At 49.4% G+C, this 56,497-nt stretch overlaps 2 protein-coding genes across 11 annotated transcripts; one reads left to right on the top strand and one right to left on the bottom strand.

Moving 5' to 3' along the window:
• Positions 1–3,716: 3,716 nt before the first annotated feature.
• ARMC6 (armadillo repeat containing 6) lies at positions 3,717–15,657 on the bottom strand. Its single transcript, XM_043587136.1, has 7 exons — positions 15,531–15,657; positions 14,364–14,446; positions 9,204–9,777; positions 7,442–7,587; positions 5,997–6,128; positions 5,559–5,696; positions 3,717–4,487 (listed from the first exon to the last, which is right to left on the bottom strand). The coding sequence occupies exons 1-7, from the start codon at positions 15,655–15,657 to the stop codon at positions 4,275–4,277; spliced, it is 1,413 nt and encodes a 470-aa protein (XP_043443071.1). The 3' UTR covers positions 3,717–4,274.
• Positions 15,600–55,697, top strand: SUGP2 (SURP and G-patch domain containing 2). 10 transcript variants are annotated; one of them, XM_043587128.1, is made up of 12 exons: positions 15,600–15,695; positions 23,048–23,252; positions 24,875–25,006; positions 28,657–30,261; positions 33,515–33,635; positions 38,973–39,460; positions 40,499–40,610; positions 46,777–47,306; positions 49,186–49,247; positions 51,971–52,107; positions 52,800–52,920; positions 55,423–55,697. In XM_043587128.1, exons 3-11 carry the CDS (start codon positions 24,886–24,888, stop codon positions 52,918–52,920), a joined length of 3,297 nt encoding a protein of 1,098 aa, XP_043443063.1. In that variant the 5' UTR covers positions 15,600–15,695; positions 23,048–23,252; positions 24,875–24,885; the 3' UTR covers positions 55,423–55,697. The 10 variants fall into 10 exon arrangements, 9 of the variants coding, with proteins under 9 accessions (XP_043443063.1, XP_043443061.1, XP_043443069.1 ...); XR_006298313.1 differs by lacking the exons at positions 15,600–15,695; positions 23,048–23,252 and adding exons at positions 23,418–23,512; positions 53,475–53,567; XM_043587134.1 differs by lacking the exons at positions 15,600–15,695; positions 23,048–23,252 and adding an exon at positions 23,418–23,512 and having other exon boundaries at positions 38,973–39,198; positions 39,271–39,460.
• Positions 55,698–56,497: the final 800 nt, after the last annotated feature.

The following is a 56,497-nucleotide window of genomic DNA, read 5'->3' as shown; positions in this document are numbered from 1 at the left end:
GCTCTTATTTCCTCGAGGTGCAGGGTATATAGTTGGTGGAGATCAAGTTCATAGCCAAAGAATCCTGGGAGGGAGCAAACCTGAGGATGGCCTTAATAAGGGTTCACATTTCAGGGCTGTGCAAGCCCCCTGCTAGGTGCTTAATCCACAACAGCACAAAGGCCTCCTAGTATGGAGGAGGGGGGAAACATCAAGGCTCACACTGTGGATGTCACTAGCCTGAGGCCACCATCTGATTCATGATATTCCCACCCGGGCCTCTCTCCATACCTCCCAGCTGTGGTTTGCTTTCCAGCAACTTCTAGACCCTGGTCTCCATTCTGCTCTCTGGATAAGAGGAGGGCTCTGAGGTCTGCTGAACACCTAATGGGTATCAGGTCCTTACTGGGCTGGGTGCTTCCCTAACACCATCTCGTGACCTGATTTCCAGATGGTTGGGGGCGGGGGGCAAGGAGGGAGACCGCACCCACTTTGCAGATGAGAAAACTGATCCTCACATTACAGGTATTCCTTGCTGGAAGGGCCTGAGGCTGGGTTTGAGTCCCTGCTCTTTTTTACTTGCTGGCTACCAGACCTTCAGCAAGTGACTCAAACTCTCTGCCTCAGTTTCTCCAACTACCTCCCAGGGTTAATGGCAGCACTAACAAAATGAATGGAAGTGAAACACTGACAACTTTATTGGTCCACAGCCAGGACTTGCTGAGTGTCGGTGATGGATAAACTGTTCTTGGGGCCTGTTCCCTTTCTGTAAATAGCGCTTCATGGAATGTGGACATAGACCAACTATGGGTGGGGTTTACCACCCAAAGAGGGAGATATTTATGCTACAAGAGTCCCTGCTCACAGCACCTACCTGTCAGGCCCTGGGAGGAAGGCAGCGAGCTCCTGGAAGGTCCCACGGTACCCCTAGGTACAGTGCCAACTGAGACAAGGGTCAGGCAGCAGCCCAGCACTAGGCTGCCTCTCCAGAGGGTGCCAAAGGCAATGCCTGGGTTCTGGCTTCTGTCTGCTTGTCAGCATGCTGGCGCCGGTCAACCTCCCTTCTGCCTTCCAACAATGGCCAGTAATGCCCCTTGGCATTAGCAACTGACACCCCCACTATGGGCACTTCAGCTGTGCCTGGCCAGGGTGCCTGGGATCCTAACTCTTCTGTGTCAGCCTGGCTGCCTCTGGGCAGGACACTGTCTCTCTGCCCCCCAGTCTCCTCTGCCTCGCGGGGATCCCAGGAATCATCTGACACGATGGCTGTGAGCCAGGCCTGGGCATAGTGACAGGGCTTAATCAACCGAGGCCAGAGAGCCATTTGCCCAAGGTCAGGTTAGCAACGCTGGCAAGAGGAGGAGCGTGGAGGCAGGCCAAGCTGGGTTCTCAGCCCACTGTGGCCCCTCAAATGCCAAGGAGTCTATTTCTCATCTGGAAAATGGGGTTCATAGGCCTTGCCTCTCAAAGATGTGTTTATAACCCAGGACCCTGGGTCCTCCTCTGGCTGGAGGGACACCTGCTGAATGTAGCAGCGTTGACAGCCAAACCCAACTGGTTTCAAGGCAGTTTCACTCAGCCTTCCGGAGGCTCAGAGAGGTTGGGCCACAGCTCAGCTATACTGAGCACACAGCAGTAGGGTCATTGCCTGAGTACACTGGCCCCTCCTTTGCAGTAGTTTCCTCCTCAGCTCTGGTTTCAATGTCAGTCCACAAGGATGGCAAGCACTCCTTAGAGAGGGGCTGTGTGCCTTGCTGGGAGCTGTGGCCCTGTGTAGCAACACACTTAACCCGTTTTCAGGAGAGGACGTTGAGGTTCACCTCAGGTGGCAGAGCAGAGCCTGGAACCCAACCTCAGTGATATGCCTACCCACCCTGGGTCCAAACAGACCCTGAGCCACACCCACTGACAAAGCCCATTTTTCTCAGACTAAGGTGTGAAGGGCTGATAAGCTAGAGCCATGCCTCCCCAAAGAAGCCTGCAGCTGGAGGAAGGCTGGCCAGGAGCCCAGGGGAGAACACTGGAGCTGTGGGGGCAGAGGCCTTCCCTCCAAATCACCCCCTTATTACTTAGGTGTATATTCAAAAACATTTACAGGAAGTTGGAGAAAAGAAGGAAAATAGGAGCTTGCCTACATGGAACTCATGGACAGAAGGGAGCAGACAAACAGGAAAGCACATAAGCAAGGTGACCTCAGACAAGCTTACAGCTCAGAGACAGAGCACACAAGGTGATGGGACGAGGGTGCCAGGGAAGGGGAACTAGCAATATCCCCATGGAGGCAACATGTGAGCTGGAACCTAGTGCCAGAAAGGAGCTGGCCATGAGGAGGGCTGGGGGAAAGGTGCTCCATGCAAGGCACAGCATGTGCAAAGGTCCAGAGGTAGGGAGGCTGATGTGGCTAGGAAGACAACTAAAAAGGAGTACGGGGAAGATGAGGTTGGGAGGTGGGCAGAGCCTGGAGAACAGTTGGTTTTATGGGGATGGCAATGGGGAGCCTTGGGCAGATTGAGAGCAGGGCTGGGGCAGGAACTATAGGAATGGTGCCTCAGGCTTCCCCAGAAATAGGCTGGCACCACCCACCTCCCATTAGACAGATGAGGAGGCATGAGGCTCACAGGGCCTGAAGACTGCCCCAAGGTCACATGGGTGGCCTACCCAGAAGTCAAGTCAGGACAGCAGTTCCTGGAGCAGATGCAAGATCCTTGTACGTGTTTGGTGAGTCCCCAGTGGGGGAGTCAGAATGAGGTGATTGGGTCTGAGGTTCACGTCAGCCTCCCTGAGCTGGCATGGTCCTCCCAGTCGATGGTTGGGGAGAACTGGCCACATAGGGAGTTAGGACCAGGGTGATGCCACCCCTGCCCCAGCTATTTGCATCAGCCATGGAAACCAGGAGGCTTCTAGGAAAGGGCGTGAGTTAATATCAAGGACCAAATTCAGGCCCTTCTCAAGCTAGGGGAGATGAATGACAAGCGACAGGCTGAGCGTTCCAAGAGAGGCGAGGGGTTCCCAATGTGTGGTCTAGAGAGGTCAGGCACAGCGCCCGGAGCCCACCAGGGGTCTTGAAGCTACCTGACCCTGCCTGGGCTGCACAAGCTGCCAGATGACCACAACATGACCCCCAAGTAGAAAGGCAGAGGAGAGCTGGGGTTTGCTGGGCACAGCTGCCTGGGGACCCCCAGGACACCTGGGGGTTGCGGTGGGCATTTGGGGGCAGCTACGGTGATGTCCATACTACAGATGGGGAAAGTGAGGCTCAAAAAAGGCAGGCAGGCTGCCCAAGCCACCCAAAGAGCAATGACCTCAAGTCCCCAGGCAGGGGAATACAGGTCAGTCCTTCTAGGGTAACTGAGGTAGTGAAGCTAAGACAGTTGGGTACCTCCCATGTGCCTAACTGCTCGAACCCCCGGAGAGGAGCCTTTATTTTCGCCCTCCCCATCTTACAGAGGATCATTCAAGGCTGAGAGAGATTACGTCACTAGCTCAAGGCCACAGAACTGAATGATACAAACTCAGAAATAGTGGCCTTGGGGCCCAGAGACCCTAAGTGTGAACCATGGCCCCAGCAGACTGTCTGAGAGTGACAGCAGATCATATATCCCAGGCTGTTCTAAAAACTCCTTTGCTTTTCTTAGTGACCCCACAGCCTCCCCAGATGTCTGCCCATCTCCCATTCTCTTAGGCAGCTGGATGCAGCCTCCATACTCCACGGCACTATGGAAGAGATCCCTCCATTGTTCAGCTAACAATCTTTTATTACTGGGCAGTACTGACTGGTCTGGGACCCCTGGAGGCAGAAGAGCTTGGTCCTCGCCCTCTGTCCAGCAGAGCAAGGCACCTGCAACCCATATTACAAGTGAGAGACCAGCAGGGGAGAAAACAGACTTGTAGGCGCTGAAGCAGGGCCCCACCCTGCTGTGAGATTGGCCGGCAGGCTTCTAAATTTCAATCTTTCAATCAGCACATCACCCCTGGGCAATGCTAAGGAGGCCATTCTGGTAGGAAGGGGCATGGGGTGGGGGTGAGAGGGCAGGATGAGTAACACCAATGCTGTTGGCTGGTGAGGGGAATGAGGTGAACAGAGACCAGGTCCCAGGAGCTGCTTTCTGCTGTGTAGATGCTTCACCAATGCTCCCTCCACACCCTAGCCCGGTGCCTGGTACCTGATCCCATCAGAAAACACCTCTTGCCGAGTGGGGGAGGAATCCGGGGAGTAGAGTGGCAGGACACAGACCTCCTCCCTATTCCTGAGTCATATGACTCATCCAGAGCCACGGCCCAGACTGAGCCTGGGGTCATGGCGCCAGGTTGCCCTTTTGGCCAGTCCACAGCTCCCGGAGCTCAACGCGGCAGCCAAGGTCCCGCAAGGCAGCTTTGGCCACGTCCTCACAGTCACGGTGGGCAGCACGGGCCTGCAAGATGAGTGCTTCAGCCCCCAGGTCCAGGATGGGCTGTGAAAAGGCCTGGCTTCGAGCCACCAGGTTACGGATCAGCATGCAGGCCTGTTTCTGGGAGGGAGAACTGAAGGTGAGTGGCTGTAAGCTGGTGCGTGGGGTCTACTCTGACCTTGGGGCCCTCACCATAACACAATGGGGCAAAGATGACCACAACCAACATACAGCAGGTACCTACGCTGTGGTTCATCAGGCTAGGTTCATGTCTCCACTTCATCCTCTCAGCTGCCCCGGGAGGCAGGGCTGATTTCCCCATCTCCCAAGCGAGGAAACTGAAGCTCGGGGCAGCCAAGTACTTGGCAGGTGGGGCAGATCCCTCAGGTGTAGGACCCTCTGTCTCAGAGCAAGATCCCCTGAGGCTGGCAAGAGCCAGCAGAGAGTCAGTGGGAAGAGGGGGGTTGTGCACGGGGTCCACCTGTCAATTACATCATCACCCATTCAGCCAACATCTGTGCCCTGCTCCTCTGCCATGTGTGGGTGCCACAAAGCACCGCACCATTGGGAGGCTAGATGAGGAAGGGAGGTGCGAGGGGCTGTCTGGCCAGGGTGATCAAGCGTGGGCAAGGTGATGAGCGAGCCAAGGGCACAGTGTCCCAGAGGAGACACTATCGGCAGAAAGGCCCTGAGTGGGACAGAGCCTGGTGTGTCTAAGGACCAACAAGGAGGCCCCTGTGCTGGGAGGGTGCAAGAGGTGGGAGTGGGGGAGGTGGGGACAGTCCTGGCAGATACAGGGAGGTGTGTGGGTCTCCGGCAGGGGCACGCACAGCCTTGTCTACTGCTCGGCTTCCCTGACTCCCCAGTAAGGTATGGACAGTGGGTCCTGCATGCAGAACATGAAGGAGTGGCCATGGTCAGCAAGGAGCTTTCCAAAAGTTCCAGCAGATCCCCACCTGCTCTCCTCCCATCTCCCGCTCCTCGAACTATCCCTCTATAGGGACTGTTAGGAAAGGAAAAGATCACTGCGGGAACAGCAAAGGAACAGGAAGACAGCCGTGGGCAGAACTGGGAAACAGATATAGGACTCCGGGGGGCTGAGAAGTGGAGACCTTGAGAGAACTGGGCTTTGATAGGGACAGGGACAGGGAGGGCCTGAGTCCTGCTCCCTCCTCCTATCCCCAGGCTCACCTGCACTCCGGCCTCTTGCGGGTGTGCCTTCATGGCCTGCAATGCAGCCAGGGCCCCGCCACCCTCCATGATGACCCGGCTGTTCTCTGGCTTTCGCAGGGCCAGGACGCACAGGGCTGCACAGCTCTGCTCGCACACCTGTGGGCGTCATGGGAATGGCTGAGACAGATGCCCTGGCGGGCCCCCACAGTTAATCCCCCAGGTGAGTGCCCTGCAATTTCACCTGGATAGATGGCTGCCAGCCCATGTATATACCAGATCAGTAATAACCAGAGTGATACCAAGGGATAAAAACATCAACCACGCTCTGAAGGTCTCAACCCAGGCCTCTCGTGTGCCCCACTCCAGCCCTAGCCCTGCTTGAGGAAATGGGAAAGAGCACCATGCAGATACAGCCACCGTGCCCCACCTCGTGTGCGTCCCGCCTGCGGTAGGTACCTGGGGGCTGGCCAGGTGCTGGGTCATGGCAGCCACGATGGACTCTGTCCCACCAGCTCGAACAATGGCATCCTTCACATCATCATTGCCTGCGATGGCCCTCAGGGCACTCAACACTTGCTTCACAAGGTCCTAAAAGGGAGGGCAATGTGGGGGTCACCTCTGGCCAGCTCATCCTCCTGTGCTATGCCAGACGCTGACGGCTTGGTTGCTGGTTGGTGGGAAGGGGGACTTGAGGGAGGGTCTAGGATTGTTTTGCTATTTGAACAATTGGTGGGGCCAGCCTGGGGCACGCAAGCAACGTGTAATGGCAGGGTTATTACTTGCTGCATAAAAAAGGCAGGGAGCAGGGCACCTGGGTGGCTCAGTCAGGTAAGTGTCGACTTCAGGTCATGATCTCATGTTCATGGGTTCAAGCCCCGTGTCTGGCTCTGTGCTGACAGCTCAGAGCCTGGAGTCTGCTTCAGATTCTGTGTCTCCTTTTCTCTCTGCCCTTCCCCTGCTCATGTTCTATCTCTCAAAAGTAAATAAATGTTAAAAAAAAAAAAGTTAAAAAAAAAGGCAGGGGAGGCTTAGCGGGGTAGACCCTGTGAATTACACTTAAGTCCAGGCCAGGCATTTGGACAACTTTGAAACCCCTCACACACAGAGGGGACATATGGCTCAGACCAGGAATTAGAGCACAGGGCCCCCTGGCCACAGCTGAGTCCTCAGGTGAGTGCCAACCAACCTGAGCTGAGGACAGCTGACCAGATGCTGCTGGGACTGCTGACCTCCCCAGTGAGGGGCAGAGCCATGAAAGAGAAAACAGTAGGAGGGAAACCAAGCCTCCACCCACCCCTGGCAGTGCAGAAGTACAAACAAAATCCATCCCCTCATTTGCTTAAGCTGGGTCAAATTCAGCATTCTGTCACCTGCACAGAAGGAGCCTGGGTGACATCATGAGCGGGAGTTGGGGACAACAGGACCGTTGCTGCCACAGGCCAGGCATGTACACAGAGGGTTGATATGTGACAGCTAAATGAAAGAATAATGAATAGGGGTCCCTGCCCCATTTTACAGATGGGGAAACCGAGGCACCAAGGATTTGCCTCACTCAAGCTTCACACACCTGAGCCAGGGTAAGGGCCAGCCCCTGCCAACACCCACTTGCATTCCTCCCCCTGCTGGCAGAAAATACAAAGGTGCTAGAGAACAGTAAGGGAGGGTGGGTGGATTTGTTTTCCCAAAAAACTTTACTTCCTACCCTCGGGTCAATGAGAAGTGAAAACTGCACTTTGCTTCAGGGGTCAACCATGTTCTGGTTCAAGCTTGTCTGGGTGGCAGGGACCCAGAGGGGCAGAGTTCACTGAGAAGTCTGGAATCCTCCCTTGGCATCAAGAGAAATGACAAATCGAAACCCAAATGAGGGGGCGTCACACCCTAAGACGGCTCTGGAGGCCCACCTGGTGGTCGCTGCAGTTGGCCAGGAGGGCCACCAGGACACCGAGGCCCCCAAGGTCGACGACCTCCTGGCAGAATTCGTTGCGGACAGCCAGGCGGGATAGGGTGCTGCAGAGCTCACTCAGGACACTGGGGTTGTCAGAGAATGCTGTGGAGGGCGAAGAAGAGGAATCACTGGGGGGTGAGCATATGGGAGAGGACCAGTCCCAGCTTGGAGCCAGGAGCCAGCGGTCCTGATACAAATCCTGCTCAACCTGGGAAGCTGGGCCCTTCTGCCAGGCAGGGTGGCCACCAGTAACAGGAGAGCCCCGGTGGACACCAGGGCTGCCCAAACCTGCAGTGCCCCCTGCTGGCCACAGGAGAAGACACGGGAACCCGCCCTCCCCCACACCGTGTCCCAGATAAATTCCAGACCAACTGATGATCTCAACTAAAAAAAGAAAACCATAATAGTGCTATAATAAAACATCCAAGGCTATTTTTATGTTCTTGGGGTGGGAATGACCTTTCTAAGTGCAACGGGAAACCCAGAAACTGTAGAGGGACATATGGATAGAGTTGACCCAGGCAAAATTGAACACAGATGCCGAAGACTAAGTTCAGAGGCACGAGGGAGGAGACGCCTGCCTGCACTGAGGCCCACATGGGGGGTGGCGGATAGCCATAATTTATACAGAGCTCTGTGACAGTCAGTTGGTATGCCCCCCCCCCCCTCCACCCCGGGATAGGGTGCAGCACCCAGCAATGGCATGAACACTAATCTGAGTAGAGGTATCTCTAGATGTGGTGACATCTATGAACGGCCAACTTCAAGATGACCCCGATGGTCTGGGTGGGCCTTGTCCAGTCAGCCGAAGGCCTTAGAGGGAAACTAAGGTCTTCCTGAAGAGGAAGAAGCTCGTTGGAGGACTGTGGTGTTGGCTCCTCTCAAGCCTGCTCCATGGATTTCAGACTCAGCAGCCCCACAGCCACATGGGCCAATTCCTTGAAATAAATATACATATACATACACAAACAGATCCCACTAGTTCTGCTTCTCTGGTAGAACCCTGACTGGTATGAATTCCTGTTGATAAACAAGAAAGATGTAAACTACCCCTCAGAAAAGCAGCCCGACTTTGCAGATAGTCAGAACCTGTTTCCACCCTCTCCGGAGGTGTGGAGAAGAAACTGAGGCAAGCCTGTCTTTCCAGAAGACAGGGCCAGAGTCAAACACACAAGCCTAGCCATAGAGCCAGAGCCACAGGCAGGCTGGGAAGAATTCATTCTTCTAGCATCTTCTATGCATCAAACCAGTCAGGCCTTTTCTGGTGGGTACAGTGGACAGAGGCAGGGAATTTAGGGTCTGAACATTAGCACTGTGACCTCCTGTGGCTGGCTCGCCAGGATCACCCTAGTCAAGAACATGTACATGCCTAAGAATTTGTGGCTAAGTATGAACCAAAGTGTAAACCTCTACTGGGGACCATCTTTGGGAAACACCCTTATTTGTCCCCTTGGGAAGCCCTCCCTTCTCCACTCTGTGTGAGTGGACAGAGCCAAACCCCTTCCCCAAATGGCTCCAGAAATGGGCACAAAATTTGGTCCTGGCCAACGAGCACTGGCCTGGAACTCCCCAAGAGCAGCAACCAAGAGTAGGTACACTGTTCCACTAAGGCTGCCGTGTGGGTGAGGGTAAGCCAAAAGAAGTAAGCAGAAGTAATCTTCTGGGGCCAGCCTGAAGTAATCTTAAAACCCAACTCTCTCTTTCACACCTGCTCTTACCTTTGGCGGCCTCAATGAGCACCTTCAAGCCTCCATTCTCCTGCACAATCATCTTGGCATGGTCGTGGGCACGGCCAAAGGGCACACGGATGTCATCATCGAAGGTCATGACTCGGAGGGCCCAGCAGGCCTCCTTGACCACATCGGCGCAGTGACCATGCCGGGTGATGGCACCGGTCAGCAGGGGCAGCACACCGGCCTTCACCAGGCTCTGCCGATTCTGCTCGTGCTTCAGGCAGGCATGGCACACACAGCGGATGCCAGAACAGGTCAGATCGGCTGCATCGGCATTCTGGGCCAGTGTGGTCACCAGCAACTGCAAGCCCTGGGTGTCCAGGAGATCGGGCTGGCCTTCGGTCAGGGCCGACACGGCATTGAGGGCCTGGAGCAGGAGGCCCTGGTCACTCACTACAGCAAGCTTCCAGGCAGCGAGAAGGATGGGGTAGGCCCCTTTCTGGGCTGCCAGGAAGCGGCAAGGTTTGTGCTGCTTGCACTGCTCAAAAAAGCGGGCAAGATGCGCTGACACTTCCTGGGGGCGAGAGTGGGCCACGGACTCCTGCAGGTCATCCAGGGCCTAGAGGACACGGGAGAAGCCTCAGTGTCAGCTCAACCTGAAGAGGTTCCACGGTGAGTGTCGCACCCCCGCGCGCTTCCCTCTTCTGGGATCTAGGGCTGTGGTGGAAATTCAGTCCAGCTGTGGCAGCTTCCACCTTGTGCTTTTAGGAGCTTTGAGCGTTAGAGGCCACATAGAGAAGGACAGACCCAGCTATCTCGGTGTCCCTCCAAGGAGCCACACACATGAATGCTGACAAATTAAACTTTCTAGCCCCAGCTGCCATTGCAAGAGGGTCCAAGAGAGACCGGCAGAAGAACCATCTGGTTGAGCTCAGTCAACCCAGCTGAATCATAAGGAACATAAAACGGCTGCTGTTTGGGGCTGCCTATCATGCAACTGTAACTAACACACCCTCCAGTGGCCAGCTCTCCGAGGAAGGTGAAAGCTACCTTTGCCAGACCTGCCGATACCAGATGTCTCCTGTTTGTCTCTCCCATTCACTCCACAGATATATATCTGCCAAATGAAACCACACCAGACATACTGTTGATTTACCCCAATTCAACACAAAGCCCTTGGGGGAAAAAGTAATAACAGGAGAAAACAATTTGAAAAGAGTATACAGGGGCACCTGGGTGGCTCAGTCAGTTAAGCGTCTTACTTTGGCTCAGGTCATGATCTCATGATTTGTGAGTTTGAGCCCTCTATTGGGCTCTGTGCTGACAGCTCCAAGTCTGGAACCTGCTTCAGATTCTGTGTCTCCCTCTCTCTCTGCCCCTCCCCCACTTGCACTCCGTCTCTCTCTCTCTCACATATAAACTAAACAAAAAAGAGCATACAAGTCTAGCCACCATTTAACTCCATCACCTCCACACCTGTCTCAGCAATGAGTCTAAGATGAGCCCAAGCCTCCTGGAGCTCAGGAAATCACTGGCCCTTGGCCCCAGGGAAGGCAGTTCTACAGATAACCATCAACCCAACCCAAAGGGCTTTGATTTAGCCACAACTGCCCTGAAAGGCTAGGATGCCCATTGGACAACCCTCACTGAGCTAGATTTGTAGAGTTACCTGAGCATATGTTTCAATGACATGGAATATTAATGGACTAGAAGCAGAGAATGTGACTTGAATAGACATTTACCAAAGAGGATACACTGGTGGCCAATCGCCACGTGAAAAGATGTTCCACATAACCAGTCATTAGGGAAATGCAAATCAAAACCACAATGAGATACCCTCATATCCATTACAAGATGGCTACAATAAACACACACACACACACACACACACACACACACACACACACAGCCAGAAAATAACAAGCGCTAGTGAGGATGTGGAGGAATGGAGCCCTTGTGTGTTGCTGGTGGGAATGTGAATTGCTGCACCCATTGTGGAAAATGGCCTAGAAGTTCCTCAAAACATTAAATAGAGAATTACCATATGATCCAGCAATCCCGGTTCCGAGTACATACTCACAAGGACTGAAAGCAGTCTTGAAGAGATATTTGTATATCCACGTTTACAGCAGCATTACTTACAGTAGACAAAAGGTGGACACAACCCAAATTTCCATCCATGGATGAATGGATAAACAGAAGGTAGTCCAGTCACACAATGGGATATTATTAGCCATAAAAAGGAACAAAATTCTGACCCAGGTGACAACATGGATGAACCCTGAGGACCTTATGCTCAGGAAAATGAGCAGGACCCAAAAGGATAAATACTGTGTGATTCTACTTACAGAAGGTCCCTAGAAGAGTCACAGTCATAGAGACAGAAAGTAGAATGGCCAGGGGCTGAAGGAGAGAGTGGGGAGTTCGTGTTTAGTGGGGACAGTTTCAGTCTGAGAATCCAAGAAAGTCCTGGAAATGGATGGTGGGGATGGCTGCACATCAATGTGACTATACTTAATGTTGCTGAACCATATGCTTAGAAATGGCTAAGATGGTGAATTTGTGTTATATATATTTTACCATAGACCCAAGACAGGGAATGTAGCATTTTAGCAGGAACCCTGCAAGAAACTTGAAAAGCCGGGCTACAAGTGCCATTGAGGATGCATAGTGCTGGAGTTCTCATACTCTGGGTTTAGTAAGGTAAGACAGAAAAAGAAAATGACCAAAATTGGCATCCTAGTAACCATTCAATTTATGGGGAATCTCTTCCTGTCCTGGGTCACATCAGGAAGGCGAGTCTCTGAGCTGGCTGGTGGTCTTCACGGTCCCTAGGTGCTGTGACCCTGCTGATGGCTGAGGAAAGGACAGTTGCTAACGTGAAAGTGGCAGAGCCAACTGTGCTCCACCTGTGACAACTCGGCATTGTGATAGGGGTTTTGTCCTCCACCCTGGGGTCCTTCTCTCTATGACTGATGGCCTTTATTCTGAAACTCCTCACATATAAAACCAGTCCAGGGCGCCTGGGTGGCTCAGTCAGTTAAGCGTCTGACTTTGGCTCAGGTCATGATCTCATGATTTGTGAGTTCGAGCCCTCTATTGGGCTCTGTGCTGACAGCTCAGAGCCTGGAGTCTGCTTTGGATTCTGTGTCTCCCTCTCTCTCTCTGCCCCTCCCCCCACCTGAAAAATAAATAAACATAAAAAAAAATTTTTTTTAATTAAAAAAATAGTAAAATAATAAAACCAAACTGGTCTGGTTCATTTGTACTCAGAGAGTTCCAGGACTTCTTGGTTTTGTTTCTACAAGTCTGTGGGCAACAAGTTTCATGACTCTGGTAGATTCCTTTCAAAAGGCATCATGGAGTTGAATTTTTCTCCTTCTACAGATAAGCCTTTTTCACACATCGGAGCCACAACAACTGAGGTCAACGGTGCTGTGGCACGAGAAGGGGCTCATTCAACTTCAAGGTGAGAATAAGGCTGGGAGGATATGAAACCCAATGTGTGTGGAGCCTCCCACATGGAAAGGGAGAGAAGGGGTTGATGGGAGAGATATGACAGGGACTTTCAGATTTTGCTATAAATGCTTGACTACTACTTAAATCTTTTATGCCAGATACGTTCACATTCTTCTTCAATAATGAAAAATAAAAATTTTAAAGTCAAAATTAAGAGGAGTAAAAGAGCAAAGGTTGTAAATAAATGGAGTTTCCTATACTGCTGGTAAAAACATCAGAGCTGTTCCCAGCTTGACTGTCCTGGAAGAGGGACCTGGGTCTGAGTCCCAGCTCTGTCCCTCACTGGCTGTGACCACAGTTGAGTCAGTTATCTTTGGGAAGCCTCAGATTCCTGATCAGCAAAATGGACTAACAACAGATTGAAATAATATGTTTTAAGACTTTACCACAGGGGCATCTGGGTGACTCAGTTGGTTAAGCGTCTGACTTTGGCTCAGGTCATGATCTCAGGGTTCGTGAGTTCGAGCCCTGCGTTGGGCTCTGTGCTAACAGCTCAGGGCCTGGAGCCTGCTTCTGATTCTGTGTCTCCCACCCCTCAGCTCCTCCCCTGCTCACACTCAGTCTCTCTCTCAAAATAAATAAAGATTTAAAATAAAATTAAAAAAAAAAAAGAATTTAGCACAATGCTGAGCACTTAAGAAATACTCAGTGATTACTAAAGACTATTGTGACTGAGATGGTTCATATGTAAAGGGCATCTACAAATCAATAAGAACACGATGAACAGCCCAATAAAAAAATGGCCAAGACAGCAAGCTTATTTTAAAATATATTCATCCTTACTAGCAAATAAGTCAAAACAACAATGAGAATTTTCTCAAAACCTCTGTGAGGCAGGAGATGGTGAGGAACCTGGGGCAGGAAGAAGTAAATACCTTGCCTTGGGCAGAGCTGGGTTCACACCCAGGGCTGTGTCTTCTAACTTCCTCTTTTATCACTACACTCTCTTGTCAGGTAAATCATTTTTTTCCTCTTTGCAGTACCCATCTGTGGGTATAAATGAGGATAATAATCTCAACCTTGGGTCTTTGGGAGAATAACCTGATATAGCACAAAGAAAGCACCTTGCACAGAACTGATTCCATAGTCAGTTTTCAATAAACACTAGAGCCTTTTGCTGTTTCATCAAGAGCTGTTTTATCAGTGTTTGATGGATGATCTTAAGGAAAGCATTTAACTTCTGTGAACTTTACCTTCCTTGCTTGGGTGCTGGAGAGTGAGGACAGGCTCTGGGTCTCTGTTTCCCCATCAGTAAGTCAGGGACCACCTACCTCGCAGGCCAGTTTTAGTGCTAAGAGGGCAGGCTGTAATGTGCTGGTGAACAGTCAGTGCTTAATAGGTGACAGTCTTATTAGGGTCCCATTCTCTTCCTGCAATTCCTGTCCGTCTCTGAGCAAACACAGTGTTGGGAGGCTCCTCCCAAGAGACTCCTCCATGGCTCCCTATACCCCAAAGCTCCCAACACCAGGGACTACCATGAACACCATCCAGCCCCAAAAGGCCCTCAAATGTTAACTCAGGGAGCCCTGGCTACAGCTCAGGCTTGTGTGTACATGCTGGGTGCCTGCCCTTCAGAGCCTGCATCTGCCATCTGGTAACCAATGAAAAGGTATCCCTAACAGACCGTTAAAAGGTGGAACCACATGTGTAAGGCCAGCCTTGTCCACATGGGCCACCCCTTCCTACCTGGAGGATGTCATGTGTAGGCTCCTGGGGTCCATCTGCAGAGACTTTGGGTGCCAGCTTTACAATGTTGCTCAGATCCACCCCTGTGGGGGTGGGGGAATCAGGAAACAAGTGACAGCCATCATCCTGATAGGCCTGCTGGAACATACCTCATGTCCCTTCTTCAGGGACCACCCCACTCTGGAGACCTTTGGAGGTCTACCCAGCTCCCCACCCCAAACCCTCTGCACCAGGACCCAGTAGCCACATCCATACAGGGGTATAACGATGTGGCAAGGGGGTGGTCTTTGCCCTTTGACCCTCTCCAACCAATGGGAGCAGAGCAGTAGTGAGGCTGCAGGCCACACTGCAGTGAGGGACACATTCTACCTGGTGAATTGAGATGGGAGAAGACCTCACAGACTTATCCCTTGGGGCTCCCATTGCTCCTTACCCTGCATCCTCCCATTGTGTCCTCACCCACCCTGGCACCACCAAGGAAGGCCCCATTGCACAGAACACTTCTGGGTACTCCTCTAGTCGCTGTCCAGTGTCTATACCCCACTCTGTGCCCAGGACACAGAAGCTGGACCCTGGGTTCCCTTGCCCTCTGGTATCTGACTGGGCTTGGCCAACAGGGACCGGGACTGGAGATCAGGAGCGGTACGGTGGGGTACTCATTCCCAGCTCCCTGCCTCTGCCACCATCAGATGACTCTCCATCCCCAGCCATGGACCGCTGTGGGGCAGGGGAGGTCCCTGCTGTGGCCAGGGGACAACAGGTCCCCTGTGTGTCAACAGGTATGACAATACCCCTTTCTGTCCCCATGAACTCAAGCCAGAATGCAGGTGGGCAGGGAGGCAGGTGGCCCTGTTTCCTGAGAGGTGGTCAGGAGAAGCCTGAAATCGATGGGTTCGATTTCAATTAAAATGAAACCCACTTTGAAGGATTCAGCCCTGTAGATGTCTGGGTGGGGTCAAGGCAAGTAGAGGGAGGGCGAGAGTCAAGTGGGAGAAGACCGCCAGCCTATCCGGGGCAGAGTGCAGAGAAGGGACAGGTCCAGGGCTGCCACACAGGCAAGACAGAGCCACGGTAGGACATCACTCCTGTATGTTAAGAGCTGTGGACTGGAGGTGGCTATCGGGCAGAGAGCCAGACTAGCGCTGGGACAGAGCCATGCTGCCCTACCTTGCGATTCAAATTGTTCCACAGCTTCTTTTACCGCCTCCTCTGGTCCCATGTCGAACTCTTCAATGTTTTCACGAACGGCTGCATCGAAGGTCTCCTGGGTGATGCGCTTGGAGGCCATCTTCATCTCCTGTGCCTGGAGTGGCAGGTGCCCGCCTGATAGAAGTCAAGAGAGGAAGAAAGTTTCATTGAGGGTGAGAGGACAACTGAGAGCCTGGCTATCATTTAGGGAACCAGGGGCCAGAGTCCAGGACCCACCAGGAAAAATTCTTACAACCTGGATCACAGAAAAGGCTGATACCCCACCATGTGCAGAGCTTCTAAAAGTACAGAAGAGGGATGCCTGGGTGGCTCAGTCAGTCAAGCATTGGATTCTTGATTTTGGCTCAGGTCAACATCTCACGGTTCATGAGATTGAGCCCCACATAAGGCTCTGCACTGACAATGCAGAGCCTGCTTGGGATTTTCTCTCTTCCTCTCTCTTTCTGCCCCTCCCTTGCTTGTTTGTGTGTGCTTCTGCTCTCTCTCTCTCTTGAAAAAAAAAAAAGGTGCAGGGGCGCCTGGGTGGCTCAGTCAGTTAAGCGGCCGACTTGGGCTCAGGTCATGATCTCGCAGTTCATGGGTTCGACCCCCATGTCGGGTTCTGTGCTGACAGCTCAGAGCCTGAAGCCTGCTTTGGATTCTGTGTCTTCCTCTCTCTCTGTTCTTCCCCACTTGCACTGTCTCTCTCTCTCTCAAAAATAAACATTAAAGAAAAGTGCAGAAGAGGGCAGGTAGTTTACATTTTATCTAAGAAAGGGGAGACATTAATATGTGTCCTTACAGTAAACAACAAAGAAAGGATAAAATAACCTTAACAACATTATGTGTTATTACACCATCATAAAGAAATAATATATGATTATAATAATATGTTATACGTAACCTGTGTTATCTGTGATGTGTAATATGCATTGTAATACGTAATGTTATAACTATATGATACTTCATTATATAACTAGGTATTCCATAATGTAACTATATAATAAAACAACTTACTTATAATGGTACGCTATTATACCAATAAAAGCTTCAAAATAAAAATTAATAGTAATAAGTAAAATGGAACACTAAATCAAAAACTAATAGAAATAGTTTCCCAAAAGGGGAGGTAGGGAAGAGGGTGATGTGGGCAAGACTAGAAGCTGGATTATTTTCTCCGAATGTACCTTGTTTCATTGGTTTAAATTTAGAACTGATGTAAATGCTTTACATGCTTAGGAAAATAAATAAGTCAATATGAACCAAAAAAAAAAAAAAATTGAAAGCAATTCCTAAAAATCAAGAATACAATGAAAACCGTGAATCTAACAGTTTATCTACATGGAGTTTAAAATGCAGTGATGGGGGCGCCTGGGTGGCGCAGTCGGTTAAGCGTCCGACTTCAGCCAGGTCACGATCTCGCGGTCCGGGAGTTCGAGCCCCGCGTCAGGCTCTGGGCTGATGGCTTGGAGCCTGGAGCCTGTTTCCGATTCTGTGTCTCCCTCTCTCTCTGCCCCTCCCCCGTTCATGCTCTGTCTCTCTCTCTCTGTCCCAAAAATAAATAAACGTTGAAAAAAAAAATTTTTTTTTTAAATAAAAAAAAAAATGCAGTGATGGGGGCATGTGGGTGGCTCAGTCAGTTAAGTGCCCCACTTTTTTATTTTGGTTCAGAGCATGATCTCACAGTTTGTGAGTTTGAGCCCCACATTGAGCTCTATGCTGACAGTGCAGAGCCTACTTGGAATTCTCTGTCTCCCTCTCTCTCTGCCCCTTCCTCCTTCCCTCTCTCTCTCAAAAATAAATAAATAAATAAACTTAAAAAATGCAATGATTGGGGCACCTGGGTAGCTCAGTTAAGTGTCTGACTTTGGCTCAGGTCATAATTTCGTGACTTCAAGCCCTGCATCGGCCTCTACGCTCAGAGCCTGGAGCCTGCTTTGGATTCTGTGTCTCCCTCTCTCTCTGCCCCTCCCCACTTGCACTCTATCTCTCTCTCTCTCAAAAATAAATTAACATTAGAAACTTTTAAATATTTTATATATTTTTAATATTTTTATTAATTTTATTATTTTAATTTGTTTTATTATTTTATTTTATTAATATTTTATATAATATTTAAAATTTTTTTTACATATTACGATGCATATTGCACATCTACACTAATGCAGTGATAGAACCATATGTTCTTACTGGGATGTACAATAAGTATAGAAAAGAAAAATTTACAAAAGAAAATCTTCAACAGTTTTCAGAAATCACGTTATCGAAAATGACATTAGTAATGTTATTCAGAAGCTAATGTGGATATGTCAAGTAAGTCATAATATTTATGTCATTAGGAACTAGCCTAAAAGAAAAAAGATTCTAACATTAAAAAATCCAAAAAATAGGGGTGCCTGGGTGGCTCAGTCAATTAAGTGTCCAACTCTTGATCTCAGTTCAGGTCTTGATGTCAGGGTCGTGAGTTCAAGTCCCACACTGGGCTATACGCTGGGCATGGAGCCTACTTAAAACAAAACAAAACAGAACAAACAAAAAGGTAAAAAAAGACACTTAGAACTAAATTCGGACTGGAATTCTTAATACGAACTCATCATGTATTTTCTCTTAGGCAATAGGAACCAATTTTCTAGTGATATCAACTGAAAATACCTTGAGGAAATAACACCCTGAGGAAGTGAACACCCTGAACACCAACTGTGGTCCCTTAGTCCCATTTCCCACCAAAGAAGACAGGGCTGCTGGAGGAATGGCTGATTCTAGGACTGAGAAGAAAACAGGCCAGAGGAGACGAGCCAGGAACATCTTGTCAGACCAAAAAGCAAGGGAGCTTCTAAAAACAGACAGGGTCACGTCAAAGGACTTGGGAGCAAACCCTAAGAGTCGTCAATGGGCCAAAGATGTGACAGGTGAGCAGTAAAAGAAAACAAAATAAAAAACAGTATTTTGATATCAAAATCAAAATCTGTGCGTTCATAATAGTACTAAAACACACCCTGCTCGTTCTGTTGAAAACCAGCAAATAAAGAATCCAACATTTATCCTATGTTCCTCATATAATTACCAGGTTAGAAAGAGAGGATGAGGAAAAGTTCTGCTTTGTAGATGAACTCCAACTAATTATCCACAAGACAGATTTAGACAACCATCCACACAGGCTGCAAAACTGTGAGCAGCGAAACTGATAAGGAACCTGACAACGAGTGGGTAGTACCTGGGTCCACTGTGTGATTTCACATCACCAGAAGAGAAACCCATCACCACTGCCCCTGGACAAGAATGAAAAGCACCTATGAAGGTATCTTGCCAAAAACTCAAACCCAATATGACCATGCATCCAATGGAACTTTCTGTGATGATGGAATATTCTATATCTGTGCCATCCATGTGAGTTCCAGCAGCTGAAACGTAGCTAGTGTGACTGAGGCACTGTGTATGTTCTAACTTCAACTGTAATTCATTTTAATGTAAACATCCATCTGTGACTCGTGGCTATCATACTGGACAGGCAAGGATCTAGAGCTAATGAACAGTTTGTAGGAAATCAAGGTCAGAGGGACACGTCAACCAATACTATGGTGATGTGGGTCTGCAAAAATCACCATTCAGGAGGGGGGTAACTTAACTACAGGACAAACACCTGGTGTTGTCAACAAATAAATCAAGACAACCATGAAAAGGACGGGGCGTCCATCAGCAAGTGAATGGACAAACAGAATGTAGTATGTCTGAACAATGGAATATTACTCGGCCATAAAAAGGAAGGAAGCACTGACACATACTACAACGTGGAAGAACCTTGAAAACACCATGCTAAGTGAAAGAGGCCAGACACAGGTCCACACACATAGTGTGTGATTCCATTTATATGAAATGTCCAGAACAGGCAAATCCATAGGAACAGAAAACAGACCAGCGGTTGTAGGGGCGGGGGAAGGGGGATGGACAGTGACTGCTAATGAGTACAGGGTCTCCTTTGGGGGTAATGAAATGTTCTACAATTAGACAGTGGTGACGGTTACACAACTTTATGAATATACTTGAAATCACTAAATCGTACACTTTACTATTTATTTATTTATTTATTTATTTAATTTTAAAGATTTATTTATTTAAGTAATCTCTACACCCAACGTGGGGCTCAAACTCACAACCCTGAGATCAAGAGTTGCATGGTCCTCCAACTGAACCAGCCAGGTGCCCCTAAATTGTACACTTAAAATGGGTGGATATCATGGTATATAAGTAACAGATCAATTTAAAAAGTACTATTTGGGAGCGCCTGGTTGGCTCAGTTGGTCAAGCATCTGACTCCTGATTTCGGCTCCTTATTTCTGTGAGATCGAGCTCCACCTTGGGCTCTGCGCTGATAGTACAGAGCCTGCTTGGGACTCTCTTCTCTCTCTGCCCTTCCCCCAGCTTGCGCTCTTTCTCTCTCACAAAATAATAAACATTAAAAAAAAAAAAAAAAAAGTACTGTTTAAAAACAAAAGCAAATGAAACCTGGCACAGGCAAAGGCTGAAAGCCAGAGGATTGTATCAGCAGCTGGATGACCCAGCAACCCTGGGCAATATCTTTTCCTCTGCGAGACTAGTGGTAAATCACGGAGTCAAGTAAGACTGAACCCTAAGTAAAAACAGATTATGATCTCAACAAGGAGGTCTTTGGGGTACAAGTGGTTTAACACCTAATATTAACCACCCTCTCGTTTTAACAAAGGAGGAAACAGGCCTCAGACCCAGAGCCCACCTGGGGTTAACAACTCCTTTCATTTTGCTTGTTTTACTCTATCTACCTCGTTTATTGACGTACTACTTTCTGTTAAAATACATCATTTTAGGGCCGCCTGGGTGGCTCAGTCGGTTGAGCGTCCGACTTCGGCTCAGGTCGCGATCTCACGGTTCGTGAGTTCGAGCCCCACGTCGGGCTCTGGGCTGATGGCTCGGAGCCTGGAGCCTGCTTCCGATTCTGTGTCTCCCTCTCTCTCTCTCTGCCCCTCTCCCGTTCATGCTCTGTCTCTCTCTGTCCCAAAAATAAATAAACGTTAAAAAAAAAAATTAAAAAAAAAATACATCATTTTAAAAATTTATAGTAAAGTTGCAAGAATAGTACAAAGAACACCTGTTCCATTCTAACTTTACCAGTTGTTAACATTTGGCCAAGTTAATCTCTTTTGGAGACACTGTATGTTCCTGCATACACACATACCATGCGAGAATATGCTCCAGGCATCAGACTCTTCCCTCCTAAAGACATCAGCATGAATCTCCAAAGAAAAGGACGCTCTTACATGTTCAATGCACAACGAAAATTTAACACAGGAAGTTTAACAGTGATACAATACTATTTGCTAATATACGCTCCACGATCAACTTTCTCAATTGCCCTAATATTGTCTTTCAAAACAATTTTTTTTGTTTCTGGTCCCAGGTCTGTTATAGAATTTGAACATCACAGAAAACGTTAGGGGAACAAAGGCACAGGGAGTTCTAAGACAGCAGTAGGGGAATGTGACAAAAATTCGAGTGCAAATTTGGGCCATGTGGGAAACAGGCCATTCAAGCCCATGCTTCTCTTTGTGGAGGTGGCGCAGGATGTGAATATTCCATCTGTGTTTGTGCAGATGTTTTGGGGAGGAGGAGGACGGGCTCTGGGGCCAGCCGGGGTGACTTGAATCCCGGGCCTTCCACTTAACTTCACTGTTGGTCAAGTCAACTCTCTCCTGTGTAATATAGGGATAAACAAAGAGAATCTACTTCATAGGGCTGCAATGCAAACTCAGTCAGTTAATTCCATAAAGTGCTTAGAATAGGGTTTGGCACAGAGTAAGAGCTCAGTAAACATTAGCTATTGTTCCTTTCCTTTGTTGCTTAGAGGTAATTAGACCAGTTTACTTAGAGGGGGGCGAGGCATAAGGGCATCAAACACTTCACCTTGCTCCCTTGCAGATAGCCGCCCCCCGCCCCCCACCCCTTTCTGGCCCAGAAGAACAAGGAGCCTGTTTAGGGACTGCTAAGGATTTTCCAGGTCAAAGGTGAAGGAAAAAAGTGAAGATTTTCTGTTTCAATCGTTTCTCAGTGAGACACCTGGGCTGGTATGTGCGCGAGGAGTGTTCCTGACCAGCTCCAAGGGGCAAGAACTTCCCAGCTGTGGCTGTTGGAGGCCAACAGTGAGTGGCCACTCTGTCACAGGGGCACAATCCTAAAGGCAAATGCCATTACGCCTACTTTACAGATGAGGAATCTGAAGCTTAGAGAGGGGAAGAACCTGCCAGAGATCACACAAGCAGGAAAAGGTCTGGCCATCATGCCACCTTGCCTCATGAACACCTTCCTTCCACCTGAGTTCTCTGAGGAGTTTCTGCTAGCTCTTCCAGGCTGCCTCATCCTGGGAGCCTCCCCTGACCACTTAGGACCTATATGTATTCTCTGACCTTGTCTCCCCTGCCCCATGAACTTCCCCCTGCCCAGTCCTGAGCTCCCTGAGCTGGGGAGATCAATGTCTAGCTCTGGGACCACCTCTAGGGTGAGTCCTGCAGGGGTCCCCCAGGTCAGGCACAGGGCTAGGGGGCAGAATGAAAGTGCAGATCTGGAGCTCATGAGAAAGACAGTGCCTAGGAATGGTCATCTGGGAGCCACCTGGGAACAGGTCACACTAAGAAAGGGGGGAAACAGCATTACCAGCTCCCTTCATGGGTCCAAGAAAGGGAGTTAGCAAGGCCCAACTGACACCCAGTTTTCCTTTCTAAGTCAGGGTTCTGCTCATCAAGAAAACACTGCCCTGACACAGCAGGGACTCTAATGACTCCTCACCTTCCTCCACCTGGACACACCCACCCTGGTTCAGGCACAGTCTGCAGCTTCCTCCCTGCCACACTGCACTTCTATTCTCCACTTAGTGCCAGACAGAAACTTGAAATCATAAAGAGACCTCATTGCTCAAAATCCTGCGGTGGCATCCCAACCTTCTCAGAACAAAATCCAGTCTCCTTACCAGCAGCCCTTTGTCTACGTGGATTTTATAGGTCTCTTACCTACACCTTCCCACCCGCACTTTCCCACCTTTTTCTCATTCTTTCCCAGCTACCAAAGGGACCCTCTTCATAACCACTCTGGTTAAAGCAGCCCCCTTTCTCCTACTGCATCATCCTTTTATTTTAATACTACATCTACCTGGAGCTACATGGTTCATTTATCTCATTTGCATTTACTGTCGAGGCATTTCCTCAAATTTAACCTCCAGGAGAACTGGGGTCAAGTCAACTTTGTTCACCACCACGCAGCAGGCACTCAGTACATAGGTTATGAATGAATGAATAAATGAATGAAAAGAAAGCAGAGGCCAGGGAAATGGAGAATTTTGTCCCCCGGCAGCTGTAAGAGTCATTGTAAGGGTCATTCCCCAAAACCAGGTCCGCGAGGGCGGCGCCACAGTCACCAGCCCGACCCGGGGGCGCCCACTCCCCTCCCCGCGCAAAGGGACTCCGCAGCCTCAGCTTCTCACCCGGTCTTCGCAGCCACGTGGGGAAAGGGTGGGGCTCGCGACTGTCACCCGGCAGAGCCACCTCTGGTCCCTTCCGGCCACCGTACGCGCGCAGGCGCGCTGGCGCCAATTCGCCTCGGCCTCCCTCAGCTCCACGGACCGCTCGCGGAGTGATCAAGGGTGACTTCGAGTACGGGTAAAGCTGAGAGAGCCAACAGGTGTGCAGAGGCGGCGCCTGTGCCGTCTTTTGACGGCCGCTCCCCGTCGCCGCCGCCCCCAACAAATTAATCTTTTGCCTCGGGAGCGTCTGCCTTGTAGAAGCGAGCAGCGCGCCTGCGCAAGAGGACTTGGCGGCGGCCGCTTGCGCCTGCGCACCAGAGCTCGGCGGTAGCTTGCGCGTGCGCGGCGCGGCGCTGCGGAGACCGTTGGCTCATTTGCATGTCCCCGCCTCGCGCGGCGGCGGCGGCAGCGGCGGCGGGTGAGGAGCCTGAGGCAGCGGCGGGGGCGGCTCCGCGCGCGGTGGGTCCGGGATGAGGCCTGGGCCCGGGCGTCGTCGGTGGGCGGGCCCCGGGGTGGGAGGCTCGGGCTCGGCCCCGGGGGCCGCGGGGCGTGATGCCGCGAGCACGGCCCTCGCGCTGCGCATCGGCGGCGTCCCGGCCGGGTCGGCCTGGGGGGCGGTCTTCGGCCTCCCAGGCCCGACGCCCCCTTTTCTTCGTCTTCGGAGGCTAGGCCGGTAGGAGGCGGGCCACGCCCGAAGGGTTCTTTCGTCCATTCATTCCACCCAGCCCGTACGGGGATTACGGCGGCCAGCCGCTGTATCGAGCCCTTTACCATTTTTTACCTGGTTCACTCCCCACAGCAGCCCCCACCACGAGCTGCCCATTCCATGGATGGGGAAATGGAGGCGTAAAAAGGTTAGGTCACTCGATTTGATCCGGAGCCCCCTGGCTGGGAGACCCTGCCCTTCGATGGCACCGAACAAGGGGCGCCCCAGGAAAAGGGCTTAAGGATGAGCAAAGGGGGGGTGATGGGTGTAAGAAATGACTATGAGGTAGGGCAGGTTTGAGTCTTGAGGTTGGATGTTTCAAGATGGAAGGGATATTTTGGTTAAGGAGGTAGCCGCTGGATTCCTCATTGTTGCTTCTCCCGTCTTTTTCCCGTCAGCGTTCAGGGCTTTGTCCCCACTACCCGTGCCCTGTTTGCCAGGTTTCAGTCTGGGCTGTCTGACCTTGGGTGGGTCACTTAGCCCGAGTCTATCTTTTCTTCTGTATAGTGTCGTTTCTAACAGCGCCCGCTTTTCACTGGGTTGTTGGAAGGAGTAAACGAGATTGTGAGAGTCCCTTTCCGACCAGAGGACCTGGTACAGAGCAAGCTCTGTCACCAGTCAGGGACTCCTCCAGTCACTTGTTGGTTGAGAGGCTCCTCTCAGAGGGCAAGTCAGTCCTCAGATCCTCTTTGCGTGTCTGTGAGATAGGAAAATAGAAATGGGAAAGATCGCAGCTCTCCTAAAGATCCCACGTGCGAGGGGTATGGTCCCACCGCCTACGCTCTTACGTGCAGTAACCCCAGCAGGTAGGGATTCTGAGGAAATGGGCTCAGAGAAGCAAAATGAATTGTCTAAGATCACGATGCTGGGTTTGGTTTGCTCCTCAGCCAACGCCCCTGTGAACTCTGCGAGGGTTCTCAGAAGCCCCCCCTAGAATAATCTGGCCTCCCTCTGCAGCACCGTGTTGAGTTATCGATTACTTGTCCTGTTACTTTGAGGGTTAGGTGAAACAGAGCGGGCCATGTGAGCATTAGTTGTCATTCTTAGTGTCTTTTTTTCCCCCTCTCACTACAGGTCAGAGAAACATGGCAGCTAGGCGAATTGCACAGGAGACTTTTGATGCTGTTTTGCAAGAAAAAGCTAACCGATATCACATGGACCCCAGTGGTGAGGCCGTAGGTGAAGCTCTTCAGTTTAAAGCTCAAGGTGAATTAAAGTGCTTGGTTTCTTTGGTGGGAGGGTAGTTACGGGGCATGCTTTTAGGGTCAGGGCAGGAGGATATCGGTACCTTGGGCACACTCTGGAGTTCTTCTGATCCTGCCTTCCTTGTTTGTCGAGGGGAGATAAACTTTTCTCTTGGTCCCCCTGTCAGCCCGTCACGCGGAAGTGGGGATTGTCATTCTCGGAAGCTTCTCCGCCCCAGGCATCCTCCCCCACCTAAAGGAGGGTTCTTGGATCAGTCTCCCGGCTCCATCCCCACCATTGCTGCCCAGATCTGAGCTCTTACTAGTTCTCACCTGGATTATTGCAATAATCTCCTCAACAGTCTCTCGGCTTCTGGCTTCATTCCCCTCAAGTCTGCCCTCCCCGCTGATCTATTAATGCCGGCCTTGCTGGGCCAAGGCCCTACTTGGACTCTTGGGGCCCCCCGTTTTGGGGTCACATCCTCAGAGGAGTACGGGAACGGCCAGGTAACAGTGGTGTGTGCGAGACAAGGGCATGGGAGGCTGCCAGGTGTAGGCCCTGCCTGAGAGCCTTCCCTTTGGAAAGTTTTGAAATGTCATGCCAGCAGAATAAAAAATGGTGTGCACGGAGTTTGTAGGATGACAGGGAGGTTCCTCACCGCGGCGCTCGAGGGTCGCAGCCCTCATCCCCTGCCTCGAGGCTCGTGTTTCAGGGACACTGTGCTGCCTGTCCTTGCCTTTGAATCCCTCCCCAGCCCAGCCTGGTTAATTCCCTCAGGCACTAAGACCCAGCTTGCTGGTGCCTTCCCCCTGGAAGCTCCTGCAGGTTTTGAGGTTGGTTTGGTTGTTCTTCCGAGTCCTGGGGCAGTGTGCTGAGCCCTTACTTTTCTGAGGTGGGCCAGCCTCCCCCAGGCCTCCTTCAGGTCTGTGCTGCTCACCGCGCCCACCCCTGAGCCAGTCTCCACCGAGGAAACTTCCTCAGTGTTGGTTGAGTGAATTAAGTGCTTGGGGTAGGGATAACTTGTGTGCTTTGGATGTGGAGAAGCTGGAGGTTAGAAGCTGTCTTCAGCTTCTGAGTTTTTAAAAATTGCTTGAGTGGTACACAAATACATTCCCGTTACGAAGGATTGGAAGAATTATAAAGTAGTTAGGAGTAAAAATTTAAAAGTTCGTAGCTGCTTCCTTAGCCCTCTGAAGTAACCGTATCTGTGTCACCACAGATTTGTGCATCCTTCGGTTCTTCTAGTGATATGTTCGTGTAATCCTGAATACTTACATGTTGACATGTGTCCTCACATGTGTATATGTGTATACTTATACATATACATACACACGTACACGTATATGTGGAGATTTTGTCTTTACCTAGAGACTCAAACATCAATACGTATCTTAGTTTTGTCAAGAAAAATGGGGGGCGGGATCTGTACTCGGAAACCAACAGGATGCTGGATGGTTCTGGAACCACCACTTTGTCACAGAGCTAGCCGTGTGGTCCATTGGTCAGCCTTTCACCGTATCTGCTCTAGTCTGCATTGGTTTACAAGGCATTGGAAAATCCTGTTGTGCAGACTCCAGCCTCTACTCTTCCTTCAATGCTGTGCCCCATTCATGCCATCAATAGCTGTCGATACCAGGATTATCCCGGTGGATTTTGCTGGAACATCCATATCCACTCTTGTCTTTTGTGGTCAGTTCCCTGAGCAGCAGCCAACGAAGTCATCCCTTTACTCCAAACCCCTTCATGGCTTTCCATCTTGTTCAGAGTAAACTGTAGAGTCCATCGAGGGCCTCACTTGATCTGGTACTCCTGTCCACATTTTGTGTCATAGTGGTTCTGTAACTTTGCTGCTTGTTGGAATTATCTGGGGACCCTTTAAAAACCCTACTGCTCAGGCCACACCCTCTCCTAATCAATTAAATCAGGATGCCTGGGGGTCCCTAAGGGCTCTAGTGTACGACAGAATCTAGGAGCTGCCTTCTTACTGCTTTGCGCCTTGTTCCTCTGTTCCATGCCGGCTACACTCGTTCCCTGCTAGTCCTGCTGCAGGGCTTTGTGCTCATGCTCCCTTTGCGTGGAAGGCTTCCTCCATAACCGCGCAGTCTGGCCTCTCACACCAGGCCTCTGCTGCTCAGGTACATTGTTAGAGCTACCCACCTTGATCAGCCTGTCTGAAAATGGCTTCCCCTGTTTGTGTTCCTTCCTGCTGGATATTTCCTATTGGAACTTTCTTACATGTGATGGATTTTTGTTTATTGTTTGGCTCCCTCAACTGACAAATCCAGGAGGGTAGAGACTTTACTGTCTCCTCTCCTTGCTATAATCATGTTGCCTGGAGCAGTGCCCATACATATTAGTTGCTTAGTAAGTACTTGTTGAATGCATAAACTTGGGTTTATGTAAAGCTTTAGCTTCCTGTGGCCTCTTGGCCCGTTACTACTTCCTGCTATCTTTCTCTCTCTTTTGACTTCTTGACTAGGTAATAGGTTCTGATTCACAAGCTAGAACGTTAGGAAGCTACTCTGCAAAGTCTCCCTGAGGTCTGCTATTCCCATATGCCCATAGTTCACTTCTTTTAATTATTTAAATTTTTTAAATTTTATTTTAGAGAGAAAATGAGCGGGGGAGAGAGAGAGGAGAGATTTCAGCAGCCTCCACACTCAGTGTGGAGCCCATCCTAGGATCATGACCTGAGCCAAAATCAAGAGTTAGTTACTTGAATAAGCAAATGCAAATCTAGATTCCTGTTTTTCTCATTTCTACACACACTGTTCAGTTTTCATTATGGCCTCTCTTGCTGTGGCTTGTTTAGCTTCTGTGTCCCCTCTTAGTTCCTTTGTTATTTCAGAAGATTGGTTGGCCCAGTGGACCTTTCCACGGGGAGCCTATCTGCCACCTTTGGGTCAAGTGCTCCGCTGTGGTCGGCTATGGGGTGTGAAGTATCAGCCGTGGCTTCTGCCTCAGTGGCACTGTGGTCCAACACTCCTTAGACGCAGGGAGGGCAAATAGCCTCCTGCAAACCTGTCTTCTGTGTGGTAGAAGTAGAAACATACAAGTGCTCCAGTTTTAGTAAAGAAGCCCAGATTATTTGGGGACCAGACACCCTTCCGTTAGTTTATTTTTTTTTTTAATTTTTATTTTTTAATTTATTTATTTTTTTTAATGTTTATTTCTGAGACAGAGAGAGACAGAGCATGAGGTGGGGAGGGGCAGAGAGAGAGGGAGACAGAATCGGAAGCAGGCTCCAGGCTCTGAGCTGTCAGCACAGAGCCCGACGCGGGGCTCGAACTCACAGACTGTGAGATGGTGACCTGAGCCGAAGTCGGACGCTCAACCGACTGAGCCACCCAGGCGCCCCTCCCTTCCGTTAGTTTAAAAGAAGATCCCTACAGAGCCCGGACAGGAAGCCCAAATAAGTGAGGGGCACTTTTGCCCAGCCTCTGTGGACTGTCATCAGGGCATGTGTGTGCCCAGTGGTTGTAGGTCTTCTTCTGTTTTTATAAGTAGTAAACCCAGATTTCTAAATAAAGCCACACTTATTTTAAATGTTGGAAATAAATACTGCGCTCTGGCAGATAAAGTCCCCTTGCTGGCTGATGGTCTGTGGACTGTCCGTTTGCAGCCTCTGGTCTAAATTACCTTTGTGTTCTTCTTTGGATCGTTTATTTCAGATCTTCTAAGGACAGTCCCACGAGCCAGAGCAGATATGTATGATGACATTCCTAGTGACAGCAGATACACTCTGGCTGGATCTGTAACCCACCCTCGAGACACTGGGAGAGAAAGCCTGAGAGGTGATGTATTTCCAGGACCTTCTTTCAGATCAAGCAACCCTTCTGTAAGTGAAGACAGCTTCTTTCGCAAAGAATGTGGCCGGGATCTGGAATTTTCCCACTCTGATTCCCGAGACCAAGTTTTTGGCCACCGGAAATTGGGACATTTCCGTTCTCAGGACTGGAAATTTGCACTCCGTGGCTCTTGGGAACAAGACTTTGGCCACCCTGTTTCTCAAGAATCCCCCTGGTCGCAGGAGTATAGTTTTGGTCCTTCTGCACTACTGGGGGAATTCGGTTCCTCCAGGCTGATTGAGAAAGAGTGTCTGGAGAAAGAAAGTCGGGATTACGACGTGGACCGTCCAGGGGAGACAGACTCTGTGCTGAGGGGCAGTGGCCAAGTCCAGGGCAGAGGCCGGGGTCTAAACATCGTTGACCAGGAGGGGGCCCTTTTAGGAAAGGGGGAGACTCAGGGCCTCCTCCCATCTAAAGGGGGAGTTGGAAAGCTTGTCACACTAAGAAGTGTGAGTACGAAAAAAGTACCCACTGTAAACCGTATTACTCCCAAAACTCAGGGCACCAACCAAATCCAGAAAACCACCTCAAGTCCTGATGTGACCCTGGGGACGAACCCAGGGACAGAAGATATCCAGTTTCCTACTCAGATCCCTTTGGGGCTCAGTCTGAAGGATATTCGGCTCCCCAGAAGAAAGATGAGCTTTGACCTCATAGATAAGTCTGATGTTTTTTCGAGATTTGGGATAGAAATAATCAAATGGGCAGGATTCCACACCATAAAAGATGATGTTAAATTTTCCCAGCTTTTCCAGACTCTCTTTGAACTCGAAACCGAAACCTGTGCTAAAATGCTCGCTTCGTTCAAATGCTCCTTAAAACCAGAGCACAGAGATTTTTGCTTTTTTACTATCAAATTTTTAAAGCACTCTGCTTTGAAAACACCCAGAGTTGATAACGAGTTTTTAAATATGCTTTTAGACAAAGGTGCTGTGAAGACCAAAAATTGCTTTTTTGAAATCATAAAGCCCTTTGACAAGTATATAATGAGGCTTCAAGACCGGCTTCTGAAGAGTGTCACACCCCTCCTCATGGCCTGCAATGCCTATGAGCTGAGTGTCAAAATGAAGACCCTCAGCAATCCCCTGGACTTGGCTGTTGCCCTGGAGACCACCAATTCTCTCTGCCGGAAATCTCTAGCCCTCTTGGGACAGACTTTCTCCTTGGCCTCTTCTTTCCGGCAAGAGAAAATCTTAGAAGCTGTCGGCCTCCAAGATCTAGCTCCCTCTCCTGCCGCGTTTCCAAATTTTGAGGACTCTACTCTGTTTGGAAGAGAGTACATCGATCACCTGAAGGCCTGGCTGGTCAGCAGTGGGTGTCCCCTCCAGGTCAAGAAAGCCGAACCCGAGCCAACCCAAGATGAGGAGAAAACGGTTCCTCCTACCAAACCCGAAGTCCAGGCCACGTCTCCAAGTGGGCTGAGTGATGGTAAGGAAAGCAGCGAAAGTTCCTATTTCTTGTGATTAGTTTGTTTGTCATGTTTTCTTGTAATGTCTCTTATTTTCTTTGAGATTTTTACACAGAATTTTTTAGCCAACTGGAAACATCAGAATTTTAGTAGAAAACTCCGATTGGCCAGTGTACATGTCTGCCTCATTCTGTAAGCATATATTAGGAATCTTCTGTCTACCACAGAAGTCCTTAGATGTTTCTGGGTCACAGACTCCTGATCAAAAGCTGTGGCCCTGGTCAGGAAAAATGCACATGTATTTGTACACAATTTTGCCTCTGCCTTCTGGCGGGGCGGGGGGGGGGGGGGAGGGTTTGTGCCATTCCGCAACCAAGGTTAAGAAGCCCTTGTTGTTACAGCATCCCCATCTTTCCCACCCTAAGGTATTACTAGAGGGGAAAGTAAACACTGGGCTCTGTCTCTGGGGAGTCCCCAGGCTCTTAAGGGACAGAAATGATAAAACCCAGCTTCTCCTGTGCCAGGATTAAGGGGGATGGAAGAGATCCCAGCCAAGGGGAGTTGGGGAGGCCGTGTTTGAGCTGTGTCAAGGGACTGGCAGAGATTAGCCAGGTCTGCCCAGGTAGTAGAAGCACCTGTCTACCCTGAGAGACTCAGTTTTCTAGAATGGCTAAAGATCGATAGATCACTTAGGTACATCTGGTAACCTGCAGTTAACAAATCAGCTTTGAGGAGGTTCCAGAAAGGCCAACAAAGAGGTAATATAAACACTGGCTATTTGGTATCCCTTCTCTCTCCTGCTTAGCGCCCAGGATGAATGCTGTCATAGTCCAGACCTGACCCAGAAATCATGAGCATTATGTGGTGGCTTTGTGACCGGCGAGGAAGCACTTTCCCCCCTTTACCTCCGGAGGAGGAAGTCCTTTTCCCCCCAAGACAGTTTTCACCTTCCACTGCCCCAGCCATGTGGGAAAGCCTTATTTGTCCCTGAATCTCTTTACTCCCCTATACACTTATGGAACCCTGACTACATCAGGCACAGAGTAGGTCCCACTATGGATGGGCAGCCACACCTACCTCTTGGAGAGGGAGCCTTCCAGAAGTGGGCTCAGGGCCGAAGCAGGACGCCTCCTTCCCACACCCCCCAAAGTGGGGGAGTGGAAAGTCAGTGTAATGTCAGTACTGAAGAACTTTGTATGAAAAAGTCTCCCGTAACTTAAAGTTGCCCACCACCCTTCCCTGGTTTTGCTGCTTCACAGGTTTGCCCGCAGCTGCTGTCTTGGTGTACTGAAAACACTACAGTCTGTTCTTTTACAGGACTATCAAAGGTCTTTTTCTGTGTTTCTACAGCAATTGCTGCATCATGATACTGACCTAACGTAAATTACCTCACCCTTCCCTTGATGTGGGACTCATGCTGCCTTTTACTAGAGGCCTCTGAGGCTAAGCAGAGGCGGGTTCCCTAGTAATTGACATCTGCAAGCCTGGGCTGTCTGGACAGCAGGTAGATGGCACCAGAGCCCATGTCTTGTGGGGCACTGCTCTGCTGCTGCTTCCATTACTGTTAGAAATGCTGAGATGACCTCTTCGGTTGAATGCTTTGATGACTCTTCCTGTTATTTTTTAAGTTCTCTGTAGAATTTGGTCTCAAGAGGAGGATTATGGGGCCAAAGCTGGGGCCCTTCCTTGTGGTTACCTTCTCAAGAGGTGGTTGTAGTGATCCAAAAGTTGTGTTGTTTTTGAAAGCTTCTGACTTTGAACTCTTACTCCTCTGTAAAGTCATGTAAAACTAAAAGTTCTATAAAATGAGAGCCAATAATCAAAGGGGAAATACTTGCAACAGCACGACGATTGAAGAATCAATTTATCCGGTATAAAAAGCTTACACTGATATTTAAAATAAGCTCAAAGCTGTATCTTGGACATAGGCAAGGAGAGGACAATGCAGTTAGTTACTCGACACAACAAACAGGCAAACCTCTCCAGTTCAGGAGTGGTTTTTGCAGATTCTTTTTTTGGTTTTAAATATTTACCTTAGTGCAGAAGCAGGGGAGGGGCAGAGAGAAAGGGTGACAGGATTGAAGCAGGTTCTGGGCTGACAGCACAGTGACTGATGTGGGGCTCAAACTCGCAAACCGCAAGATCGTGACCTGAGCCAAAGTCGGATGCTTAACTGACTGAGCCACCCAGGTACCTCCTGGAGTGGTTTTTATCAAATGACCGAACAGACCATTCTGTGATATTAAAATTAGCAAATATCAGAAAACTAAATAAACAGTCTTATTAATTGAGGGCACAGATGCTCTTCTGTGTTGCTGGTGGCCTTGTAAATTAAAATTCATATTGAAGGAAGTTTATACTTTAGGAAATGCTTTTCTTTTCATATATTCAGATATTTTCTATGAACATCTACCTTAGGGCCACTCACTTTTTTGATTAGGGAATTTTGTTTTGCAAATTTATATATATGTTTTCTGATTATAAAGCATGCATATTTAAATTTTTTTTTTTTAATGTTTATTCATTTTTGAGAGACAGAGCATGAGCTGGGGAGGGGCAGAGAGAGAGAGACATGGAATCTGAAACAGGCTCCAGGCTCTGAGCTGTCAGCACAGAGCCCAATGAGGGGCTCAAACTCACGGATCAGGAGATCATGACCTGAGCTGAAGTTGGACCGACTGAGCCACCCAGGCACCCCTACATATTTATTTTTTATAGCTAAAGCACAAAGAAAATGAAGTCCCTGGTAAATCTACCATTCATAGATAACATCTATTAACATTCTGGAATATTTCCTTCTAATCTTTTTTACTACATGTCTGTATTTATATATCTTTTCTTACCTCTTTTATATTGGGAATCATAACCTAAATATTTTTTTATGTGTTTTATACCTAGACATGTTTTATATCTTTTATATTTTTTCCTGAATGTGAACATTCTAGTTAAGCGATACATGAAAAACAGAATTGAGTTGCTGCAAATCATTTCCTTCTATAGAATATATGCATACATTGCTCTGTATAGTCATCGTGAGCTTGTGACTCTCTTTCCTAGTGTTTATGCTATTCTGTCTTTTGGGAAGATATTTTACATATTGGTTTTTAAAATACTGTGCTGCTTTCCTCTTTTCAACGCTGGTTTCTCGGGAATGAGGATTTTGGTCACTGGTGCCTGCTTAAGTTCCATCCTAAGCCTCTGGCTCTGTCCTGGTTGTCTCAGGCCCCACGCGGTCCAATGCATTTCTCAGAAAAGCCCTTTTGTGTGTTCCAGCGGTTCCTCAGCGAGCAGATCACAAGGTGGTGGACACTATCGACCAGCTGGTCACACGTATTGTCGGAGGCAGCCTGTCTCCCAAAGAGAGAACTCTTCTCAAGGAGGACCCTGCTTACTGGTAGGTCTTTAAATTTTGGCCCTCCACATCCCTCCCATAGAACACATGGCAAACTTGGTGTCGTGATGGTATCCAATGCAGAGGGTGAGTGAGATATCTGTTTTGAGCATTGGTATTTGCCAGTGGGAAGAGCATGAGGGAGGGTCAGGTTCACCTGCATTCAAGCCCTGGCCCTCCTGCAGGCATGCCATGTGGCCTTCTCTCATCCGGGCATGGAACCTCTCAACCCTCTGCGCTGACTTAAGGATGAGGTGAGAGGTACACGCACAGAGCACATGAAGTTAAGGAGTGTGTCACAGCAGTTGTTTGTGACTTGTTGCTGCTACTCTTGGTTAAACTCTTTCCTTTTGCCTTATTCACTCTTCACATGAATAGAACAACTTTTTAAAGTTAAAGTTTTGACCATAAATATAGTACTTTTTAGTGGAAATCAGGAACAACAGATAGTAGGGGGAAGCCACCTATGTGCCCACCAACATCTACTGACATTTTTGCATGTTTGCCTCCAGTCTTCCTGCTCACTGTGGGCTGTTTGGGTTTCTGTTTAATGTAGCTGTGGTTTTACTATGATCTGTCCTGTTCTTATTTTTATTTGTATGTATGTATTTATATGTATTTTTCCTGCTCATTTTAGAGAACACAGGAAAATGCTCATATTCTTTATTCTTCATAAGCATTTTCAGAGAGCTGCATTTACACTCCATAGAGAAGGTGGCCAGAGTTTAGCCATTCCTCTCTTACTGGATTTTCAGAATGATTTTGATTATATACTGTCTGAAACTGCTTCAGTGAATCACTTAACGTCTCATATTTTCTTATGTGTTTAGGATTATCTCTAGATTTGATTGCTGCAAGTGAAAATATTTTAAAAGTGGCATATGCCCTTTGTAAAAATAGAGACAAATAAAAAGGTAAAGATACCATCACTCACCTCCACCGTTTCTCCCTCTCAGTATGTCCTGCGTTCCAAATGTAACATCACTGTCCCTGTTAATCGGGGGTTGCACTCCTTCCGTCGTATGCAGGTGCCATAGCATACTTGACCAATGCCCATCGGTGGGTTCTTGGATACTTTCTAGTTTTTCCCCACTGTAAATACTTTTATGATGAACAACATTTTGCTTGTATTTCTGTCTACATTTCTGGCAGTTTATTAGGGGAATATCTGGGCATGAAATTGCTGGGCTAAAGACAAAGTTAACTTTAAATTTTTTTTTTTTTTTTTTTTTTTTTTACATTTATTTACTTTTGAGACAGAGAGAGACAGAGCATGAACGGGGGAGGGTCAGAGAGAGGGAGACACAGAATCCGAAACAGGCTCCAGGCTCCGAGCTGTCAGCACAGAGCCCGACGCGGGGCTCGAACTCACGGACCGCGAGATCATGACCTGAGCCGAAGTCGGCCGCTTAACCGACTGAGCCACCCAGGCGCCCCAAAGTTAACTTTAGAGGCTTTGATCTCTGTCACTGTTTGATCTCTGTCACTGTTTCTCAGCTGCAGCATGATTGACTTCTGACTCTGGATAAGCCTCTGTGGTGGGGACTGTCCTGTGCTTTGCAGATTATTTAGTGGCATCCTTGGCCTCCCCCAGATGCTGGATGCCAGTAGAATCCTCCCTCCTAAATGCTACCCACCTGGGGCAGGAGTTGTCCCTGGTGGAGACCGTCGATCTTTATCATCAGGTTATTTTTTGTGGGTTATCTGTCCCAGTTGACACTCGCTATCCTCTGTAAGCATGCTGTGCCCTCAACTGTGTTTTGACTTCGAGATAATTTCATAGTGTGATGTTTTACCTCATATTCCTTTGTTAATTAACAAAGATTACACATTTCCTCATAGTACATCTAGTTGTAGTTTCTTTTTTTCAGTGTCTATTCAGGCCTTGTCTGATCAGCATTGTATCTATACTGGACTTAGTATTTTTTTTTAATTTTTTTTTTTTGATAACGTTTATTTATTTTTGAGAGACAGAGAAAGTGTGAGGGGGGGAGGGGCAGAAAGAGAGGGAGACACAGAATCCAAAGCAGGCTCTAGGCTCTGAGCTGTCACCGGGGAGCCCGATGCAGGGCTTGTATCCATGAACTATGAGATCATGACCTGAGCCAAAGTCAGACGCTCAACCGACTGAGCCACCCAAGCGCCCTGCCTTTTTTTTTTTTTTTTTTTAAGTTTATTTATTTTGAGTGAGAGAGAGACCAACCATTAGGGAGGGGCGGGGGGGCGCTGCAGAGGATCAGAAGTGTGCTCTATGCTGACAGCAGAGAGCCCGATGTAGGGCTCAAACTCATGAACCATGAGATCATGACCTGAACCGAAGTCAGATGCCCAACCTACTGAGCCACCCAGGCACCCAGGACTTAGTATTCTTGCTATTGTAATTACTAAAGATGCTTGAAAGGCATAAATTTCCATGTAACAGTACCAGAGGTTTGGTCTTAAGCAGCATGAAGGGGACGGTTGGATCTTACTTGGTTTTATTTTTACAGAATTCTTGCACTCATTTGGATTATTTTCATGTTTAGAACGAGGTGAGCATATAACTTAAAAGTTAAAAAAACAAACCAGCAACCTAACTGTTCTATCGTTATTTATTGAAAACTTCATTTTCAAACACTTTTGCTTTCTCTGTACTTGGTACTCTTCTCAGCGCTTTGTAGATTTAAGCACTAACTGGTTGAATCCTCGTAAACCTCGTGAGGCGGGTCTGATGCCATCCTTCTTCTACAGACCAGAAACTTGAGGCCTAGGGAGTCCTTTTACCTCAAGAGTACAAAGCTAGTAAGACAGAGTTGAGATTCTCATCCAGGCTCTTGTTCTCAATCAGTGTGCATGCTGAAGGAAGGAAGCTAGAGAGGCTCGGATTGGTAGGGGAAAGCAGAGGCCAAACCCTCTGGGTAAGGTATTATCCAGACTTGGAAGTCCCAGGCACAGTTTCCAGGTGCTGCTTCGCTGCAACAGTTGGGAATCTCGATGCCCGAACTACGCAGCTTAGAGTTGTGTGAATAAATAACATTTGGAAATACAAGAGGAATTGATCGCTCTGTATCGTGTCAGGAGACTTGAATATAATTCTCTGAAATGGGTAGATGTCATCTAAATAAAGGAATAGTTACAACACAGTGAGCGGGTATAAGCAGGTAAAGATGATGTGCTAATGTTTGTTGAGCAGTAATGAATGCCAAGCAGTGTTTAAAGGGTTTTCCTTACAAGTAAAAGTGTATAACTCAAGCCTCACAACAACGTGATGATGTAGTTTATTATTGCCATCTGTCCATCCCATCTTACAGATAGAGGAACTGAGGCACAGAAAAATTCAGTAAATCTCGTGGCTAATAAGTGGCTGTGCTGGGATTTGAACCCAGCAGGCTGGCTTGGGAATGTTGTGTGTGTGTGTGTGTGTGTGTGTGTGTGTGTGTGTGTGTGTGTTTATTTATTTATTTATTTAATGTTTATTTTTGAGAGAGAGACAGAGACAGAGAACGAGCAGGGGAGGGGCAGAGAGAGAGGGGGAGACAGAGTCCAAAGCAGGCTCCAGGCTCTGAGCTGTCAGCACAGAGCCCAATGTAGGGCTCGAACCTGTGAACCATGAGAGCATGACCTGATCCAAAGTCGGATGCTTAACCAACTGAGCCACCCAGGCAACTCTTGTTCTATGCTTTTAACATTATGGTCCACTGGAATTTGGGGAGGTTAATTTGTGACTGACATCCTCAGACTGAACTTGGCATCAGAGCTGTCCAGGGGAAAGGGACCTGCATCCTGGGGTTCTGGATGACCTGGGTGCTGACTCTGCTTTTTGCCCCGGGTGAAGGGTACCCTTGCTGGGGCTGCATTTGATAAGAGAACCAGACCATCTGTGTTGGTCAGTGTTCTTTTATGTAGGAATCCTTGTTTCTTAGGGTGCCATCTGGCAGGATGCTGCTGTTGGCCCAGCAGAGTGTCTCAGGCAGCATGCAGCCTGTTTCCTCACATCCAGCCAGACTTTAACTGTGCAGATAGCAGCAGCAGGAGTGTTCCATGGAGCTGCCCGCCAGGGACACTCCATGTCCCGTGGTGCTGCTGGCACCCTGCTTCGTGCAGGCAGCTGGCATCCATTCGATTTCTGTCCTTGGTGATCAGGAACCTCACCTAGTAAGTGGCCTCTTAATGTCTAACAGTCTGAAGGCCACCTGAAATATTGCCATACCCACCAAATAATATTCATTCTTCTTTAACACAGACTGAAATTGAACATTCACAAAAACCTGTTATATATAAGGTCACAGAGAAAATCTCAGCACATCCCAAGAAAGGAAAATCACGTGGGTCACATTACCCAACGCATAAAAGTCAAAACTAGCAACAACCAAAATAAAACCTGCTTCTAAATAACTTTTGAGTGAAGGGGAATCAGAACTGATATTGGAAACTCTTTAGAGGGAAGCAGCCATGGGAGGTCTATACACCGAATGCAGCTGCAACCACATGTAGAGAAAAATGCAAACTGGGACGCATCTGTCAGAAATAAGAGTAAACGTAAGCATTCACCACATGAAGCTAGAAGGAAATGGCAAAAACAAAACAAAAAAAAAAAAAAAAACCCGACCCTAGAAGGGAAGGGTTAATAGAGATGAAAGAAGGGGCCAGGGAAATGGGAAACAAAGTGAAGAATGTGTAAGTTTCCCTCCATGCCTCTTTTCTATCCATTCCCCAGAGCTAATTAAGTTTGCTTTAAATTCTTTGAACCTGTGTGAGAAAAGTAAATACACGTGGATGTATGTACACAGAGCAAGTTCATGGGGTCCTTACCAATGTTGGTGTTCCTCTGTAGCTTGCTGTCTTCTTTGGCCCTATGGTGGATGTCTTTCTGTGTCAGTACTCGTGACTCAGCCTCCTCCCCTTTCCTGTACTGCTCTTGTTACAGCTCTGGCACACGATTTCACAACCATGGCACTCTGGCCTCAGTGATGCTGTTGAAGGGTTACTGAGCACCCAGCCGCCCTGGGCCCTTTGAAGGGTGTCACCTCCCAAAAAATGGGTTCTACAATTGACAGAATGGCAGTGTCTCTGTGGCTCCAGAGTGACTGGTTTGTGTTACAAGGCCACCAGGGGTTGTGAGTTCCTTCATGGCAGGCGATGGTGGGACCCAAAGAGGAATCGAGTGCTGGATCAGAGCTCCCTGTTGCCCTACAGTTACTCTGGGCAGGATGGGGGACCTGGGCCGTCCATGGAGCAGAGCTTCTCACGCAGCAGGGAGGCTGCCACTTAGAAAGGATGTGCAGAAATGTGGTTGTAGCAATGATTTGGTATCGGGTGGTGTTTTAACCAATATCCTTCGGTGCCTGTTTTGTTATACAGGTTTTTGTCTGATGATAGTAGTCTGGAGTATAAATATTACAAACTGAAGCTGGCAGAAATGCAGAGGATGAGCCATACCTTACCAGGAGCAGATCAAAAGCCCACAGCAGCAGAGTGTGCGGTCCGGGCCATGCTGTATGCTCGGGCAATCCGGAGCCTCAAGAAGAAGCTCCTCCCCAGCCGGCGGCGGGGGCTGCTCCGCACTCAAGGGCTCCGGGGCTGGAAGGTGAGGAGAGCAACCACTGGGACCCAGACCCTCCTGTCCTCGGGTGCCAGACTGAAACACCATGCCCGGCAGGCTCCAGGTTCGTTGCAGGGAAAGCTGTCCCAGCCAGATGGAAATGCTGCTGCCAAGGACTGCCCACCAGACCCAGCCGGACCCTCTCCTGGGGACCCCAGCCCAGAAGCCTCGGGCCCATCCCCCAAGCTAACAGGAGTGGAAGTCCCTGAAGCCCCTCAAACTTCCTCTCCCTGCCCATCTGCTGACGGTGAGTACTCATTCCTGTCCCCCTCTTCTGGGCCTCGGCCCTGATTCACCAGTCTTCAGGGTTGGGGGGGTACGACCTGGATGGTCTGAGCAGCAGGCAGAAGCAGTAGGAACCTGGCCAGGACAGGTGCACGTGGAGGCACTTTCTTTTTTCTAGTTTCCTAGAGGGGCTCGCCCTCGAGTCCCGTAGCAGTATTCCTCCTGTCCTGAGGGTGGACCTGACTCAGCGAGCTACCTGGTGACTGTGCCTCCCTGCAAGGTCCTACTGCTGGCTATCGGGTTGTGCCGTGTGCCCGTGCTTGGGGCTTTAAGCTCCTTGATCCATTTCTCACTCCATTCTTGCCCTTCTTTACATTCCATTGGGCTGCCCTTGTCTCTCATTCTGCTGCCTCTTTTTCCCCTAGGATCTCTGCTATCCTCAGGGTTAGCTGACCTGCACTTTCTGGTTTCTCCTGGCTATTATCTTTTCTCTCTGCAGTAGGCCTGCCCCTCCCTGACCAGTATTTGTCACTTAGCACTAGGTGGGAATGAGAGGGGAAAAAAAATGTCCACAAGTGCTACATTCTCTAGCTACTGCCATATAACGAAACATTCCAAACTGTGGCTTCAAACTGGGGGTATCCAGTGTTGCTCTGAGTCTGCTGAACTCAGTTGGGCCTATATTTGTGTCTATGGGCAGCAACTGGTTGGGGCCATCGGCTGGGGTAGCAGGGTTATGGGGGCCACATGCCTGTCACCCCCTAGCAGCTAGCCTGGGTTTGTTCACCTGACAGTTGGGGTTGGGCCTCCAGAAGAGGCAGTAGGGGGGCTCGAGACCTCCGAAGCCCAGGTTCCACCCTTATGTCACATTGTGTTGGTCAGCAGGAGTCCCAGGGCCAGTCCCAATTTGTGGAGAGAGCTGCAGAGTCCTGTGGCAAAGGGCAAGGATGCAGTGAGGGGACACAAGGGCTGTCTCTGTAATTAGTCTCCACAGTCCCCCAAAGTTGAAATTGGAAGCAGCAGCCTAGAACTGACACACGACAGTTGCTTTGTTTTATAGTTGACGTCAAGACAATGGAGACTGCAGAGAAACTGGCCAGATTTGTTGCTCAGGTGGGACCAGAGATCGAACAATTCAGCATAGAAAACAGCACCGACAACCCTGACTTATGGTATGTAGCCATCATGCCCTTTTGACTGAGTGTGTTTATCCCACAAGTGTCCTGAGAACCCACTGGGTGGCCTGGCAGACACACTTCTGCCCCAAGAGGCACCCCAGGATAAGTTCTGGCTTCACTTTTGGTGAGCTCAGGGCTGTAAGAGGGAAGCATCTGCTTAGTGGTATTGGGCGGTGCTGCCCTCTTCTGGGACATCAGGAAAAACCTGCCCTGGAGGGAAGTTTAAGCTGTATTTGAAGGTCAGTTGGGCTTTGACCAGGGGCGGGGGAGAGAGCACCCACACAGAGAGGCTAATAGATTCCCCAGAACCTTTGCAGAGGTGGAGTAGTGTGGAGTAGTGGGAGGAAGAGGGCAGGGTACTGTCCCTGGTCACATCAGTGCTGTGGGCGGATGGTGAGAATTTGCTGCTCCTACAGTGATGGATGGGTCCTATTCCAGTTGTGGGCAGCAAGCACTTCCGTGTAGTGGTGGCCTGGTATCTTTTTGCCAGGGAGGGGTGCCGTTACCCTTGCCATTCCTCAGATGGGGTGGCCCACTCAATACCACACAGCCTGCAGGTGACAGAACCAGAAACCTGCTCTTTCTTGAGGGGTGCAGGTTCCCCTCCAGAGGGAGGCTACCTGGGAGCCATGTGTTCCTGGTACTGAGCCGTAACCCTGCTGGGCTCCACTCATCGCAGGCACCGTTGCCATGCTGTGTGAATTGTATCCAGTAGTTGCCTGGGAACTCTGGACCCTTGCCCTACTCCTCCCATGCTGGAGAGTCATGCTTTAGTCTAATTAAGACTACAGTTGAGGGGCGCCTGGGTGGCTGAGTCAGTTAAGCCTCCGACTTCACCTAGGTCATGATCTCACAGTTTGTGAGTTCGAGCCCTGCATCTGGACTTTGCACTGTCAGTGCAGAGCCTGCTTGGGATTCTCGCTCTCCCTTCTCTCTCTGCCTCTTCCCCTGATCAAGTTTTCTCTCTCTCAAAATACATAAATAAATAAAACTTAAAAAAATAAAAGACTGTCGTTGAAAACTTCCCATTTCCTAGACCATTTCTGGGACCCAGTTGTGACCGAGCATGCTTGAAGGGAACCTTGAGTAAGTTCTGCACTGGCATGCCTCCTGTTTTCCTGTGAGACCCACACCAGCCCCTTGGAGCACTGACGGTTTCATGGGTGCTCAGCCTGATCCTGTCTTTTATAGTCCTGGTGACCCCGGGGCCTGCTGGGCCTTAACGGTTCTCGTATTTGGGCTACCTGCTACACACACGACCTCGCTCAGGCAGTTCCGGCTGAAGGGGACAGCCCAGGAGCATTTCATTGGCTGTTTTCCCCAGCGAGAACTCCATCATCCTGGGCACCTGGCACTGCCATGGTTTTGGTTCATTGTCACCCTCTCTGACAGACTTTTCTCAGCAGTGTTCCCTAGAAGGCTCTGTCCCCACCTTGCCCATACAGACAGCCCCTCATTGTACAGTAACATTAGGTGGAATGATTTACTCTGTCCCCCGGTGCTCACTGAGTAGTTTGAGAATGATGGCACCCAACAGCACCCCTATTTAGGAAAGACCTTCCGAGGTGACTTTTTGTTTCTTTTCCTTTAGAAAAATGATACTTCTGATGTGCTCAGTAGTTGTTTGAGTTCATTCATTTTGTGGGTGTGGTCATGTCAACAATTTGACATATAGTCAGGTTTATTTCTACAGAGGTTCAGTTTTGAGACTATTTTTCCTATCCTTTTTAATTTAATGTAAAAAATAAGTATGGTATTTGCATGGTTCTAAAGTAAAAATTAACAAAAGATAAGCTCAGAGAAACCTCATCCCCTCAACCTATCAGTAGGAAACTGTTTTCGTTCATTTCTAGTGTGTGTGCCTTTCCCCCTTTGTTCTTACACCACAAATGACCTTCTGTATGTAGTAGACACTTTTGCACCTTGTTTTTTTCCTTTCACAACCTATCCAGAAGTCCCCTTCTGCCTGTCCCACCTGTACCCTCCTTCTCTTGTCCACTGTGTCATTCTCCACATGCAGCCACACCAGGGTCACTCCGTAGCTGCAGGCATTCACACTGCTCTTATGGCCCCTTTAATGGCCTCATGCACAATGGCTTTGTGTTTGTGGAGAAAATCTTCCGTTATCTCTCAGAAGGGGGATTATTGGGTCCAAGATCATTGCAAACGTAATTCAGTAAATAATGCGGCTTCTCCTCCCCAAGGGCCACTCCCCACGCAGTGTCAGGAGTACCAGTCCCCACCTCTTACCTTTTGACATACCTTAGAGCCAATAGGATTCATGAGAAATTTCTAATTTCCACAGTGAAATTTTAGTTTTCATTTTTCTTATGAGTGAAATTGAACATTTTTTCTTTTTTTTTTGGTAATTTTTTAAAAAATTATTTGTTTTTTAATTTACATCCAGGTTACTTAGCATATAGTGCAACAATGATTTCAGGAGCATATTTCAGTGATTCATTCCCTATGTATAACACCCCCTACTCCTCCAAATAAGTGTCTTTCTTAATGCTTCTTACCCATTTAGGCCATCCCCACTCCCACAACCCTTTCAGCAACCCTCTGTTTGTTCTCTACATTTAAGAGTCTCTTATGTTTTGTCCCCTTCCCTGTTTTTATATTATTTTTGTTTTCTTCCCTTATGTTCACCTGTTTTGTATCTTAAATTCCTCCTATGAGTGAAGTCATATGATATTTGTCTTTCTCTGACTAATTTTGCTTAGCAAATACCCTCTAGTTCTATCCACATAGGTGCAAGTGGCAAGATTTCACTCTTTTTGATTGCCAAGTAATACTCCATTGTATATATATACCACATCTTTGTCCGTTCATCTGACGACAGACATTTGGGCTCTTTCCATACTGTGGCTATTGTCGATAGCACTGCTATAAACGTTGGGGTGCATGTGCCCCTTCAAAACAGCACACCTGTATCCCTTGGATAAATACCTAGTGCAATTGCTGGGCCATAGGGTAGTTCTATTCTTAATTTTTTGAGGAATCTCCATACTGCTTTCCGGAGTGGCTGCACCAGTTTGCATTCCCACCAGCAATGCAAAAGAGATCTTCTTTCTCTGCATCCTTGCCAACAGCCTGAGTTGTTAATTTTAGCCATGGTGTGAGGTGGTATCTCATGGTGGTTTTGATTTGTATTTCTCTGATGAGTGATACTGAGCATCTTTTCATGTGTCTGTTAGCCATCTGGGTGTCATCTTTGGACAAGTGTCTCTTCATGTCTTTTGCCCATTTCTTCACTGGATTATTTGTTTTTTGGGTGTTGAGTTTGATAAGTTCTTTATAGATTTTGGATACTCACCCTTTTTCTGGTATGTCATTTGCAAATATCTTCTCCCATTCCATTGGTTGCCTTTTAGTTTTGCTGATTGTTTCCTTCGCTGTGCAGAAGCTTTTTATATTGATGAGGTCCCAATAGTTATTTTTGCTTTTGTTTCCCTTGCCTCCAGAGACGTGTTGAGTAAGAAGTTGCTGCGGCCAAGGTCAAAGAGGTTTTTGCCTGCTTTCTCCTCTAGGATTTTGATGGCTTCCTGTCTTACGTTTAGGTTTTTCATCCATTTTGAGTTTATTTTTGTGTATGGTGTAAGAAAGTGGTCCAGGTTCATTCTTCTGCATGTCGCTGTCCAGTTTTCCCAGCACCACTTGCTGAAGAGACTGTCTGTATTCCATTGGATATTCTTTCCTGCTTTGTCAAAGATTAGTTGACCATACGTTTGTGGGTCCATTTCTGGGTTCTCTATTCTGTTCCATTGATCTGGATATCTGTTTTTGTGTCATGAACATCTTTTCATAAACTTCAGTGTCTTTTGTGTATCCTTCTGTAACCTATTCATTTGTCCCTTAAAAAAAAAAAAAAAGATTGTCTTTTAAAAAACAGCTTTGTTGTTGTAAATAGTTTGCCTTTTTTAGAATTTTGTGTCAATGCACCTTGTTCTTGCTTTTTGTCTGGCTCCTTACTCAGCACGATTACTTGGATTCAGCGGTGTTTGTTGCATGTATCCCCAGTTCACGCCTCTTTGTTGCTGAGTGTATACCATTGTGTGGCTGGACCAGTTATCTACCCATTCACCTGTTGATGGCATTGAGATGTTTCCAGTCTGGGATGATTACAAATAAAGCCGCTGTGAGAATTTGCATATAGGCCTTTATTTCTCTTCAGTAAATACCAAGGAGAGCAAAGGCTGGCTCCATGGTAGGTCCATGGTTAACTTTTGAAGAAACTGCCAAGCTGCCTTTCTAAGTGGTTGCAACCGTTTTGCATTTTTAGCAGCCTGGATGAGAGTTCTAATTCCTCCCCGTCCTCATCAGCACTTGTTAGCGTCAGTGTCCATGTTAGCGTCCCAGTGCGGGGAGGTGGTGTCACTCTCTGGTTCTCATTTCTCCAAGGACTAGTGATGCTGAGTGTTTCAAGTATGCCTATGTGCTTTCTATATGTAAGTGTCCCGTTTGGATCTGTGGTCCAGCTTTGATTGGACCACATTTATTTACTTATTAATCAAGTTGGAGGCTTCGTTGTATGTTCTTTGTATGCGTCCTTTATCAGGTGTATGATTTGCAGATACTTCCTCATCTGTGACTTGTTTTCTCATCCTAGCAGTCTTTTGTGGGGCACAAGTTCTTAGAGATTGTGTTTTTGAGGCACCTGACTGCCTCAGTAGGAAGGGCGTGCAATTCTTGATCTCAGGGTTGTGTGTTCAAGGCCCACATCGGGTGTAGAGATTACTTAAAAATAAAATCTTTTCTAAAATATTTATGAAAGTGATCTCTATACCCGACGTGGGGCTCAAACTCACAACCCTGAGATCACGAGTCCCATGCCCTATTGGCTATTGAGTTGGCCAGGTGCCTCTTCTTTCTCAGTTTTTAGGAGCTCTTACGTATGAAATAGTTGCACGTTTTCTTCTTAGTTTGATGTTTATCTTTCCTTTTGCTTATGTTTTGTTCTGCAGTGCAGAAGTGTTTCATGTAATCAAATTTCTCAATTCTTTTTTATTGCACCTGGATACTGAGTCATAGAAGTTCTCTCCCCATACACGGGTTATAAAGACATTTATATCTTTTTCTCTAGCACTTGTATGGCTTCAGTTTTATATTTAGATCCCCTATCTGTGTGGGGTTATTCCAGAGCAGAGGGTGCTACATGGATCCAATTAAATATGTTTCTGGAAAGCTCCCCAGTTGTCCTGACACCATTTGTTGAGAAGATCATCTTTTTTGCCCTGGTTTGAGAGACCACCTTCATCAGATGCCTTGTTTCTGGCCTTTCTCTTGGTGTTTCTGTCCATGTGTCCAAGGACTAGTACCACACCGTTTTAACTATAGAGGCTTCATACACCTTATAATACCTGGTAGGGCTGGAACCCTTCATTGATTTGTTCAAAGTTCTCCCAGATACCTTTACGTAGTTATTTTTAACTATGAAGTCTAGAATCACGTTCAAATCCAGAAAAAAATGACGCTTTTATCAAAATAGGATTATGCATTAATATATTAGGGAAGAATCAACATAGTCATGAGGTTGAGTTGTCCCAGCCAAGAACAGGGGCTTCTTTCCTTGGGTCCAAGTATATTTTGTATCTTCGGGCATGTTTTCAGTTTTCTCACACTAGCCACAGCCCCAGGTCACGGTGGCCGCAGGACTCTGAGGTGCAGAGAGGCGTTATCGCCACCACATTCACTTAGCTTCACTGTAAAACAAGGGGTAGAAGTGACACCCCTTCCTCCGTCTCCTACCTGGCAGTGTGAGAGGAACCAGGCAGTCACGGTGAACACACAGAGGCCCAGGGTGGATGGTGACAGACTAGAAAGGGATGAGGCGAGGGCCAGGTTGGATCTCTGGCTCCAGCATTGGCGCTTTTTTCAGCACAGGCCCTGGTCATTCCCTCAAACCTTTTCCTCCACCCTCTTCCCCTGAAAAGCAATCAGGCCTCCTACATTCTAGCTCCTTTGTTAAATTACTAATATTCCTCAGACTTCTCTGTCTCATTGTGAAGCTGCACCATCAACTGTAGCTGGTAGAAAGAGGTCAGGTTATTTGCTCCTTGGTCCCCCTCCCAGCTTTGTCGGATCTACTCTGGACAATGTCAGCAAATATGAACGTTCAGAGGACCCTCTGGTTAACCAGTGTATTTCATCCTTATCCCAGGTTTCTCCATGACCAAGATAGTTCAGCCTTCAAATTCTATCGGAAGAAAGTATTTGAACTATGCCCATCGATTTGTTTTACGTCATCTCCACTGAACCTCCACGCCGGGGAGAGTGCTGATTCTCAGGAGAGCCCCCATGACCCCATGGAAGGGGAAGGAGAGTTTGAAGATGATCCCCCTCAGCACGAGGCTGAGCTGGAGAGCCCGGAGGTGATGCCTGAGGAGGAGGAGGAGGAAGACGAGGAGGAGGAAGACGAGGAGGAGGAGGAGGAGGGGGGCGAAGAGGCCTCCGCTCCTAGAGGGACCTCCAGGCCAGCAGGAGCGGCTGCCAAGTCTGAGTGCTCTGAGGGCAGCCCCCCCACAGATGGCCTCCCGAGCGAGGCAGCCGAAGATGGCCCAGCTGGTGCGCCTGCCCTGTCACAGGCCTCCTCGGGCGCCTGCTTCCCCCGAAAGAGGGTCAGCAGCAAGTCGTTGAAGGTTGGCATGATTCCAGCTCCCAAGAGGCTGTGTCTCATCCAGGAGCCCAAAGGTGAGTACCTGGCCGTCACCACGGCCCCCCTCGCGTGGAGCTTCCATTTAGCACCTGAAGAGGAACCGTGGTGTTCAGTTGTGGACCACGAAAAGTTGCGGAGATCAGGCGATGTCGCCCGATCGTTTGGAAGAATTTACTTGCCCTCAGCCCACGCTCAGCCGCAAGATGACCAAACTGGTCCCTGTCACCCTTCCTGCCTCTGATTACACTTGCTGACCTGGATGTTCCCTCCCCAGCTTCCCCCAGGGCCAACAGAACATGGGGTTGTTTGGTCTTGTGTTTTTAACCTAGAATAATTCTAGCGGGTTGGCACACCACCCCAAAATGTTCCTGTGAGGCTCACGTTGCCAGCTGGTGTAAGGTCAGCACTCCGAGGACACGCTGCTGTGTTAGTGCAGCAGCGGTGCGTTTGTGGTGGGTGCTGCTTGGTGCTCCCATTATTGCTCACAGTCCAGTGAGGGGGGTCCTGGCTGTGGAGGGCAAGGGCCTGGGTCATCTCCGCTCTTTCCTGCCCTTGACCTTGGGGAGTACCCAGCCTTCTGAGCCCCTGGAAGGCCCGGGGGAACGATGCCTGCTTAGTAATGATGAGGAAGGAGGACACAGGTGGGGCTGGTCTCAGGCAGTGGTTGGTGGGAGCCATGTGGTCTGCTGCCTTGGCCGTGGAAGGTCATCTCCTTTCCCATGGGGAAGGTCAAAGTTCATGAGATTCTATTTAATAGCAATAAAATGCATCCTTTTTAAGGGGACAGTTTGATGAGTTTTGGCAAATGTGTATAGGCATGAACTTCTCCAGTGCAGTGGAGCTGGAGCCTTTCTCCAGAAGTGTCTCTGTGTTTCCCTGTGGTCTCCTCCCCATTTTCTGGCCTTGTGGTTCTGCCTCTTCTAGACTGTCAGTAGGCAGAACGGCATCATATGCAGCCTTTTGATGGCCTGGCTATGGCCCAGGTTATTCCTTGTGCCTCCTGCCCCACCAGGTGTCTCCATACAACCAGGCCTGGGCTGTGCTTTACACATGGGGTTGACGCCGCAGTCCCTTCGCGTGAGGTGGTTGTAGTGAACGGTCCCCGTCTTGTGTCACCAGTGTGCTCTACGTTGTTGAGATGGTCGCACTCACCCCCAGGAGCATCAGTTCAGCTTCTCCTGCTAACAGAACAGTTCTGTGGTTTGTGTTTGGAAACCTTGGCGTTACCACAGATTGCCAGCTGTTCTGCCCTACTCTTAACGTCCTTCAGAGCTTACTGCTGATGGCAGCAGCCTATCTGAATGCCTCATACGTCCTTCGTGGGAGAGAAGTGGAGGGAGCTCTTTCTATTTTGGAAGCTCTCATTTCCTTGGGTGGTTGATGAGAAAAAAACCAGACCTGCTGATTCTCCTTCATCAAAAATAATGATATGATGTGATCCGGTGCTCTGTGTGAGAAGCATGGTTGGTTGTTTTTTACTGGAAATTCTATGTGGACTTTAACTCCTTATCAGCAGAACAGTTGCAGAGATACTAGGAGGGCACGAGGTTGCAAATAGTTTATTTGTTGAAACAAAGCGTATTTCTGCAGTCAGGAAAACGATCCGTGCATTGAGCCCTTTGTCGTAAACACGGGGAGTCCTGTGTTAAGTAGCCTCTTCCACATGGAGGCAGCCCCCAGTGGGCCGTATTCTGCTCTCTGGTCATGGATCACATGATTCCTGAGAGGACCCTGGCAGGGGGCACAGCTGGCTTTGGGGTCTGGGTTGTAGCTGCCTTCTGTCACCAGAGGGGTTGTTAGCCTAAACTGCAGCGCCCTCACTTTCTGAGTAATTTGGAAAGAGTACGTGTGTGTGTGTGTGTGTGTGTGTGTGTGTGTGTGTGTGTGTGTATACATGTTTCTTATGTCTTCCAGTTCATGAGCCAGTTCGCATCGCCTATGACAGACCTCGGGGTCGTCCCGTGTCCAAAAAGAAGGTGAGCATGACAGTTCCCATGTATGACATAGTTAGTTAGAATTTGTCAGTGTTTCAAAGGACACTGTGACTTGTCACTAAGGTACTCTCATGCTTCAGACTGGCATAATGTACAAAGCACAACAAACAGCCTTTTTTCTCAGGGATTTCTTGGAACTGTTTTGCTTTGCCCAAAGCACAGGAGGGTAGTAATTAGTTATTTAACAAATAGGTGAGATCTGATATGTGCAAAGTGTTGGACAGATGAACAAAGTAATGTCCCGGCCCTTAAGTTCAGATTTAGTGGACTATAATTGTGGTTCAAGAGCATGCTAATTTGCTAATAAGCCAAGGGAATATGTGTGTCCTTGTGTATTAACTGATGGACACCTCCTGTGTGCCAGGCCCCATCTGCCCAACCAGAGGTCGCAGCAAGCAGGGCCAACAGTGACAGGAATGTGTGTGAGTCTTGTGGCCTGTGTGCTATGGGTACGGAGAAGCAGGTCAAAGGGAGATGGGGAGTAATGTGGGGTTGGGGGTGCCATTTATTCAAGGAGGCCTGGAAGAGGCCCCAGGTTGGTCTTGTGTCAACAAGCAGCCCTTTGTGGCACCCAGATGGGGGTGGGGAGATGAGGAAGTAGAGGCAGTGAGTCCCCAGGTCACATAGGGCCTGTAGACGGAAGTTAGCAGCGTGGCTCCTTCTCTGGGGGAGGCCCTGGGGACCTGTGGTGGCAGTTGGGTGGAAGACAGGGCCACGGTGGCTGCTGTGCTGAGAGCAGCCTGTGGTTGGGGGGCTAGTAGAAGCCAAGGGCTGGGAAGGTGAAGACACAGTCAGTGAGACTTGCTGATGGGTTGCGTGTGGAAGAGCCAAAGCCCAGAGCTCTGGGCACCTGCACGGTTGTCTACAGGCACTTAGGAGGATGGAGCTGCCACTGAGTGAAATGGAGAGCCCCTGTGGGGGCAGGTCATTTGAAGGAGATGCGCTGCACTCCAGACAGCTAGGCGCATATGTGCGGGGGCAGGTAAGGCTGGGTGAGGTCACCTGGGACGTATGTGGGGATATCCCAGGTCCTCAGAGGTCAGGGAGGTGAGCCGGCCACCCAGTGAGGTCTCTACTGGTGTCGAGTGGTGAGGAAAAGAAAGCCTGTGTGGTGGACACCGGTTGCAAATGGACGGTCAGTCTCAGTGGCCAGGTGAGGCGTCGGCGTGACCCCGGTTACAGCAGGGAGGAGGGACTTTCTGAGCCCAAAGCTCATGGTCCTAATCGACGTGTTCAGTTTGAATTTGTGCTGGCACCCGGCTGCCCATCAGGTGGCCCGGGTGAGGGCACAACCTGGTGAGGCAGCAGCCAGGCTCAGGCTCAACCTGGCCACTTAGTCTTGGCATCTAACTCCCGAGTCTCCGTTTGTGCATCTGTAAAGTGGGGCAGTCGCACCTACCTTTGGTTCGGAGATACCTCGAGAGTGAAAGTAAATGCACGTTAACCTGGCGTGCAGCAGTGCCCTGCAAACAGCATCTCTCCTTGGGGTGATGGCAGGCCCAGAGGAAGCTTCCCCTGCAACTCTCTGTGCACACCTCAGCCTGGCCTTCCCACACAGCTTTTCTCTAGGCGAGCAGCTCTCCTAAAGGGATGCAGGCTAGCCTTTTGGGGACCTGTGGCCAGCTTTTCCCTTGCCTTCCCCACCCTTTTCCTTCCCATACTTGTTCCCTGCTCAGATCCTCAGAACCTCACCATTACCCCTCCGCACCAGCTGCCTGGATCAGGATGGACGAGTCCATTCCCCAGAAGCACGTGTGGCCCTCTCAGCCTCCCCAGGCTGTCCTCAGTGTTTATTTAGTAAATGTTTTTAAAAAACAGGCTCGGGTGGTAGGGACAGTGGGTGCTCATGAATATTCATGAGTAAATGGAAATATTTTCTGCTCACACCAGGCAGGCCCCTCCTCCAGAGGTCCCCCCCACCCCCAGGCCTTTTAACCTCTCTTCCCACAGCCAGCTCTGGGGCCCAGATCTTGTCTGGGGCTTTACCTGCAGGTTCTTTTCGAGCCCTGTCCTTCTTCCCAGCTGTACCAGTTCTCAGTGAGGTCTGCTTTGTGCTAGACCACGGATCCCAGAGTGCCAGTAAAACCTAGTCTCTGCCCTTGGGGAGCTCCCAGATCTGGGAAGGGCCGGCTGGACAAATAGACAAGTCATTTGGGTTTGCTGAGCAATGTCTGAGGGCGGCCAGAGAGGTTTCTGGGATGGAATCACTGCTCAGAGTTCTGGAAGCCCACAAGAGTGTTCAAGATGGAGTAGAAAGGACCTTGCAAGCCAGTTTTCCACACAGTCTGTCTCTGCAGCAGATTCATGGCCTGTTTGGCCCCCTCCTGCCTCAGCCCCGTCTCCCCTCTGACTTCTGCACTCCCGGGGCCTTCCTGCCTCAAGCCTATGCCCTGTCCTGGTTACCCCCAGCCTGGGGTGTGCCCTCTGGTCATCGCAAGTTATCACCACTTAGGATTCTTTCTACTAACCCCTTGGCCTCAGGGCCACCCCCCACCCCTGCCTCTTGTGGGGTTTTCCTCATGGTCTTAGCACCTCAGAGAATGTTGCTGGGAACTGGGGAGGGGCCTATGGCTTGATCCCAAGTATCTATGGAATCCAGGATGGGGGGTGGGGGGCAGTACTGGACCGTGTCAGGAGCAGCACAGGCAGACTCTCACTCCACGTGCTTGCTGCAGCCCACTTGCCATATTCTTCTCTTTCCTCAGAAACCCAAGGACTTTGACTTTGCCCAGCAGAAGTTAACCGACAAGAACCTGGGGTTCCAGATGCTGCAGAAGATGGGCTGGAAGGAGGGCCATGGCCTAGGCTCCTGTGGGAAGGGCATCAGGGAACCCGTCAGCGTGTACGCAGCAGGCGCTGGGGCCCGGGGTGGGAATGGGCAGCGTGCTTGGGATAAGAAGCTTTCTTTGGGATTCTGGTCCTAAGTCCTTTGATCTGCAGCCTGATTTCTTGGCTCCCCTCATGTTAAACATGGCTTAAAGCCGGCAGGTTTGTTTTCCTAACAAAGGGAGTCTTCAGATGAGATGAGAAGCAGATCGTTCACATATGCAGGTGTTCCTACAGGCCCCTTGCTGCACTTGCACAGACTATTTAAATGACTCCTTGGCCCCTGGCATTTCAGCCACAGTCGTTATTGTCATAAAAGCTGAGTGGTAATTCTAGGTAGTAACAATAAAAACCACTTTCCCTTTGCCTGGAACCCTTAAGCAGGCTAGCCAGGGAAAACGTGGCCCAGAGTTTGTTAGGCCCCATTAACATCCAGCAGGCATTTCATTTAAAACTGAGCTTGTCACCTGCGGGGGGAGGCTTTCTGCTATAATCGGGGGCTTCTGAGCTCGTTCCTCAGAAGGTCCACACACCTGCACAGGTGAGTACCCCTTGTTCCGCGCTGTGAATCGTGTCTTCACTTTCCTTTGCTGTCCCTGTTGTGTGTCCCACATGCTTCCATCCCACTCTGACCGCTCGTGCCGTTTCCAGTTTCCTGGTGGCCAGGCTTTGTGCTCAGGTGTGGCTAACTCTCCATTTTGCTCCTAGGGGAACTGCCTCGGAAGGGGAGGGGTTAGGTGCCGACGGGCAGGAGCGCAAGGAAGACACATTTGACGTGTTCCGTCAGAGGATGATGCAGATGTACAGACACAAACGGGCCAACAAATAGGTATGTGTGTGAGCTAGTGCGTGGGGCTTTCTGTCTAAGTTGACATTCTGGTACGTAGAGACGATTTCTCCAGAAAAGTCAGAGATCCCCGTTCCCAAAACCAAACGTCAAACCACACACATACACAAAAAAAATCAAAAAATTCTATGAGGGTAACCAGGAGCGTTTAGACATGGATGTGTCCCGCCTCTCACCTTCCAGGTTTGGTTGAAGGAGCGAGCCCCACGCTCACCAAGCACGGCCGCACAGCTATGTGCAGCTCAACAGCGGGCCTTGGTGCAGGGCTCCCAGGCTCAACTGCACGCGGCCATCCCGGGGAAATAGGCCACCGCGGAAATGGCCTTGCGTCCTGCACGTGTAAGGGCGATCTGGAAGCCGTCACTGCAGAGGGCAGTGGCTTTGCCACATCCCTTTCTGAGCATCTTCAAATCCTTTTGTTCTCAGGGGCCTTGGGCCCATATAAATATCCCGTTCTTTCTGCTCTCTTTTTAGCTGCCTTCCCCACCCGTAATTTCCAACTCAGTTTTGAACAAAATCGTTCTCTCCCTGAATAGATGAAACCATTGGTGAGAAAGATCAGGCTTGAAGGAGCACTTACTCTTAGAGCGCCACCTCTGCCCTGGATCTGCCCTGGAGCCAGTGCCCAAGTAGGTTTGGTGTGTCCACGAGAAACAGAACGTCTCTGCAGGTCCTGTACGGAGGTTCCGCTGGCTTTTCTTCTTCTTCTTAAAGGATCAAAGAGTGCATCATTCCCCATCTGCTTTTGCTTTCCCCCCTTCTTCTAAATGCTTGTGGCAGCCAGTCCCCTGCAGGTCTTTCCTGGTCCCCCCTCAGAAGGGGTACTGCCCTTGGATAGTGCTCAAGAGCCAGCTCCTGTCGGGTTTCCCGTCCCAGGGAACTCTCTCTAGAAGTGCTCTGTTAGCAACCTTGATGCCAAACTGATGACAGATTGTGTCTTTGTGTGGCTTGCAGACTGTAAATGGGGGACAGAATTCAGTATTAGCCAAGTCCATGCTGGTAGTGCGGCCTGCCGGTCGGAGCATCGGAGCTCTTTGAACAAGTGGAGATACTTGATTCGATGAACGTGTTATTTATGGAGTCTCAGCTCTTAAGTGCATCCCAAGAGACTTAATGGAAGTTTAGCAACAGTATAATAGAGCCGTATTCAGTGGGGAGTAATCATTACATTGATGAAACTTCCCCCAAATTCACATGGCTCCTTAGAATCCACCAACTACAGTGTGCTTCGTTTTAAAACCACATATGGAGTCTCTCCTACAAGGGGCTGGGAGTGTAAACTCTTCAAGACGCTTCATTTTTGGCATATGCAGTAGGGTAAAGAAGTGTTTTCTCAGAGCCTTTGTACGGAACAGAAAGCATCCTCGTGGGGCGGGCTCCGCAGCTGTTTGCTATTTCCAGGCGCGTGATTGCCTCCCTTCCATCTTCTCCCGGCGCTCCGCTCCTCGCAGCTACGTGCGAAGTTCTCAGGCTGTGGGAATCTCAGCCCTTCCTCATAAAGCAGCAGTGTTGAAGTTTTAAATACGTGCTAAGACCTGGGAAACTTGGGATCCTGCTGACACTACAAGCTTGGGGGACACAGCAGCGAGTTACCGTGTTGGCCAGTCTTCACTTTTTTCAAGCCACAGGCCCCAACCGTGGTCCCAGCTTGCTCCAGCTCTGTCTTGTCGGGCCCACACCCACCGTCACAGGCCTGTGCCGTATCTCTTCCAGGCTCTGCTTGCTTCTGGTTGCTTCTGTTGCATGGGCAACAGGCAGATCTTTATGGCCAGGGAGATGCTGGAAATGCCTCCGCAGAGTTGAAGCAGCCTGCACAGGTGGTGTGGTTTGGGGGAACCGCAGCCGTAGGGGTTCATCTCTTTTCTTTCCTAATCCTTCCAGTAGCCTTCCTTGTTGGCTGTGGGTTGGGCACCTGGATGGAACTCTGAGAACAGGGCCTCTGTCCTCTGGCCTTTCACAGAGTGCCCATCGGCCCTGAGCAAGGCATGTACTCCCCAAATAGGTTCTAGCTCTTTCTCTCCAGCATAGATAGCTCTGACCATCATATTCACTTTGCGCTAGCATATTCGTTCTTGGACTTCTCCGCTTTTGTTTGTGAGTAAAATGCTTTAGGAATTACCAGGGTATAAGCTCTGTCCCCGCAGCCTCCTGCCACCCTTTCTCCTGGGGATATCCCGCTTCGAGCTGACCCCGTGAGCCTTTAGCACACGTCAAAGAGAACACCTCCTTCTTGATCCTGGAAAGTCCTCTGAGCACTCAGGCGATGCTTTTCCTGTGGGTGTGGTATCATAGGAGCCGGGGCGGAGCCTGGTGGCGAGTCCTTGTGCCAGCTGTCGGCCAGGGACCAGCCCAGGGACCAGCACTGGCCCTCCGAGCTCGCCCTTGCTCCCTCTGGCGAAGTCTGCTCACGGGGAGCGTGCGTGCGAGTGTGGTGTGTGGTTGCATAGCCTTGTCAAAGTCACAGTGTCTTTTCTGTCATTCTAGTTCCAGGGTCTCTTCCGTGAGGACGACAGGCATCCGGAAAGTACTAACTCACCACTTTGGGTGCTTACTGTCTCTGGCTTGTTTCCATCACTGGAAATCATATAGAGAATTTTAGCGTTTTGGTCCTTGGTAAAACCTAGAAGACATTTGTGATGTTACAAAATGGAAGTTTTGGGTTTTTTCTTTTTTTTTTTTTTCTTTCCTTTTTTTAAATCTAAGAAGTTGTGAATGTTGTTAATCATTTAGCAGTTGCAATAAATGTAGAGGAAACCCAATTTTCCATGGTCTCTGTTGTGTTTTTAAAACTTGGCTGGCCGGGGAACACATGAGAGATGTTGTAACACCTACATTGGACAGAGTGTCGGAGAGACATGCCCTGCTGCCGGTGACTCTCCTGTCCCCTCAGGCTTTACCCGCTCCCACGGTCGGGGTTCCAGCTGTCAGACCAGGGCCCACCCAGGCTTTCCCTGACTGAGGACGGCCTGTGCGCTGTCTGCAAAGCTCCCTGCTATTCCCATGTGCTGCCCAGCCTGCGTCTGATTCTTCCACCGACAGCGCCTGGCCCTTGGGGGAAGGGGTGAGGGCAAAGGCTACAGCGGGCACGTACCAGACCCGCAGGGGCTTCCACGTGACAGCAGAGTAATGGGGAGGAGCCAGGCTGCTGTTGTGCCCAGCGCAGGGGGTTGCCCAGGAAGGGTTTGGGGTGTCTGTCGGCCGGTTAGGGGCAGGTGAAACCGGCCCCCTAGGAGCTGGTGTGGGGACCTAAGCCTCCCTTCTCCTTGCTGTGTCCTGGAGGACACACGGGAGTGGCAGGGGTCCATTTGACCGTGATGGGAGCTGTTGCCAGTCAAGAATGTCCCTCCCTTGCCTTCATCTTCACAAGAGCCCACCCACGAGGGCAGTGTCTGACTGGGCTTTAGCGCCCTCCCTGAGAAAGTCCCCCAGAACCCCACAGCCACCCCACCTCATCTCCCACCCCCTCTCGGGAGACTGGAGGTAGGGGGTGAGCAGAACTCTCCAGCAGATGCCCCTAACTGGCCGACAGCTCCTCTTCTCGCCTCCGGGGCTACTGAAG

Source organism: Prionailurus bengalensis, chromosome A2 (genome assembly GCF_016509475.1).
Source record: "Prionailurus bengalensis isolate Pbe53 chromosome A2, Fcat_Pben_1.1_paternal_pri, whole genome shotgun sequence".
In the NCBI taxonomy this organism is placed as follows: Eukaryota; Metazoa; Chordata; class Mammalia; order Carnivora; family Felidae; genus Prionailurus; species Prionailurus bengalensis.
This window is presented reverse-complemented; position numbering and strand designations above follow the sequence as displayed.

What these genes read in the sequence shown, in the direction of transcription:
- ARMC6 (XM_043587136.1), bottom strand. Translation starts at nt 15,657, where the DNA reads ATGAAGATGGCCTCCAAGCGCATCACCCAGGAGACCTTCGATGCAGCC. An exon ending in CTACACATGACATCCTCCAG is followed by an intron (nt 9,778 to 14,363) that starts GTAGGAAGGGGT and finishes CGTGTCCTCTAG; the next exon opens with GCCCTGGATGACCTGCAGGA. An exon ending in CGCAAGAGGCCGGAGTGCAG is followed by an intron (nt 4,488 to 5,558) that starts GTGAGCCTGGGG and finishes TCTCCCTCCCAG; the next exon opens with AAACAGGCCTGCATGCTGAT.
- SUGP2 (XM_043587126.1), top strand. Translation starts at nt 23,473, where the DNA reads ATGTCCCCGCCTCGCGCGGCGGCGGCGGCAGCGGCGGCGG. An exon ending in GGCGGCGGCAGCGGCGGCGG is followed by an intron (nt 23,513 to 24,874) that starts GTGAGGAGCCTG and finishes CTCTCACTACAG; the next exon opens with GTCAGAGAAACATGGCAGCT. An exon ending in TCTTCAGTTTAAAGCTCAAG is followed by an intron (nt 25,007 to 28,656) that starts GTGAATTAAAGT and finishes CGTTTATTTCAG; the next exon opens with ATCTTCTAAGGACAGTCCCA.